Source organism: Poecilia mexicana, unplaced genomic scaffold, assembly GCF_051168715.1.
Source record: "Poecilia mexicana isolate PSO_F unplaced genomic scaffold, ASM5116871v1 scaffold_12, whole genome shotgun sequence".
NCBI lineage: Eukaryota > Metazoa > Chordata > Actinopteri > Cyprinodontiformes > Poeciliidae > Poecilia > Poecilia mexicana.
The window spans coordinates 21766711-21838799 of NW_028263381.1; the positions used below are offsets into that span (position 1 = coordinate 21766711).

Genomic DNA, 72089 nt, shown 5'->3' on the forward strand with positions numbered 1-72089 from the left:
TGAGTCCAGCTTTCTCCAGCCATTGGTAGGATTTCCTGATATCAGCCACTTCAGTTATTTGTCGGTGGTACATCCCATGTAGGGGCTTGTCCTCCCATGATGGTTCCTCCAGCACCTTGTCCTCTGTTCCCCATTGCCTGAGACATTCGCTGAGCACATTGTCCGTTGAGGCTTTGTCCTTGATGTATTTATGGATCTTGGATGTTTCATCCTGAACAGTGGCTCTCACACTCACTAGTCCTCTGCCTCCTTCCTTACGGCTCGTGTACAGTCTCAGGGTGCTGGATTTGGGGTGGAACCCTCCATGCATGGTTAGTAGCTTCCGAGTCTTAACATCCGTGGCCTTCATCTCTTCCATTGGCCAGCTAATTATTCCGGCAGGGTATCTGATTACTGGTAAGGCGTAGCTGTTTATTGCACGGATCTTGTTCTTGCCATTGAGCTGGCTTCTCAGGACTTGCCTTATTCGTTGGAGGTATTTGGCTGTGGCTCCTTTCCTTGTGACCTCATCGAGGTTGCCATTTGCTTGTGGTATTCCCAGGTACTTGTAGCTGTGCTCTATGTCTGCTATTGTTCCTTCTGGGAGTGAGACCCCTTCTGTGTGGATGACCTTCCCTCTCTTTGTAACCATCCGGCCACACTTCTCTAGTCCGAATGACATCCCAATGTCAGTGCTGTAGATCCTGGTGGTGTGGATCAGTGAGTCGATGTCTCGCTCGTTCTTGGCGTACAGCTTGATGTCATCCATGTAGAGGAGGTGACTGATTGTGGCCCCATTCTTAAGTCAGTATCCGTAGCCAGTCTTGTTGATGATTTGGCTGAGGGGGTTCAGGCCTATGCAGAACAGCAGTGGGGACAGAGCATCTCCTTGGTATATGCCACATTTGATGGACACTTGTGCAAGTGGTTTGCAGTTGGCTTCAAGGGTGGTTTTCCACAGCCCCATCGAGTTTGCAATGAAGGCTCTTAGAGTCCTATTGATGTTGTACATCTCTAAGCATTCAATGATCCAGGTGTGTGGCATTGAGTCATAGGCTTTCTTGTAATCAATCCAAGCGGTGCACAGGTTGGTGTGTCGGGTTTTGCAGTCTTGGGCGACTGTGTGGTCTACAAGGAGTTGGTGTTTGGCTCCTCTACTATTTATGCCGATGCCCTTCTGTGCCGTGCTCATGTATTTATCCATGTGTCCGCTTATCTTAGCCGCTATGATGCCTGACATGAGCTTCTATTTTGTAGAGAGACAGGTTATTGGCCGATAGTTGGATGGGACTGAATCCTTCTGGATCAGGATTGTGCGCCCTTCAGTTAACCATTCAGGGTGAGTCCCATTCTGTAGCAGCTGGTTCAGTTGAACTGCCAGTTGCTCATGGAGGGCAGTGAGTTTCTTTAGCCAGTAGGCATGGATCATGTCAGGCCCTGATGCTGTCCAGTTTTTCATACTTTCCCATATGGCTTCATTCTCTCTTGTGTATCTCTTTAGGCGGCTGGCTAAGGCCAGTCTGTTATGGTGTTGGTAGGGATTGTTCTCAATGCTGCATTCACATCTTCAATGAGACTATCTGATGGTACTTCACTCAGCCGTTGTAATTGGCGTCGGGGTTGCCTGGTGTTCATTTGGGCCATGATTCTGTCTCTCAGGTCAGTTGCTGTCTCGTTCAGCTTTGATAGTTCGTTCATTACTGGGGCTGCATACCCAGTCTCGGGGTGGGGAGTTGTAGTTAACTCCCCCCTGACCTTACATCCGGGCTTCTCCCTCTTGCCGTAGCATTTGTGTTGTATCTCGTCAATCTCAAGTTGTGATAGCAGTTGCCGTTTGCGGATGTTGGAACACTGAGCTACCAGTTGTTTGGCAGTCATTGTAGACTGTGGGTGTCGAAGTAACCATTCCACCCTCAGTCTTTGCATGTAGCCCCTCTGACTAGGGTTACTTGAGTAGTAGCATTCCAACAGATCCATGTTTTCGTCTCTCGCCCATTTCCGTCTTGTTCCAGTAGCCCATTTTTCATCAAGGTGCTCTGGTTCCCCAGCACCTGACGCAGACCTTGTTTGGCCGGGCGACGTCTGAGCCGGCATGTTATGCGTATCAATGTCTCTCATGGTATGAGGTAGGCTAGGGACCCACACTGCATAGCTGAATTGCACTGTTGTAACTTGCACCCAGCCTGGTATATATGTGTATATATATATATATATATATATATATATATATATATATATATATATATATATATATATATATATATATATATATATATATAGTCGAGAAAAGTCGAGCTCATCCCACTTCCCCATGCAGAAGATTTTAGTTTAATAATAACAACAAATAAAGTTATCTTTAAAACTAATTACACAGGTGACATCAAGACCCAACAGTAGAGTCAGACAGTAATAAAATTAATCTGCTTGTGTATATTGTTATTATGTCCTGCAAACTTTGCTTTAATTCTACTTCTTTCTATTTAATCATAAAAAATCACAGTCAGGCAGAAAGAGAGTCATGGAACAGGAAGAGCAGGTTTCCTGAAGAAAGAGGAAGTTTCCAGCCTGCAGTGAATAAAAATAGTTCAGAGGCTCATTTCAAGGCATTAAATGTTTAAAGAATAAAATCTAAACATTTTGAGTAATTGGATAAAACCCAGAGTGAAATACTTAAATTAATAATGACCACTTATGATTAAAACAATAATTAATAATGGTTTAACCAGTGGTTGATGTTGGTTTGATTATAAGAATATTTACACTTACTCTTAAACTTATGGAAATACTTACAGGTGAAACAAGTAACTGTAACATGGTGTCAAATAATTGGAATAATGAATTATTCTTGGTTTCTTTCCAGAAATGTCTGTAATAACTCACATCATGATTATAATAAGAGTAACTAATAAGTAATGTTTATTATAAAATTATAAGTGAATGCTAAATCAGAGAAACTTAAAGGCTATAAATGTGATTTTGACATTGAACTTGAAATGGTGTAAAATGTGTAACTGTAACTAAAGGTCACTGATGTTGTATTGGAGGTAGATGGTAGGTGAAAAGTCAGGGAGAAAGAGGAACTGATAGGAGAGCAGAGGTGACCAAGACATTAGGTCATTAGAACAGACATCATGTCTCCAAGATGGTGATGGATATGAGATCATCTGTCCAAGCAGTCAGTACGGAAGAAACAGGAAGTTAGATTTTTTTAGATGCATAAAGGAAACAGGTGCAGAATGCAGACAGAGAACCGAGAGTGCAACTCAGAAGAAATAAAGTTTATCTGCAGTCTGAGGTTAACTAAAGAACAGTTGACGTCAAGGAAAAACGTATGTGAGGAAAGAAAGTGTGTGGCTGCTGATAAGAATAAAAAGACACCAGAAAGGAGGTTTGGGGTTCTTTGTTCCGCAGCGTTCGAGTCAAGTACACATGGAGATGCAGAATCAACAGAGGGCTGCTTGCTGATATGCCGGGACGACTGCTCGCTGCACAAGGAAGGAACAAGATCTGTTTACCAACAACCCGGGATTCTGATTCGACTGCGGCCCCACGCTCAACCCAAAGGATTCCAACGGTGCTACAGTGGACATGGAGAGTAGACATAGATCGCTTTTATGGATAAAGGACTTCTAAAGGATTCTGCCAAGACAAAGACAGGACTCCATCCATGGACATTAAAGTTTTCTGCTGCCAAAGATCGTTTCTGCATCTGGGTTCGAGTAAAACTGCCTCCCCCTAAGCCTCTATTTAGATTTAGACAGTGTAGGGTCTAGAATTAGATGAAATTTCTAAATATTTTTAAATCTGTTGATTACTTAATCTTTTGTTGAAATGTTGTATGTCTTTTATCCCTTGCTAAAGCTTGCTAATAAAATACTAAAGTCTAATTTAATGTTGTGGACAGTTAAATTAATTGAGTCAACTAGATTTAATTATTCTGATTAATGTGAAATCAATGTTAATGATCCTAGTGAATTAGGGTGGCTTCGTACGTTCTTTAGATCAGATAAATAATGACCCTGGGACTTATTCCTAGTCTCTAAAATTATCTAAGTTATAACAAGTGCACGTTAATATCAGGGAAAGAGCTACCGTGAACAGACGTGGTTTATGAGCTCGGACACCGGCGGGGCTACTCCGATGTCTGAATCATAGACTGAAGCGGGTCATAACGTCTTGGATGAAGGTAGTTAGAGCTTAGACGAGTCTTTCTCGCCACCAGCTTAAACAAAAGCTCTCTAAATTCTTAGTTGTGGTAATACCCAGAGATTAGAAACTTTTCGGACCCGTGAGATGGAGAGCTGGTCAGTAGTCAGTCCGCTAGAGTTCAGGAGGAGTTAGGGGTGTGGCTGAGTACTGTGGATTAACAATATATATATATATATATATATATATATATATATATATATATATATATATATATATATATATATCAGTGACGTGCGGTGAGGTTCATTGCTGGTGAGGCAATGACTTAGACACCATGCATGTTATTGGACCTACGGAAATTTTGCGCAAGCATACAATGCTGGAGGGCCAAAAGGCCCCATAAAGATGAGTGTGCCTCATTTATACAGTCTAGTAGAACGATTTCACATAGATTTTGAGTTAATGGGGGACACGATTTAGAAGCTATTGAAGAAAACATTTAATATCATTTAAAATATTGAATATGAAGTATGACTATGGAGGATAGTGTGCCTCGTTTAATAGCATGAACTACCACGTTTTTGTATTGGTTGGTCACAAGACAAAGCATTTATTTACAGGAGTGTTCAGAAATTGACGGTATCTGCACCTCCCAGCGCTTCAGGGGGCATTGGTAGAGAACAACTGGCCGAAATTAGCGTTCATAAATCGGATCAACCTTGAGCTGAACGTCCCTTACTCCGCGGAGGGAGAATATCCAGTAACCAATTTGCAAAACAACTTTGCTGCGGTTGGTAACACAATGAAAACACCGGTGTTCTGACTAGTTAGTTTTGGTCTGTGGGCTGCAAACATGGCGCCGAGCGACGTAAATATCACACGCTGTGATGTGTGCTCCAAAGCTCTATAGCAGTTCCAAAGATGGCGGCTTCCAGAACAACAGAGAGGAACGAACGGGTTACTCACCCCACCATGGGTTACCAGTTTTGAAAGAATAGCAATAAATCTGCTCCAACTCCGGTCCAACAGTCCGTTCCGGCTCACGAGCGTGGTTCGGGTCTGCAGCTCCAAAACCCAAGCAAAACGTCTAGCGGGTTCTGATTCGGTGGCTCCAAAAACTTGGTAAAACGTCCAGAAAAAGTTTGTAGCTCCAACTGGTTAGCAAAAACTAACAGTCCACAGCCGCATGGAACCAACCTTGTCCATGAAAAATGCCACCGACTGCTAGTACGTAGCAGCAGCACTTACACGTCCAGTGACGTTCTCCCCCGAGTCCATCACAGCCAATAAAATCGCTTAAATTGATTTTGCCTTTGACTGACCAGTAAGGTGGAGAGACAAATAAAAATGATGCATTTACTGGCGGTTTTTAACAGTTATTAACAAAACACTATATTTACTGCGTGTTTTAAGGCAACAGAAAATACCTGTGTGTACTATAATGTTATGGACTTTTATGGTGTGTAAAGCCTGCAATATGTGAGTGTAAAACATTAACAAGGTTAAGTAAAAGGCGATTAACACCGTTTAAGGTGAAAAGGTCTACAATGCATTGTATTTAAGAACATGTTTAAGGTGTGTAAGAGAAAAAAGTTATATATATAACCTGAGGGGTTACATCTTGGTTTCACTTTTATACACAGCATCAATGGACCTGGGAGACAAGAGGTGACAACGAGCAACAGGTAAATTTTTCCAGTCTCAAAAATCCCCAAACAAGATCAACCAGCAGTGGTTGCAGTTCAGCCTGACATGAACTCAGTGAAATTTCCAATCATGACCCAGTTTGTTCAGAGATTCACCACCTGGATGAGTCCAACATCAGAACAATCAACTGTCTCTGTAGAGACTGAATACATTAAAGCCACTGAAACTCTCCACAGCATTAAATCACTGTAACATCATGATCTGAAATAAAATGTTTACACATGGTACTCCAGTTGTTTACTTGGTTTTTGTTTTACCCTCTCATTGTCTAAAACTTTTTGAGAGCAAGATCTATTTTTTCTCTCACCAGCCGCCTGAGATCTACCTCATGACACAAAGACATAAAAATTACAAATTAAACTCTATTGACTTATTTTATATGTGAATATGCATCAGTTATAGCAAAAATAATAAAGTGACAGAAAACCAGCTTCTCAGTCAGAAGCTGGTTGCAAACCTTACGCCAGCAGGTGTCAGTCATGGTAGATCTGAAATTTGGTTTGATGACCTCGATATGAGAAACTAACCAAAGAGCCCAGAAAAGCTAAAGGCAAATCTTCTGAAGTCGGGATATAATTAACCCCTTAACCGATGGGACCAAAATCACCCAACTCAGCTGAAAAGGCATACCCAAATTAAATCAAGGGGATTCCCACTACCCTCCTCAATTTGCATACGCACACACAGGCAGGCGCGCGCACACAATATAACACCGGAATGATATTTAGTGTGCAATGCTGCATGTCAAGCGCATCATATATCCAGTTTTGACACGTTCTGACATTCCGTTAAGGGGTTAATTAAAAGCAACATGATGAGATATTTAATAGATTAGATTTAATAGAGACTCTTTATGTTCACATGCTGATGTTTGCTGAGAAACACCTGGAACCTGATAGCAGGAAATTATTACATTTGTCTTTTTAAAATACATATCTATGTTAAAAACATTTCAAACATAAAAATACAAAAATACCTGTTTATTTGATGACTGCCAAGATGAACAATATGTGAAGAGAAGGAGACAAGATCTAGTTTTACTAGATCTACAGCAACAAAAGGACGAGTAGCATTTGATTTACTAACTACATCAACCTTTGTCAAAAGTGCCAACATTGTGTAAAATGTGTTCAAATCCTAACTGAGCCATTAAAGACAGAGCAATGCTAGAGCATCGCTGTCTGAGCCACACAGGAACCTTTCAAATTAAAGGCCCAACAGCTTCAACCATCATCACACAGCAAAACTCCCTGAAGCAGCGGCTGGTGAAGAGGAGGAATCAGACTAATGTCATCAAGTCAGAGACATCAATTCAGTCTCATCTCCAATGAGACGTCGTTAATCTAACTGGTTACATTTTGTCATCTTGGGACAACATGGAACATTTTGGGGAGCCTTTAATTGTCCCCAGATTATCCAGCTGTGGCTCATTTTGTCTGCCCCACTCAGGCACTGAGTAAAAAACAAGTGACTGAGTAAAGCTCACTGACAGCATGTTGGATTAAAGATTACAGAGAAATATGACTTTGGAGAATAAATGTCAGCAAATGATCATTTACAGCTGTCAGCTTCACATGGCAACAATATGTCCATGTTGTCCAGCTTCACATGGCAACAATATGTCCATGTTGTCCAGCTTCACATGGCAACAATATGTCCATGTTGTCCAGCTTCACATGGCAACAATATGTCCATGTTGTCCAGCTTCACATGGCAACAATATGTCCATGTTGTCCAGCTTCACATGGCAACAATATGTCCATGTTGTCCAGCTTCACATGGCAACAATATGTCCATGTTGTCCACAGATGGTGTCTTCTCCTCTCAGCTCTGATCAGGTTGATCTTTTCTTTCTCTGCTCTGATCCTGGACAGCAGACCAGTGGAGGTTGTTAAAGCTCAGTCACACACAGTTTCAGTCCAAATGTCCAACAGGAGACAGACAGTCGTCCCCTGAATGGACATGTCTCATCAGTTCTCTGGTGTCAAATAAATCAGGATCAACAGAAACTTCAGAGCCTGGAGGTGATGAAGGTTTTCTTCATCTTCCTCATCTTGTTGATCCACTGGATCTACTGGATCACTTTGATCAGCTGCTGGTGGTGTGAGAGGGACGTCATCTGGTCCATGGAGGACAGGGCTGAGGAGTTGAGGTCAGAGGTCAGATGCACCACAGTGAGGCTCAGACAGAGGAGAGAAGAAGAAGCAAATAGAAATCCATTAGTTTGTTTTGTTGTTTTTATTGTTTATATAAATATTTACATCTTATTTTTCCTTTTCATGATTGTTTTAGTCACTTATTATCCTCCTTTTCAAAATAAAATCATTTGCTGATTCAAACACACTAAAACATATTAAGGCCTGTAATTTATCCACAAAAGATTTATGTTCAGAAATAGAAGCATTTCCATCTGTTCATCATTTTTCTGTCTTTCTCTTCTTTCTCTCTTTCATCCAACTTTCCAAACTTTCCTTGTTTCTCAGGATCAACTCGACTCTTCGTTTCTCGTTTCTTTGCCTCAGTTTCTTCCTCTGCTTCTAATTATCTTTCTTTTCCTTTTAAACCATCAGCTTCAATGAACAGGAGAAATGACACTTTTCATCCATTCATTCACATCATGCAAACTTTTTTCTCCATATTTCATTATTATATAGTGAATCGATTCACCCTGAGGAGGAGAAAAGACCCAGGAACCACTCAGACCCATTTCTTCTGAATAGGTGGGATTTCCTCTTTAGACTGCAAACGTCTCCACAGAATCCAACCAATCAGCTTTGAGGTCGCTCTGCCTCTTCATCCTCTAACAGGTTTTTATTTCTGATAAAGTCTTTAGGATTCTCTAAAGGTTTGGTTCCCTGAATTTAAAACCAAAACTCTAGTAAATACCTGCCTTATCCTCCCATAAGGACTTTGACTAGGACTCATCCTAGAACCTGTGGTTCCATCAAAACTCTGTAAAGGTTTTTATTCAGCTTTACAAGAAAAACTAAAAAATCTCTATAAGTATCAATTTCTTTGTCAGACACCCTGCAGGAATCTTCAAGAAAATAATCTTTACAAAGATCTGTCTTCTCTTCTTCTCTTACTTTTATTGTTATTCTTTTCCTATTTTTTAATTTATTTGTCTTTCTCTTGTAATCTCTATTAATCTGGTCAATCTCAATCCTCAGGGAAAAAGGTCATTAGGATCCTTTAGTATTTTATAATTTATAATTAGTAAGTTAGTTTATTCCCTGAGTGAGTCTCAGCAGATATCAGTGGATTGAGTTCGTTGATCTCAGCTCTGGAGCCGTGGAGCCGACCAGCAGCCCTCGTCTCTTTAATCCTAATCCAGGTTTGAGGCTGGAGCCGAGTGTCCAGGTCGGCACCAAACTGTTGAGGAAAACATTCATTTCCAAGCTGTTAGATGAAATCAGTCCATCAGGTTTATTTGTATCTTGTGCAGAATGCAGAGAGCCTGTAAGACGATCAGTAATGAATCAGTTCAGGATGAAAAGCTCCAACAGGAAGAGTCAACATGTAGGTTTTATATCCAGGATCCAGAACATGCAGAGACAGTCTGGTTCCCTTCAGCTGCAGGAAAACAACTTCAACCTTGTGTGTGTTTAACCCAAACAGGATCTTCAGGTCAGAGTTCACAAGCATTAATATAACATGATCAGCTGATGGTAACTTAGGATCATTTTATCACCACACAGACAGACTTAGTTTGTCATTTATTTGATATTTTTTCCTTAGTTTGGCCCTAAAACTCTGTTGTAGCAAATAAAACTGGACATAAGTTTATAATTTTCTACACATTTTAATCTAAAGGTTATAATCTTTACATGTGTGGAATACAAGATGTTAGCTTTGTTAGCTAATGTGGTTATAAATATGATATGAATGGTGATTATCTTGACTGAGGCATGTTTGTTCTTCCATACATCAGTTTACTTTATATTAGTTTGCCAATAACATAATTGATCAATTAAACTGATGGTTGTTGCTTCAAAATAATAATTCTGATCAGTTTGATTTGTTATAGAGTAAATATTGTTTAACTGTAGAAATGTAGTCTTTCATGTTGACATCGGAAGAGAGAAGAAACCAAATATATCGCTGTACTTTACTTATTTACTGTGTGGCTAGATTACACATGTAAAGATTAGAAAAATTTAAATGTTCAAAATGATCAGATTATTGAAAGTATGAACCGAGAGATTAGTCAGTGTATTTTAGCTGCTGCTGAGGAGGCTATTCCAAAAACATCAGGGAAAAATAGGAGAAAGTTAGTTCCATGGTGGAATGAAGAGTGTAGAAAAGCAGTTAGAGAAAGAAATAAAGCATTTAAATTGGTTAAAAGGTCTCATAATTTTCAACATTTAATTGAATATAAAAAGTCACAAAAGTCAGGAGAACAATAAGGAGCACAAAAAGAGAATACTGGAGAGGTTTCTGTGACACAATTGGCAGTAGTACAAAACTAGGGGATGTTTGGGGGATGATCAAAAAATGGGAGGAGATAGAAGGGAATGGAGTTATCCTATACTAAATAAAAATGATATAGTAGCTGTAACTGACAAGGAAAAGGCTGATATGTTAGTGAGAACATTTGTGGAGATACATAGTGGTAAAAATTTATCAGGTAATGAAATGGAGGGAAGGGAGAGAACTAAAAAGGAAAATGATGGAATCTTAAGAAGAAAGGAGAATAATAATGAATTATCCTTTCTCTTTTGGAGAGCTGAAAAGAGCTTTGGATAGAACTAGGACTAGTGCTCCAGGTAAAGATGAGGTGTGTTATATTATGCTAAGACATGTAAGTGAGGAAGTTTTAAATAAATGATTAATTTTATACAATAAGATTTGGAAGGAGGGGAGACTGCCTTGTAAGTGGAAAGAAGCTATTATTATTCCGTTGAAGAAACCTGGGAAAGATCATAGTAACCCTGTAAACTACAGACCAATAGCTTTAACATCTAATCTGTGTAAACTGATGGAAAGGACGGTGAATGAGAGATTGATACAATATTTGGAGTCAAAACATTTAATTGCTCCTTATCAGAGTGGTTTTCGTAGAGGGAGAGGAACAATGGATCCTATTTTATGTTTAGAGGATGATATTAGAAAAGCTCAGATTAATAAGGAAACTGTTGCTGTGTTTTTTGATGTGGAGAAAGCATATGATATGTCATGGAGGGAAGGGTTAATGATTAAATTACATCAGATGGGTATAGGAGGTAATATGTTTAATTGGTTATGGGATTTTTTACGGGATAAAAATATTTAAGATAAAATAGGATATCATTTTTCAAAATTATGTAAAATAGAAAATGGAACCCCTCACGGAAGTGTGGTAAGTCCAACATTATTTTCAGTCATGATTAATGACATTTTTAAATAATTATCTATCAGTTTTGGTAAGTCACTTTTTGCTGATGATGGAGCGTTATGGAAAAGAGGAAGAAATGTGGACCATCTTATTGTTAAACTACAGGAAGGAATAGATAAAGTGGGTAAGTGGGGGTAAAGTGGGGCTTTAAATTTTCAATTGAAAAGACAAAAGTGATGTTTTTCACAAATAAGAAAATAGGGGTTGATAAAAAGTTGTGTTTATATGGGAAAGAGTTAGAAAGGGTTGATTGGTTTCAGTTTTTGGGAGTAGTTTTTGATAAGAAATTATTAGGAGAGTGTTGGGAAAGAGGAAAGAAACAAATTGATAGCTTTGGGTGGGTTGGGGATGATAGAGCGAAAATTTTTAATGTATATTATAAGGAATTTAGTCAAACTGTATTGTGGCCTTTGAGACCAACATGGACTTGGAAATATATTAATGTAGACAGAACACTAACAAATATTAGGGAAAGGAACACATTAGATACTTGCCAAGAATTTTATAATCAAATGCAGAATAAATATAATGAATATTTGCAAATTTATACTGATGAGTCGAAAGACCCTAAAAGTGAAGCAACCAGTATAGCCGTAGTGATTCCTGAATTAAAGATTAGTATTTCAAAAAGAACATCTGATTATTTGAGTGTATTCACGGTAGAACTAGGTGCTATTTTAGTAGCTTTAGAATGGGTGGAGGAAACTAATAGGAATAAAATAATAGTTTGTAGTGACTCTCTATCTGCGATGATGAGTATCGGAAAGGGACGTACAAAAATTCATCAAAATATTTTATGAGATTATGGCGGTTCATCATAGGATATGTGAACAAAATAAAAATGTTGTATTATTCTGGACTCCTGCTCATGTAGGTATTATGGGGAATGAAAGAGCGGACAGGCTGGCTAAGGAGGCGATCAAAAAATATGATATTGATATGCAAATAAAGTTATCTAAATCTGAAGGCAAAAGTATAAATTGGAAAGAAAGCAAGAAGATATGGGAAGCTAGGTGGGTAAATGAAATAAATGGAAGACATTTATTTAGAATACAAAATACAGTCGATGTAGAAAGGATCAGAGGATTAAACAGGAGGGAAAAGGTAATTATAAATAGAATAAGAACTGGGCATAGTTTCCTAAATGGAACTCTTTCTAAGATGGGGAAACACCTTACTGGTTTATGTAGATGGTGTGATGATATAGACAGTGGAACATGTTTTGATTAAATGTAGAAAATATGCAAACCAAAGAAGATTATTAAAAACAGAACTAGGTGTTGGTAGGGAATTGAAATTTGAGAAGTTGATCGATCAGCTGAATAGAATTGAGGGGAAAAAGAAGATTTTTCGGTTTTTAAAAAACACTGGGATTTTTAAGAGAATTTGAGGTATAGATGATAGGAGTCAATAGAGGGCAGTAGTGCAACGTAAATGGATGCAAGCTGCCGTTAAAACCTGAAGAAGAAGAAGAAGAACAACAACAACAACAAGAAGAAGAAGAAGCAGAAAAAGAAGAAAAAGAAGAAGAAGAAGAAGTCAAGTTTAGTCTCCGTTTTGTGACCCAGACGTCTCAGCAGCAGGTCCAGTGAGTAAACACACTTTATATAAAACTGGTTCTGACCCGTTTTCAGGCTTTTCTCTGTTTCCGGGTCAGAGAAACAGAACCGACCGAACCTTTCAGTCAGTTTGAACAAATCTGAGCAGCAACTTCCGCTGTTTAAATATAATCTCTCTGTTTGTGTAAAAGTGGTTTAATGTCAGATTTATTATCGCGCTGCTGTCATTTAACGCTCTGAATAGAAAGTTTGTCACTTTTCCTCTGGAAATAAACGTCTTTAAGTTGTGACGCCTGTCAGACAGCGGCCTGTTGGACGTTATGATCTCAGTGTGGATCAACAGGTTTGTTGAACCACTAGAGGATCATGGGAAATGTAGTTGAACTCCTCTGACTGCTGAACCTTTTAATATAGAAACACTGAAAGTTTTTTAACTTTATAGTTAAAATCTGAACTATTAACTGTAAATATTTATTCCACAAATCAAATGAGGATTTTTGACGCTTCTGTTATGATGAAAACACACAAGTCATGTTACTGAGTGAAACAGAAACTGAAACTAACTTTGTTCTTCAGGCTCCATTTTGAGACGGAGGACAGAAATAACTTGTCGTTTTCAGACATAAGGTTTTTATTATTATGTCTCTAGAACATAATGACACTGGAGTGGCGCCTCAGTGATCAATAGATGAATAAATAAAGTCTTAATCAGCCCCTAGGGGGCAGCATGAGGCTGTGGGTGTGTCTGCAGGGGGCAGAGAGGATGAAGGTGGACAGATTGATTCTCAGCTCTGGGGAAAAAGCTGATCTTCATCCAGAAAGTGGTTGTTCACTTTCTGGACCTGCAGCGTTTCCAGACGGTACCAACAGTTTGTGGATCATCAGCAGCAACACAACTGGCCTTCCTCTGCAGTCGGCCAGCAGATATCAGGTCCAGGTTCGGTACCTGATCCCACGACCCACTGGGCCGTTTTCTCCACCCGGGCCAAGTCCTTTTGGTCCTGGGTTGTTGTCGTCCCACCCAGTCCTGCTGAGGAAGAGGATGCTCTTCATCACGGCTCTGTAGACGTTCTGGAGTCGCGGAGCAGGAAGTCCCGCCCTTTGCAACTTCCTGAGGAAGAAGAGTCTTTGTTGGGCCTTCGTCGTCAGAACAGAGGTGTTCAGTGACCAGGTCAGGTCCGAGGTGACCCGGATGTCCAGGAATCTGATGGTGTCTCCCTACACACTCCACCACCTCCACCTGGACTGGAGCAGGTGGTGACTGTCAGATTTTCCTACCGTAGAGCATCGATCTGCGCTTCCCCTCTCGGTGGGACGGATAGAAGATCGTCTGTCATGGATCCATGTTGGGGTCGAGCTTTACTGGATTTATTTAATTTAAGGGCTGATCAAGGAAGGATTTAGACGGAAAATGAAATGAATTGAAATGGAGACTTTACTGTGAATCGTTGCTGCTTATAAATTGTTGTTACATGAAGAAACACATTTATATTTCATGAGAGAAATATTTAACAAAGTGCCACAACTTAGTTACTGCGACTGAGATCTACTGGATCCCACATGATCCCACCTTTAGGCAGCACCAACACCTGGAGGTGATCTGATTGTGAGCAATAATGATGTGAATATAAACTAAATAAGAACTTGAGTCTTTTAAAGAGCAGAACTGGTTTCATCTTAGTAGGAAAAACCAGAACAAAAACACTTTAAACTACCACAGAGTATTAAAACCATAATAAGATGAAAATAAAATATTATTTTTTTGGAAGAAATGTATAATATTACCAGAATAAAGTTGTTATATTCTGACTTTATTCTCATATTTTATATATTTTCTTAGTGTGTCCATAATACTCCATCCTGTTAAACTGCTTTTCCTGATGATTTAAATCCTAAAATGTGACACATCTCTCCTTCCTCTGCAGTCTGGGGTTCATCAGAAACTGAAGTTTCTCTGATCTGTGGAGTCAAAGCAGATTTAAACTCAACAGATTTCCCTCTTCCTCCTCTCTGAGTTGTTTCTTTTCCAGTTGGACTTGTTGTTTCTCCTGCAGCAGTGAGAAACTCTTTGTCTCTCTAAGCTGAAACCTGAACAGATCTGCTGGAAGCTGAGAGATCAGATCCTCCTCATGATCTCCATGGATCACCTGATCCTGAATCTCTCTGATTGTTGGTCCGTCTGGAAAATATTCCTTCCACATATTCCTGCCTCTCTGACTGAACCGACTCTCAGCAGGAGGACTGGCAGCCCGTCTAAAGGAGGTCTGGACCCCAAAGGTTTCAGAACCGCTGCTTTAACTGAGCCCATCTGTTCAGGACCAACACATCACCACTTCATAGGAAATGTTCACTCCTTCATTCACTACATCTGACCTCACTCTGGATGTTTCTGCAGACCTGGAACATGATTCCAGTTCAGGTTTCAGGTTTTAAATGTTGTTAATAAAGTCAGAAGTTCTCCAGGAGGTTCTGGATCAGCCAGCAGACATCAGAAGGTCCTGAAGAAGTGAAGGAGAGAACAATTCAAACCCAGATGGTTCCTGCTGGATCAGGTTCCTCTGATCCTCTGAACACATGATGGGATCAACTTTCTGCTGACTGGATCACTGGGAACTGACTGGTTCTGGTTTCTCTTTCAGACTCACTGAAATCCAGAAGATGGAAGATTTGGACCTAAAGCAGGACAGAGCAGAACCTGCAGGATCCGTCTGTCCCTCTATGAGGAGTGACTGGTCCAAAGGAGAACCTCCAAACTTCAGTACTGAACCAGAACCCTCAGACAGGAAGTAAGAAACCAGTTTCTAACAGGTTCCTGTGACTCCACACAGATTTATTTAATATTAACTTGTTTATCTTCAGCAAATAAATAAAAAGAAACTTAATTTTTCTGCCAACTTAAAGCTGAGTAGACATGAGGAATGTCAGCCAATCAGAGGAGTTTTAATGAGGCTTCAGTGAGTCAGAGATGGATGGAAACGATCCATGGAAACAGAACCAACCAGAACTTCAGAGCGATAAACCCACTGAGAGAGGAAACTTCTTTACTGGGACCAGTTTATATACTGGGAACACTGGGACCAGTCTATACACTGGGAACACTGGGACCAGTCTATATACTGGGACCAGTTTATATACTCGGAACACTGGGACCAGTCTATATACTGGGAACACTGGGACCAGTCTATACACTGGGAATACTGGGACCAGTCTATATACTGGGAACACTGGGACCAGTTTATATGCTGGGAACACTGGGACCAGTTTATATGCTGGGAACACTGGGACCAGTCTATATACTGGGAACACTGGGACCAGTCTATATGCTGGGAACACTGGGACCAGTCTATATGCTGGGAACACTGGGACCAGTTTATATGCTGGGAACACTGGGACCAGTCTATATACTGGGAACACTGGGACCAGTTTATATGCTGGGAACACTGGGACCAGTCTATACGCTGGGAACACTGGGACCAGTCTATACACTGGGAACAATGGGACCAGTCTATAAACTGGGCCCATGTGATCCAGGTTGATGATCCAGAACTTTAACCTTCTGCTTCTCTGCAGCAGTTTCTGTTCTGGAGCCTCATAAATCGTGTGAATAAAAAATGTCTGGTCCCATATTTTACGAAAAGTCGACATGTATAAAAATTAACTTTGCGTCAAGGTTTGCATAAATATACCGACACTTTTTCACTGGCGTGAAAATGTGCAGCAGCCACACAAACTTTTCTCACTATATCCTGAAATCTGACGACATTCAGTTATTTAGACCAAGAAGCATCAAACTCTGTTTTTCATGATTTTAATATTTTATTGCTTAAACGTAAACGATGAAATCCATGCACCGCTAATTCTGCACAAAAATATCCGTTCATCCAAAGCCAAGTCTATCCTCGGCATGTCTTTTCTACTCCGTTTGAGAATCGTCAAACTGTCTCGAAGCAAAACCTTCAGCTGCAGTGTTGTTCTTCCTTTAGTTATTATCTCCTGCTTCAAATGAAAATCCACTTTAGAAAACTGTTTAAGTGTAGAAATGTAGTCTTTCATGTTGTCGGAAGAGAGAAGAAAACAAATATATCGCTGTACTTTACTTATTTACTGTATGGCTAGCTCCATGGCTAGCTCCATGGCTAGCTCACTGTGTCTTACTCTGCAGTTGTGCAGACACTATATCTGGGATCATGAGCGCCCCCTGCCATGAGGCAAGAGAACTGCCTGCCTCCCCTGGAGTCTGTTCTCTGCCGTTTCTGATCGCTCCTCCTCACACAAAACACGATACACACACAGTTGGTGACAAAAACAACACTGTATATTATATACATAAGCTAAATTATGGAAAATCAGTCCATATATTAAATGTTTTTAGCCATTTTATTACCGGCGTACAGACAGGAAGAACTTGCTCCCATAGAATGGCAGCCAGTGCAGTTAGCGAGAGGTTACACAATCCCAGGTGAGGCTCAGCTTCCTGCTGCCTCACCGGCTTCACTTCTGAGCATTTGAAATGGGAAAATGCGAAAATCCAGCGATTTTGAAGAAAAAAATCATCAGAATTGGTTAAGCTAAGTAAAAAAATAGATACTTTATAGTACAAACCACAGGGTGAAAATAGCAATATAAATTGTTTTATTATTATATTATTTTTCCATGATGACAGGTGAGGCTCTGCCTCACCTGCCTCCCCTGACCGCACGGCACTGGTTGCAACTGAAATATGGGTGGAAGAGAAGGTACTGTTGATTCTAAATGTTTACAATCCTTGTAAAAAGTTTGAGGTAAGTAAACTTGAAGAGATGGATATGAAAGGAAATGTTATTTGGTGTGGAGATTTTAATGCACATCATTCATTATGGGGAAGTGGAAAAGTAGATTATAATGGGAACATTTTAGAAGAATTTTTAGATAGTAATAATTTGGTTTGCTTGAATAATGGTAAGAAGACAAGAATTGATATTAATTCAGGTAAGGAATCTGTATTGGATTTGACATTTGTTTCTAGCTGTTTAGCTTCATTATGTGATTGGTAAGTTAAAAAGAAGTCGTTTGGTAGTGATCACAACATTATAATCAGCAAAATAAGGATGGGCCAGGTGCATAGGCCTGAGATGATAGGAGGAAAGTGGATATTTGAGAAAGCAAATTGGAGTGAATTTTATAACTTATGTAATAGAAAAATTTAAATGTTCAAAATGATCAGATTATTGAAAGTATGAACCGAGAGATTAGTCAGTGTATTTTAGCTGCTGCTGAGGAGGCTATTCCAAAAACATCAGGGAAAAATAGGAGAAAGTTAGTTCCATGGTGGAATGATGAGTGTAGAAAAGCAGTTAGAGAAAGAAATAAAGCATTAAATTGGTTAAAAGGTCTCATAATTTTCAACATTTAATTGAATATAAAAAGTCACAAAAGTCAGGAGAACAATAAGGAGCACAAAAAGAGAATACTGGAGAGGTTTCTGTGACACAATTGGCAGTAGTACAAAACTAGGGGATGTTTGGGGGATGATCAAAAAATGGGAGGAGATAGAAGGGAATGGAGTTATCCTATACTAAATAAAAATGATATAGTAGCTGTAACTGACAAGGAAAAGGCTGATATGTTAGTGAGAACATTTGTGGAGATACATAGTGGTAAAAATTTATCAGGTAATGAAATGGAGGGAAGGGAGAGAACTAAAAAGGAAAATGATGGAATCTTAAGAAGAAAGGAGAATAATAATGAATTATCCTTTCTCTTTTGGAGAGCTGAAAAGAGCTTTGGATAGAACTAGGACTGGTGCTCCAGGTAAAGATGAGGTGTGTTATATTATGCTAAGACATGTAAGTGAGGAAGTTTTAAATAAATGATTAATTTTATACAATAAGATTTGGAAGGAGGGGAGACTGCCTTGTAAGTGGAAAGAAGCTATTATTATTCCGTTGAAGAAACCTGGGAAAGATCAGAGTAACCCTGTAAACTACAGACCAATAGCTTTAACATCTAATCTGTGTAAACTGATGGAAAGGATGGTGAATGAGAGATTGATACAATATTTGGAGTCAAAACATTTAATTGCTCCTTATCAGAGTGGTTTTTGTAGAGGGAGAGGAACAATGGATCCTATGTTATGTTTAGAGGATGATATTAGAAAAGCTCAGATTAATAAGGAAACTGTTGCTGTGTTTTTTGATGTGGAGAAAGCATATGATATGTCATGGAGGGAAGGGTTAATGATTAAATTACATCAGATGGGTATAGGAGGTAATATGTTTAATTGGTTATGGGATTTTTTACGGGATAAAAATATTTAAGATAAAATAGGATATCATTTTTCAAAATTATGTAAAATAGAAAATATTACCCCTCACGGAAGTGTGGTAAGTCCAACATTATTTTCAGTTATTATTAACGACATTTTTAAATAATTATCTGTCAGTTTTGGTAAGTCACTTTTTGCTGATGATGGAGCGTTATGGAAAAGGGGAAGAAATGTGGACCATCTTATTGTTAAACTACAGGAAGGAATAGATAAAGTGGGTAAGTGGGGGTAAAGTGGGGCTTTAAATTTTCAATTGAAAAGACAAAAGTAATGTTTTTCACAAATAAGAAAATAGGGGTTGATATAAAGTTGTATTTATATGGGAAAGGGTTGATTGGTTTCGGTTTTTGGGAGTAGTTTTTGATAAGAAACTAACTTGGGGAAATCATATAGAACATATTATGGAGAAGAGTAAAAAGGTTCTAAACATTATAAGGTGTTTAGCTGGGTTGACATGGAGTGCAAGTTTTGATTCCCTTAAAAATATATATGTGTTTCTAATTAGATCAAGAATAGATTACGGGAGTGTGGTGTATGGATCAGCAGCGAAAACTAGGTTAAAAAAGTTAGATGTTATTCAAGCCAGAGCAATGAGAATTTGTTTAGGGGCAGTTAAATCGACACCAATCTGTGCCTTACAAGTAGAGTCAGGAGAAATGCCATTATGCATTAGAAGACAGCAGCTAATGGTCAATTATTGGATAAGTTTAAAAGGACATAATGCAGATTACCTGGTTAAGAAATTATTAGGAGAGTGTTGGGAAAGAAACAAATTGATAGCTTTGGGTGGGTTGGGGATGATAGAGCGAAAATTTTTAATGTATATTATAAGGAATTTAGTCAAACTGTATTGTGGCCTTTGAGACCAACATGGACTTGGAAATATATTAATGTAGACAGAACACTAACAAATATTAGGGAAAGGAACACATTAGATACTTGCCAAGAATTTTATAATCAAATGCAGAATAAATATAATGAATATTTGCAAATTTATACTGATGGGTCGAAAGACCCCAAAAGTGAAGCAACCAGTACAGCCGTAGTGATTCCTGAATTAAAGATTAGTATTTCAAAAACAACATTATCTGAGTGTATTCGCAGTAGAACTATGTGCTATTTTAGTAGCTTTAGAATGGGTGGAGGAAACTAATAGGAATAAAATAATAGTTTGTAGTGACTCTCTATCTGCGTTGATGAGTATCGGAAAGGGACGTACAAAAAATCATCAAAATATTTTATATGAGATTATGGCGGTTCATCATAGGATATGTGAACAAAATAAAAATGTTGTATTATTCTGGACTCCTGCTCATGTAGGTATTATGGGGAATGAAAGAGCGGACAGGCTGGCTAAGGAGGCGATCAAAAAAGATGATATTGATATGCAAGTAAAGTTATCTAAATCTGAAGGCAAAAGTATAATTTGGAAAGAAAGCAAGAAGATATGGGAAGCTAGGTGGGTAAATGAAATAAATGGAAGACATTTATTTAGGATACAAAATACAGTCGATGTAGAAAGGATCAGAGGATTAAACAGGAGGGAGGAGATAATTATAAATAGAATAAGAACCGGGCATAGTTTCCTAAATGGAACGCCTTTTAAGATGGGGAAACACCTTACTGGTTTATGTAGATGGTGTGATGATATAGACAGTGGAACATGTTTTGATTAAATGTAGGAAATATGCAAACCAAAGAAGATTATTAAAAACAGAACTAGGTGTTGGTAGGGAATTGAAATTTGAGAAGGTGATCGATCAGCTGAATAGAATTGAGGGGAAAAAGAAGATTTTTCGTTTTTTAAAAAACACTGGGATTTTTAAGAGAATTTGAGGTATAGATGATAGGAGTCAATAGAGGGCAGTAGTGCAACGTAAATGGATGCAAGCTGCCGTTAAAACCTGAAGAAGAAGAAGAAGAAGAAAAAGAAGAAGAGAGGAAGTCAATTTTAGTCTCCGTTTTGTGACCCAGACGTCTCAGCAGCAGGTCCAGTGAGTAAACACACTTTATATAAAACTGGTTCTGACCCGTTTTCAGGCTTTTCTCTGTTTCCGGGTCAGAGAAACAGAACCGACCGAACCTTTCAGTCAGTTTGATCTAATCTGAGCAGCAACTTCCGCTGTTTAAATATAATCTGTGTTTGTGTAAAAGTGGTTTAATGTCAGATTTATTATCGCGCTGCTGTCATTTAACGCTCTGAATAGAAAGTTTGTCACTTTTCCTCTGGAAATAAACGTCTTTAAGTTGTGACGCCTGTCAGACAGCGGCCTGTTGGACGTAATGATCTCAGTGTGGATCAGCAGGTTTGTTGAACCACTAGAGGATCATGGGAAATGTAGTTGAACTCCTCTGACTACTGAACCTTTTAATGTAGAAACACTGAAAGTTTTTTAACTTTATAGTTAAAATCTGAACTATTAACTGTAAATATTTATTCCACAAATCAAATGAGGATTTTTGACGCTTCTGTTATGATGAAAACACACAAGTCATGTTACTGAGTGAAACAGAAACTGAAACTAACTTTGTTCTTCAGGCTCCATTTTGAGACGGAGGACAGAAATAACTTGTCGTTTTCAGGCATAAGGTTTTTATTATTATGTCTCTAGAACATAATGACACTGGAGTGGCGCCTCAGTGATCAATAGATGAATAAATAAAGTCTTAATCAGCCCCTAGGGGGCAGCATGAGGCTGTGGGTGTGTCTGCAGGGGGCAGAGAGGATGAAGGTGGACAGATTGATTCTCAGCTCTGGGGAAAAAGCTGATCTTCATCCAGAAAGTGGTTGTTCACTTTCTGGACCTGCAGCGTTTCCAGACGGTACCAACAGTTTGTGGATCATCAGCAGCAACACAACTGGCCTTCCTCTGCAGTCGGCCAGCAGATATCAGGTCCAGGTTCGGTACCTGATCCCACGACCCACTGGGCCGTTTTCTCCACCCGGGCCAAGTCCTTTTGGTCCTGGGTTGTTGTCGTCCCACCCAGTCCTGCTGAGGAAGAGGATGCTCTTCATCACGGCTCTGTAGACGTTCTGGAGTCGCGGAGCAGGAAGTCCCGCCCTTTGCAACTTCCTGAGGAAGAAGAGTCTTTGTTGGGCCTTCGTCGTCAGAACAGAGGTGTTCAGTGACCAGGTCAGGTCCGAGGTGACCCGGATGTCCAGGAATCTGATGGTGTCTCCCTACACACTCCACCACCTCCACCTGGACTGGAACAGGTGGTGGCTGTCAGATTTTCCTACCGCAGAGCATCGATCTGCGCTTCCCCTCTCGGTGGGACGGATAGAAGATCGTCTGTCATGGATCCATGTTGGGGTCGAGCTTTACTGGATTTATTTAATTTAAGGGCTGATCAAGGAAGGATTTAGACGGAAAATTAAATGAATTGAAATGAGACTTTACTGTGAATCGTTGCTGCTTATAAATTGTTGTTACATGAAGAAACACATTTATATTTCATGAGAGAAATATTTAACAAAGTGCCACAACTTAGTTACTGCGACTGAGATCTACTGGATCCCACATGATCCCACCTTTAGGCAGCACCAACACCTGGAGGTGATCTGATTGTGAGCAATAATGATATGAATATAAACTAAATAAGAACTTGAGTCTTTTAAAGAGCAGAACTGGTTTCATCTTAGTCGGAAAAACCAGAACAAAAACACTTTAAACTACCACAGAGTATTAAAACCATAATAAGATGAAAATAAAATATTATTTTTTTGGAAGAAATGTATAATATTACCAGAATAAAGTTGTTATATTCTGACTTTATTCTCATATTTTATATATTTCCTTAGTGTGTCCATAATACTCCATCCTGTTAAACTGCTTTTCCTGATGATTTAAATCCTAAAATGTGACACATCTCTCCTTCCTCTGCAGTCTGGGGTTCATCAGAAACTGAAGTTTCTCTGATCTGTGGAGTCAAAGCAGATTTAAACTCAACAGATTTCCCTCTTCCTCCTCTCTGAGTTGTTTCTTTTCCAGTTGGACTTGTTGTTTCTCCTGCAGCAGTGAGAAACTCTTTGTCTCTCTACGCTGGAACCTGAACAGATCTGCTGGAAGCTGAGAGATCAGATCCTCCTCATGATCTCCATGGATCACCTGATCCTGAATCTCTCTGATTGTTGGTCCGTCTGGAAAATATTCCTTCCACATATTCCTGCCTCTCTGACTGAACCGACTCTCAGCAGGAGGACTGGCAGCCCGTCTAAAGGAGGTCTGGACCCCAAAGGTTTCAGAACCGCTGCTTTAACTGAGCCCATCTGTTCAGGACCAACACATCACCACTTCATAGGAAATGTTCACTCCTTCATTCACTACATCTGACCTCACTCTGGATGTTTCTGCAGACCTGGAACATGATTCCAGTTCAGGTTTCAGGTTTTAAATGTTGTTAATAAAGTCAGAAGTTCTCCAGGAGGTTCTGGATCAGCCAGCAGACATCAGAAGGTCCTGAAGAAGTGAAGGAGAGAACAATTCAAACCCAGATGGTTCCTGCTGGATCAGGTTCCTCTGATCCTCTGAACACATGATGGGATCAACTTTCTGCTGACTGGATCACTGGGAACTGACTGGTTCTGGTTTCTCTTTCAGACTCACTGAAATCCAGAAGATGGAAGATTTGGACCTAAAGCAGGACAGAGCAGAACCTGCAGGATCCGTCTGTCCCTCTATGAGGAGTGACTGGTCCAAAGGAGAACCTCCAAACTTCAGTACTGAACCAGAACCCTCAGACAGGAAGTAAGAAACCAGTTTCTAACAGGTTCCTGTGACTCCACACAGATTTATTTAATATTAACTTGTTTATCTTCAGCAAATAAATAAAAGAAACTTAATTTTTCTGCCAACTTAAAGCTGAGTAGACATGAGGAATGTCAGCCAATCAGAGGAGTTTTAATGAGGCTTCAGTGAGTCAGAGATGGATGGAAACGATCCATGGAAACAGAAACAACCAGAACTTTAGAGAGATAAACCCACTGAGAGAGGAAACTTCTTTACTGGGACCAGTTTATATACTGGGAACACTGGGACCAGTTTATATACTGGGAACACTGGGACCAGTTTATATACTGGGAACACTGGGACCAGTCTATATACTGGGACCAGTTTATATACTCGGAACACTGGGACCAGTCTATATACTGGGACCAGTTTATATACTCGGAACACTGGGACCAGTCTATATACTGGGAACACTGGGACCAGTCTATACACTGGGAACAATGGGACCAGTTTATATACTGGGAACACTGGGACCAGTCTATATACTGGGAACACTGGGACCAGTTTATATACTGGGAATACTGGGACCAGTCTATATACTGGGAACACTGGGACCAGTCTATACACTGGGAACAATGGGACCAGTCTATAAACTGGGCCCAGGTGATCCAGGTTGATGATCCAGAACTTTAACCTTCTGTTTCTCTGCAGCAGTTTGTGTTCTTGAGCCTCATAAATTGTGTGAACAAAAATGTCTGGTCCCATATTTTACAAAAAGTCGACATGTATAAAAATTAACTTTGCGTCAAGGTTTGCATAAATATACCGACACTTTTTCACTGGCGTGAAAATGTGCAGCAGCCACACAAAGTTTTCTGTGGACGATATCAAACCACAAAGAGTCAAAACTCACTAAATACTGAAATCTGACGACATTCAGTTATTTAGACCAAGAAGCATCAAACTCTGTTTTTCATGATTTTAATATTTTATTGCTTAAACGTAAACGATGAAATCCATGCACCGCTAATTCTGCACAAAAATATCCGTTCATCCAAAGCCAAGTCTATCCTCGGCATGTCTTTTCTACTCCGTTTGAGAATCGTCAAACTGTCTCGAAGCAAAACCTTCAGCTGCAGTGTTGTTCTTCCTTTAGTTATTATCTCCTGCTTCAAATGAAAATCCACTTTAGAAAACTGTTTAAGTGTAGAAATGTAGTCTTTCATGTTGTCGGAAGAGAGAAGAAAACAAATATATCGCTGTACTTTACTTATTTACTGTATGGCTAGCTCCATGGCTAGCTCCATGGCTAGCTCACTGTGTCTTACTCTGCAGTTGTGCAGACACTATATCTGGGATCATGAGCGCCCCCTGCCATGAGGCAAGAGAACTGCCTGCCTCCCCTGGAGTCTGTTCTCTGCCGTTTCTGATCGCTCCTCCTCACACAAAACACGATACACACACAGTTGGTGACAAAAACAACACTGTATATTATATACATAAGCTAAATTATGGAAAATCAGTCCATATATTAAATGTTTTTAGCCATTTTATTGCCGGCGTACAGACAGGAGGAACTTGCTCCCATAGAATGGCAGCCAGTGCAGTTAGCGAGAGGTTACACAATCCCAGGTGAGGCTCAGCTTCCTGCTGCCTCACCGGCTTCACTTCTGAGCATTTGAAATGGGAAAATGCGAAAATCCAGCGATTTTGAAGAAAAAAATCATCAGAATTGGTTAAGCTAAGTAAAAAAATAGATACTTTATAGTACAAACCACAGGGTGAAAATAGCAATATAAATTGTTTTATTATTATATTATTTTTCCATGATGACAGGTGAGGCTCTGCCTCACCTGCCTCCCCTGACCGCACGGCACTGGTTGCAACTGAAATATGGGTGGAAGAGAAGGTACTGTTGATTCTAAATGTTTACAATCCTTGTAAAAAGTTTGAGGTAAGTAAACTTGAAGAGATGGATATGAAAGGAAATGTTATTTGGTGTGGAGATTTTAATGCACATCATTCATTATGGGGAAGTGGAAAAGTAGATTATAATGGGAACATTTTAGAAGAATTTTTAGATAGTAATAATTTGGTTTGCTTGAATAATGGTAAGAAGACAAGAATTGATATTAATTCAGGTAAGGAATCTGTATTGGATTTGACATTTGTTTCTAGCTGTTTAGCTTCATTATGTGATTGGTAAGTTAAAAAGAAGTCGTTTGGTAGTGATCACAACATTATAATCAGCAAAATAAGGATGGGCCAGGTGCATAGGCCTGAAATGATAGGAGGAAAGCGGATATTTGAAAAAGCAAATTGGGAGGAATTTTATAACTTATGTAATAGAAAAATTTAAATGTTCAAAATGATCAGATTATTGAAAGTATGAACCGAGAGATTAGTCAGTGTATTTTAGCTGCTGCTGAGGAGGCTATTCCAAAAACATCAGGGAAAAATAGGAGAAAGTTAGTTCCATGGTGGAATGATGAGTGTAGAAAAGCAGTTAGAGAAAGAAATAAAGCATTAAATTGGTTAAAAGGTCTCATAATTTTCAACATTTAATTGAATATAAAAAGTCACAAAAGTCAGGAGAACAATAAGGAGCACAAAAAGAGAATACTGGAGAGGTTTCTGTGACACAATTGGCAGTAGTACAAAACTAGGGGATGTTTGGGGGATGATCAAAAAATGGGAGGAGATAGAAGGGAATGGAGTTATCCTATACTAAATAAAAATGATATAGTAGCTGTAACTGACAAGGAAAAGGCTGATATGTTAGTGAGAACATTTGTGGAGATACATAGTGGTAAAAATTTATCAGGTAATGAAATAGAGGGAAGGGAGAGAACTAAAAAGGAAAATGATGGAATCTTAAGAAGAAAGGAGAATAATAATGAATTATCCTTTCTCTTTTGGAGAGCTGAAAAGAGCTTTGGATAGAACTAGGACTAGTGCTCCAGGTAAAGATGAGGTGTGTTATATTATGCTAAGACATGTAAGTGAGGAAGTTTTAAATAAATGATTAATTTTATACAATAAGATTTGGAAGGAGGGGAGACTGCCTTGTAAGTGGAAAGAAGCTATTATTATTCCGTTGAAGAAACCTGGGAAAGATCAGAGTAACCCTGTAAACTACAGACCAATAGCTTTAACATCTAATCTGTGTAAACTGATGGAAAGGATGGTGAATGAGAGATTGATACAATATTTGGAGTCAAAACATTTAATTGCTCCTTATCAGAGTGGTTTTCGTAGAGGGAGAGGAACAATGGATCCTATTTTATGTTTAGAGGATGATATTAGAAAAGCTCAGATTAATAAGGAAACTGTTGCTGTGTTTTTTGATGTGGAGAAAGCATATGATATGTCATGGAGGGAAGGGTTAATGATTAAATTACATCAGATGGGTATAGGAGGTAATATGTTTAATTGGTTATGGGATTTTTTACGGGATAAAAATATTTAAGATAAAATAGGATATCATTTTTCAAAATTATGTAAAATAGAAAATGGAACCCCTCAAGGAAGTGTGGTAAGTCCAACATTATTTTTAGTCATGATTAATGACATTTTTAAATAATTATCTGTCAGTTTTGGTAAGTCACTTTTTGCTGATGATGGAGCGTTATGGAAAAGGGGAAGAAATGTGGGACATCTTATTGTTAAACTACAGGAAGGTATAGATAAAGTGGGTAAGTGGGGGTAAAGTGGGGCTTTAAATTTTCAATTGAAAAGACAAAAGTAATGTTTTTCACAAATAAGAAAATAGGGGTTGATATAAAGTTGTATTTATATGGGAAAGGGTTGATTGGTTTCGGTTTTTGGGAGTAGTTTTTGATAAGAAACTAACTTGGGGAAATCATATAGAACATATTATGGAGAAGAGTAAAAAGGTTCTAAACATTATAAGGTGTTTAGCTGGGTTGACATGGAGTGCAAGTTTTGATTCCCTTAAAAATATATATGTGTTTCTAATTAGATCAAGAATAGATTACGGGAGTGTGGTGTATGGATCAGCAGCGAAAACTAGGTTAAAAAAGTTAGATGTTATTCAAGCCAGAGCAATGAGAATTTGTTTAGGGGCAGTTAAATCGACACCAATCTGTGCCTTACAAGTAGAGTCAGGAGAAATGCCATTATGCATTAGAAGACAGCAGCTAATGGTCAATTATTGGATAAGTTTAAAAGGACATAATGCAGATTACCTGGTTAAGAAATTATTAGGAGAGTGTTGGGAAAGAAACAAATTGATAGCTTTGGGTGGGTTGGGGATGATAGAGCGAAAATTTTTAATGTATATTATAAGGAATTTAGTCAAACTGTATTGTGGCCTTTGAGACCAACATGGACTTGGAAATATATTAATGTAGACAGAACACTAACAAATATTAGGGAAAGGAACACATTAGATACTTGCCAAGAATTTTATAATCAAATGCAGAATAAATATAATGAATATTTGCAAATTTATACTGATGGGTCGAAAGACCCCAAAAGTGAAGCAACCAGTATAGCCGTAGTGATTCCTGAATTAAAGATTAGTATTTCAAAAACAACATTATCTGAGTGTATTCGCAGTAGAACTATGTGCTATTTTAGTAGCTTTAGAATGGGTGGAGGAAACTAATAGGAATAAAATAATAGTTTGTAGTGACTCTCTATCTGCGTTGATGAGTATCGGAAAGGGACGTACAAAAAATCATCAAAATATTTTATATGAGATTATGGCGGTTCATCATAGGATATGTGAACAAAATAAAAATGTTGTATTATTCTGGACTCCTGCTCATGTAGGTATTATGGGGAATGAAAGAGCGGACAGGCTGGCTAAGGAGGCGATCAAAAAAGATGATATTGATATGCAAGTAAAGTTATCTAAATCTGAAGGCAAAAGTATAATTTGGAAAGAAAGCAAGAAGATATGGGAAGCTAGGTGGGTAAATGAAATAAATGGAAGACATTTATTTAGGATACAAAATACAGTCGATGTAGAAAGGATCAGAGGATTAAACAGGAGGGAGGAGATAATTATAAATAGAATAAGAACCGGGCATAGTTTCCTAAATGGAACGCCTTTTAAGATGGGGAAACACCTTACTGGTTTATGTAGATGGTGTGATGATATAGACAGTGGAACATGTTTTGATTAAATGTAGGAAATATGCAAACCAAAGAAGATTATTAAAAACAGAACTAGGTGTTGGTAGGGAATTGAAATTTGAGAAGGTGATCGATCAGCTGAATAGAATTGAGGGGAAAAAGAAGATTTTTCGTTTTTTAAAAAACACTGGGATTTTTAAGAGAATTTGAGGTATAGATGATAGGAGTCAATAGAGGGCAGTAGTGCAACGTAAATGGATGCAAGCTGCCGTTAAAACCTGAAGAAGAAGAAGAAGAACAACAACAACAACAAGAAGAAGAAGAAGCAGAAAAAGAAGAAAAAGAAGAAGAAGAAGAAGTCAATTTTAGTCTCCATTTTGTGACCCAGACGTCTCAGCAGCAGGTCCAGTGAGTAAACACACTTTATAGAAAACTGGTTCTGACCCGTTTTCAGGCTTTTCTCTGTTTCCGGGTCAGAGAAACAGAACCGACCGAACCTTTCAGTCAGTTTGATCTAATCTGAGCAGCAACTTCGGCTGTTTAAATATAATCTCTGTTTGTGTAAAAGTGGTTTAATGTCAGATTTATTATCGCGCTGCTGTCATTTAACGCTCTGAATAGAAAGTTTGTCACTTTTCCTCTGGAAATAAACGTCTTTAAGTTGTGACGCCTGTCAGACAGCGGCCTGTTGGACGTAATGATCTCAGTGTGGATCAACAGGTTTGTTGAGCCACTAGAGGATCATGGGAAATGTAGTTGAACTCCTCTGACTACTGAACCTTTTAATGTAGAAACACTGAAAGTTTTTTAACTTTATAGTTAAAATCTGAACTATTAACTGTAAATATTTATTCCACAAATCAAATGAGGATTTTTGACGCTTCTGTTATGATGAAAACACACAAGTCATGTTACTGAGTGAAACAGAAACTGAAACTAACTTTGTTCTTCAGGCTCCATTTTGAGACGGAGGACAGAAATAACTTGTCGTTTTCAGGCATAAGGTTTTTATTATTATGTCTCTAGAACATAATGAAACCGGAGTGGCGCCTCAGTGATCAATAGATGAATAAATAAAGTCTTAATCAGCCGCTAGGGGGCAGCATGAGGCTGTGGGTGTGTCTGCAGGGGGCAGAGAGGATGAAGGTGGACAGATTGATTCTCAGCTCTGGGGAAAAAGCTGATCTTCATCCAGAAAGTGGTTGTTCACCTTCTGGACCTGCAGCGTTTCCAGACGGTACCAACAGTTTGTGGATCATCAGCAGCAACACAACTGGCCTTCCTCTGCAGTCGGCCAGCAGATATCAGGTCCAGGTTCGGTACCTGATCCCACGACCCACTGGGCCGTTTTCTCCACCCGGGCCAAGTCCTTTTGGTCCTGGGTTGTTGTCGTCCCACCCAGTCCTGCTGAGGAAGAGGATGCTCTTCATCACGGCTCTGTAGACGTTCTGGAGTCGCGGAGCAGGAAGTCCCGCCCTTTGCAACTTCCTGAGGAAGAAGAGTCTTTGTTGGGCCTTCGTCGTCAGAACAGAGGTGTTCAGTGACCAGGTCAGGTCCGAGGTGACCCGGATGTCCAGGAATCTGATGGTGTCTCCCTACACACTCCACCACCTCCACCTGGACTGGAGCAGGTGGTGACTGTCAGATTTTCCTACCGTAGAGCATCGATCTGCGCTTCCCCTCTCGGTGGGACGGATAGAAGATCGTCTGTCATGGATCCATGTTGGGGTCGAGCTTTACTGGATTTATTTAATTTAAGGGCTGATCAAGGAAGGATTTAGACGGAAAATGAAATGAATTGAAATGGAGACTTTACTGTGAATCGTTGCTGCTTATAAATTGTTGTTACATGAAGAAACACATTTATATTTCATGAGAGAAATATTTAACAAAGTGCCACAACTTAGTTACTGCGACTGAGATCTACTGGATCCCACATGATCCCACCTTTAGGCAGCACCAACACCTGGAGGTGATCTGATTGTGAGCAATAATGATATGAATATAAACTAAATAAGAACTTGAGTCTTTTAAAGAGCAGAACTGGTTTCATCTTAGCAGGAAAAACCAGAACAAAAACACTTTAAACTACCACAGAGTATTAAAACCATAATAAGATGAAAATAAAATATAATTTTATGGAATAAATGTATAATATTACCAGAATAAAGTTGTTATATTCTGACTTTATTCTCATATTTTATATATTTCCTTAGTGTGTCCATAATACTCCATCCTGTTAAACTGCTTTTCCTGATGATTTAAATCCTAAAATGTGACACATCTCTCCTTCCTCTGCAGTCTGGGGTTCATCAGAAACTGAAGTTTCTCTGATCTGTGGAGTCAAAGCAGATTTAAACTCAACAGATTTCCCTCTTCCTCCTCTCTGAGTTGTTTCTTTTCCAGTTGGACTTGTTGTTTCTCCTGCAGCAGTGAGAAACTCTTTGTCTCTCTAAGCTGGAAACCTGAACAGATCTGCTGGAAGCTGAGAGATCAGATCCTCCTCATGATCTCCATGGATCACCTGATCCTGAATCTCTCTGATTGTTGGTCCGTCTGGAAAATATTCCTTCCACATATTCCTGCCTCTCTGACTGAACCGACTCTCAGCAGGAGGACTGGCAGCCCGTCTAAAGGAGGTCTGGACCCCAAAGGTTTCAGAACCGCTGCTTTAACTGAGCCCATCTGTTCAGGACCAACACATCACCACTTCATAGGAAATGTTCACTCCTTCATTCACTACATCTGACCTCACTCTGGATGTTTCTGCAGACCTGGAACATGATTCCAGTTCAGGTTTCAGGTTTTAAATGTTGTTAATAAAGTCAGAAGTTCTCCAGGAGGTTCTGGATCAGCCAGCAGACATCAGAAGGTCCTGAAGAAGTGAAGGAGAGAACAATTCAAACCCAGATGGTTCCTGCTGGATCAGGTTCCTCTGATCCTCTGAACACATGATGGGATCAACTTTCTGCTGACTGGATCACTGGGAACTGACTGGTACTGGTTTCTCTTTCAGACTCACTGAAATCCAGAAGATGGAAGATTTGGACCTAAAGCAGGACAGAGCAGAACCTGCAGGATCCGTCTGTCCCTCTATGAGGAGTGACTGGTCCAAAGGAGAACCTCCAAACTTCAGTACTGAACCAGAACCCTCAGACAGGAAGTAAGAAACCAGTTTCTAACAGGTTCCTGTGACTCCACACAGATTTATTTAATATTAACTTGTTTATCTTCAGCAAATAAATAAAAAGAAACTTAATTTTTCTGCCAACTTAAAGCTGAGTAGACATGAGGAATGTCAGCCAATCAGAGGAGTTTTAATGAGGCTTCAGTGAGTCAGAGATGGATGGAAACGATCCATGGAAACAGAACCAACCAGAACTTCAGAGCGATAAACCCACTGAGAGAGGAAACTTCTTTACTGGGACCAGTTTATATACTGGGAACACTGGGACCAGTCTATACACTGGGAACACTGGGACCAGTCTATATACTGGGACCAGTTTATATACTCGGAACACTGGGACCAGTCTATATACTGGGAACACTGGGACCAGTCTATACACTGGGAATACTGGGACCAGTCTATATACTGGGAACACTGGGACCAGTTTATATGCTGGGAACACTGGGACCAGTTTATATGCTGGGAACACTGGGACCAGTCTATATACTGGGAACACTGGGACCAGTCTATATGCTGGGAACACTGGGACCAGTCTATATGCTGGGAACACTGGGACCAGTCTATATACTGGGAACACTGGGACCAGTTTATATGCTGGGAACACTGGGACCAGTCTATATACTGGGAACACTGGGACCAGTTTATATGCTGGGAACACTGGGACCAGTCTATACGCTGGGAACACTGGGACCAGTCTATACACTGGGAACAATGGGACCAGTCTATAAACTGGGCCCATGTGATCCAGGTTGATGATCCAGAACTTTAACCTTCTGCTTCTCTGCAGCAGTTTCTGTTCTGGAGCCTCATAAATCGTGTGAATAAAAAATGTCTGGTCCCATATTTTACGAAAAGTCGACATGTATAAAAATTAACTTTGCGTCAAGGTTTGCATAAATATACCGACACTTTTTCACTGGCGTGAAAATGTGCAGCAGCCACACAAACTTTTCTCACTATATCCTGAAATCTGACGACATTCAGTTATTTAGACCAAGAAGCATCAAACTCTGTTTTTCATGATTTTAATATTTTATTGCTTAAACGTAAACGATGAAACTGAACTGCATTTATCCTCAGACAATAAGCTAAAACACACAAAATAAAGAAAATAAAAGTAAAAGGATGTGAAAACCTCACTAGAACGTAAATAATACTTTTCCTCAGTTTTTGTCTCATTAAGATGTAACTCATCGCTCTGAATGCATCTATGGAGTAATTTCATTCTCACTAAAAGAGAAAACAGGTTGGATCAGCAGATTAACTCCAACCTGCTGATTAAAAATAATCAACAGGTTTGATTATTGAAGGTGATCAGGTGTGGAGACAATCAGGTCCATCAGAAGCTGCATCCAGGTGAGCAGCTACCTGAGGAGCTTTGGCTCTGATGGAGAACAATGGAAGGATTCAGAGGGAGGATTGATCAGAGATCAGATTGATCTGATGGTTTATTAGTGTTTAGATTAATCCAGACGGATCATCCTGGATCTCTGAGCAGAACTTAAAGAAGGAGCCGTCCTTCATAAATCCCAATTTATAGGAAATAAAGCAGCTGCTGGTCGGCCTGTCGCCTCCATAAATACATATTAATGTAAATTAGTATAAATACCCAGAAGTCTGCCACCATGTGGAGCCGTTACCATGGCAACGTCCTTGTTTGAAGCACTATAAGTATTTATAATAATAATAATTATATATTTTATTTAAAATGTGCTTTCAGGGCGCATGAGGTCACTTCACAAAAAATAAAAATTATACATCTTAAATAAAATATTCCAAATAAATAAAATAAAGAGATCTGAGTGCAGCAGATCGTTCAGCCGGATTTAAAGACAGACAGAGAGTCTCTGAGTGGGAAAGTGGACGTTTATTGTAAATAGTAGAATCATGTTTATAAGTTTACATTTACAGAATAAAGATGCTTTATGTCCATAAGGCTCATTCACAAAGCGGCTCGACTGAAGGACGGCTGCAGCTGGACCGGTACCGCTCGGCTCCTGCTTTAAGTTCTGCTCAGAGATCCAGGATGATCCGTCTCAACAGATCAACGTATTTAATGTCTTTGGTGACAAATAAACCCAGAAACAGGCAAAACGAGCAGAACCAGATGGAAACCAGAACCAGGTGCATTAAAGGAACCAGACCGTCTAAATAAAACAGGAACTGGACCCAATAAAGATGGACTGTAACTAAACTACAACTATAAACTATTAATCAGGACAATAAAACTACAAAGTGAAAACAGAACCAAAGTCCAAAGAATCATCATGAAGTCAGATTTAGCAAAAAATTAGACAAATTTAATAATTTGTTGTTTCTCTGCTAACATGTCCAAATAATGTTCTGTCACAGTTCAAGGCTCTTTATAAAGTTCTTAGATTAATGCAAACTGGACCTGAATCCAGTTTCCTGGAGCTCCACCAGTAAATAATGATCCATGTTTCTACACTGGATCCAGATCAGAACCAGATTTTGGTCTCTGAGCCTCTGATGGAAACAGTTTTCTACTCAGACAGAATAAAGATTCAGACGGACAAAAACAACCAGAGAAAGATCCATCATAACACCAGATATGATGAAACACTTCAACCAGAGATCATCAGTGTTCTGAGGTTCTGTTCTGACTCAGCTTCTGGTACCAGGACGGCTCCAGCCTGGTGTTAGTGAACCATTTCAGTGATGAAGAAATGTCTTCACAGAGGGAGGAAGGGGAGCAGCGTTGGTGAGGAGGAGCAGCCGTCCTGCTGTGCTTTGTGTCAGGAGGTTCTGGTGGATCCGGTCTCTACCAGCTGTGGTCACTGGTTCTGCAGACGGTGCATCAGGTCCTACTGGGACCAGTCTGCTCCATCTGGACCCTCCTCCTGCCCCCAGTGTGGGAAAAGACCCAGAACAGGAGCTGGACTGCTGACAGCCAATCAGAGCAGCTGTGCTCCAGGTGAGACTGAACTCGTCCAATCAGAGCTTCTTCTGTCGTCTGTTGGACCAATTAAACGTCTTCAGTTGGGATTTGGACATTTAAGGTTTTATAAATCTTCCTCTCAACTAAATCTCTGTATTTCCAGCTGCTGTAAATAGTTTTACTTTAAAGTGATTCTGTTCTCAACTCTTTGTGCTAATTGCATTAAAACTGAACATTTTATTAAATCTGATGGTCATTTTGATGTATGAACTAGGCAGCCTAGTTCTGCACTAGCGACATGCTAGGTGGCTAACCACCCGTCCCTTAAAATACAGAACCGTCCCGTATTTGGCTGTTAAATGAACTGATTGAACCGATACGGGTCACGATTTGTTCCGTATTTCTATAAATGTCTGATAGACACTAACTCACATATCAACACTAATTGTAACAATAATGACCAAAATAAAACACAGGAAATATTAAGTTCAGCTAAATTGTCGTGGTGGGAGCTAAAGGACCCCAGAACGCTACGGACCGACGCTGCCGTCACAGTTACCTAGAGACGGACACTATGCAGCCACTAGTCTGTTAAAGTATGAGGGGATGCATTTTAATTTCTGAGCCTGCCAATATTTGCATCCCCTGTCTGTTGTCCTGTTGATATGAAACTTATAGCAGAAGCTCAGAGAACAAGTGTCATTATGTAGAAAAGGTGAAATTCCTCTTAACTCTTAATTTCTCCATGTTAGCAGGGGGATGCATTTTATGGCAAAGCAAATTAATAGCCTGCTGATATCTGCATGCCCTATATATTTTCCTCAAATGTTATCCTATTGATGTGAAACTTATACTAGCAGTTCAGAGGATAAGTGCAATTATGAATAAAAAAGTTATTTCACTCTTAACTCTTCGTTTCTTCAAGCAAGGAGGGGGATGCATATTTTGGCACAGCAAATGTTAAGCTGCTGATATCTGCATGTCCTGTTTTTCAGCTCAAACCTGTGGTACAGATATGAAAGTCTCTCTGGTAGCTCAGAGGATGTGTGTCATTGTCTAGAACATGTCATATATCACATTACTATCCAAAATCTTCAAATTGCATTTTCTGCCAAGGGACATTTGGAGGCAGCTGGTGACCTTCCTCACCTGCCACTGGACTATTTGATCTTATGGATTAATTATTTCACAACACAGTAAGAAATATTCATAAAGAACCCACTTTACTCAAATCTAACTCTTTAAGTAATTCACATTCATCAATCTGTTCTTGACACAATGATGGTGTCAAGAACAGATTGATGAATGTGAATTCATCAATCTGAATCTTATTGCGGTCTGACCCTTATTGCCAGACCGCAATAAGGGTCAGACCGCACTTATTGCGGTCTGACCCTTTGTTGTGACATTATGAATTCATAAGATCAAATAAAAACAGGGCAGCTCATAAATAGCTGTGTCAAAAATTTATTCCCTGCTAACTCAGCCAAATATAGAGTTAAGAAGGATTTCACTGTTTCTACGTAATCCGAGTAGTTCTCTGAACTGCTGGTATGAGTTTCACATCAACAGGATAACATTGAGGAAAATATATAGGGCATGCAGATTTCAGCAGGCTGTTAATTTGCTTTGCCATAAAATGCACCCCCCTGCTAACATGGAGAAATGAAGAGTTAAGAGGAATTTCACCTTTTCTACATAATGACACTTGTTCTCTGAGCTGCTACTACAAGTTTCATATCAACAGGACAACAGACAGGGGATGCAAATATTGGCAGGCTCAGAAATTAAAATGCATCCCCTCCTACATTAATAAACTAGACAGTTCAGGACGATATAAAATGTTCTCCATAATGGGCCTGTGTTTTATAATGCTTTAAACTATTATGGTGTTAAAAGAAAAAGCGGGGATTTCAAACCATCTGTAGAAAACATTTTCATCAGACACTGACTGAAAAACGTTCGACTCATGTGTCTCAAAGGTGTAAAATCCATATTTATTTCAGTTAATCTTTGAAATAAAACCCACCGTTTTAGGGCTGACATGGTTAATAAACGTGATAATGTTACGAATATCTTCAAAAGTTTCCTCTTCGGTCATATTTCAGTCTGTTTTCTCATCAATATGCGAGAGTTTAGAGCGATGCACGCTCCTGCTGCAGGGGATGGAATTCTCTGCAGGCCTGTGTTTCTCGGCATAACACCTGTAACACCTGGCCTCCATAATAGTGCTGCACTTAGCTGCTGTATAGGATCATAGTTTCCATCTACTAGATCAGGATCTGCAACCTGGATCTCTGGAGACACAAGTGGCTCTTTGGCTCACTTGATATATCAAATAATGAAATATTGCTCTGTTTTTGTTTCATTTTTTTTTAAGTGTCCCCGTGAAAAAACACTGACTATCCTGACCCCTGTGGTAAATTTGGTCGAGAACCAGCCTCCAAGCCTAACTATTTATTTCTATGAATATTTTAGTAATACTCTTTACAGTAACACAGTTTTCACATAACTTTTATACTTTTGGCTGTCTGAGGACACATTTTGATTATTACATTACAAGTTATGATCAGTTACTCAGTATTTGAACAGTTTACCAAATACTTTTTACACTTTGCTTAAACTTGTTTAAGGTGTGCTACTCTGATTGGAGTACTCCAAGTATGAATGATTATTATCTATGGATCACTTTTTAAAAACAAAAAAACATCACCATAAAATATTGTCTATCACTGCAGCGGCCGTCCCGCCCCAAGACAGTAGGATGACACGCCATCCCTTGTTTTATTTTCTGAAAGGTGGCAACCCTAACCTGTTATGGTGGTAAAAGTCAGTCTCAGGATCTTTATAGAAATTCACCACATTGTTCAACTCTGACTAGATGAATAACAGAATCAGTAACTCCAAAAGGAAACGACAACAGTGATCACACAGCGCTCAAAAAACTTGTTGCTCTTCTGAGTTCAACACCTGCCTGCTACCTGTTGCCCCCTGACTCAGATTCTTGAGCCTACAGCGCCACCTAGTGACCAAAGAGGGGATTTATCACATACTTGGCTCCTGTAGTGCATGGAGACAAGAAGGTGGAAAAAGCAACCTGCTGCTTTTACAGAGAGGGGAAAAAAGTCTGAGACAGAAACCTTTATTTACTCTGATAATAGAGCACAGATTACAGTTTATATGTTTCCTTGTAAATTATGTAATAATTCTAACAATTTGTGGTTTACCTCTAAAGGACTAAATCAAATCCATGTGATTTTCAAACTATAATGTTTCTTTAAAAACATCTGATCCAGAGATCTGATGGTGAAAAACCATTTTAAATGTGAACATTATCAGATAAACAAGCAGTTTCTCTGACAGAAATAAATTGTCTGACAACAGAACAACATTCTGTTTCAGAGAATGGATCCGATCATTTAACATCAGATCATGTGACGTCAAAGACCGTATAAAACTTTCTAATCTGCACCAGATGGTTTTGTTTTTAATGCAGTTGTTTCTTCTGTTTCAGCAGATGTTGGTCTGCAGGAGGTTCTAAAGGAACATAAGATCAGTCTGAGGAGGAGATGTGAATGTGTGACTGAAGGAAGTGATGTAACAGGAAGCAGAACCCTCCTCAACAGGATCTACACTGATCTCTACATCACAGAGGGTTGGAGTGAAGAGGTTAATACCCAACATGAGGTGAAGCAGCTGGAGAGAGCTTCCCAGATCCAGAACCTCCATGACTCTCCAATCAGGTGCCAGGACATCTTTAAATCCTTCCCTGACCAACATGGAGCCATCAGAGTGGTTCTGACCAACGGCGTCGCTGGTGTTGGAAAAACCTTCTCAGTGCAGAAGTTCACTCTGGACTGGGCCGAGGGCTTGGAGAACCAGGATGTCAGTGTGGTGGTTCTGCTGTCGTTCAGGGAGCTGAACCTGATCAGAGATCAGCAGCACAGTCTTCTCTCGCTGCTCCATGTTTTCCACCCAACACTCCAGAAGCTCCCAGCAGAGCAGCTGGCTAAATGCAAACTGCTCTTCATCTTTGATGGCCTGGATGAAAGCAGACTTTCACTGGACTTCAGCAGCAGGCAGCTGGTTTCTGACGTCACACAGAAGTCATCAGTCAACGTTCTGCTGACAAACCTCATCGAGGGGAACCTGCTTCCCTCGGCTCTCATCTGGATAACTACCAGACCTGCAGCGGCCAATCAGATCCCTCATTCATGTGTTTCCAGGGCAACAGAAGTACGAGGCTTCACCGACGCCCAGAAGGAGGAGTACTTCAGGAGGAGGTTCAGTGATGAAGAGCTGTCCAGCAGAATCATCTCCCACATCCAGACCTGCAGGAGCCTCCACATCATGTGTGGAATCCCAGTCTTCTGCTGGATCACTGCTACGGTTCTGGAGAACATGTTGACCTCAGAGCAGAGAGGAGAGCTGCCCAAGACCATGACTGACATGTACTCACACTTCCTGCTGGTCCAGACAAAGAGGAAGAAGAACAAGTACCATGGAGGACATGAGACAAGTCCACAGAAGCTGATGAAGGCTGACAGGGAAGTTCTTCTGAAGCTGGGGAGGCTGGCGTTTGAACATCTGGAGAAAGGAAACATCATGTTCTACCAAGAAGACCTGGAGCAGTGTGGTCTGGACGTCACAGAGGCCTCAGTGTACTCAGGAGTTTGTACAGAGATCTTCAAAAGAGAGAATCTGATCTTCCAGAAACCAGTTTACTGCTTTGTTCATCTGAGCATCCAGGAGTTTCTGGCTGCAGTTTACATGTTCCACTGTTTCACCAGCAGGAATAAAAGGGTGGTGAAGAAGTTCCTGGGAGAAAAATATAGTGGTTTCACCAGCAGGAATACAAGGGTGGTGGAGAAGTTCCCGGGAGAAGACGAGAATGATGATTACAGTGAAACATCTCTGGAGGGTTTCATGGACAGAGTTATGTCTAAATCCCTCTGGAGTAAAAATGGCCACCTGGATCTGTTTGTTCGCTTCCTTCATGGTCTCACTCTGGAGTCCAACCAGAGTCTGTTAGGAGGCCTGCTGGGTCGGACAAAGTACAGTCCAGGAACCATCCAGAGAATCATCAACAATCTGAAGAAGATGAACTCTGATAGAATCTCTCCTGACAGAAGCATCAACATTTTCCACTGCCTGGTGGAGATGAACGACCTCTCAGTGTTTCAGGAGATCCAACAGCTCCTGGAATCAGGGAATAATCTCTCAGAAATCCAGTGTTCAGCTCTGGCCTTCATGCTGCAGATGTCAGAGGTTCTGGATGAGTTGGACCTGGAGAAGTACAACACATCAGAAGCGGGCCGACTGAGACTGGTTCCAGCTGTGAGGAACTGCAGAAAGGCTCGGTGAGTCCAGACCAGTGATGGCATAGTGACTTTGGAAAAGTAACTTTAATCAGATTATTGATTACCTGATGTGGAAAGTAACTAAGTTACCTGAAAAGTAACTTTTCTAGTTACTTTCAGCAGCTGTTAATGACAACGCTCCACCAGCTGTGAAAATTACATTAAGCTTCGCCAAAACTTAATTCTAAGTTATTTTATAATGGTAACATCAACAATGTGTCTCACTTATAAGGTTGAACTGCAGGGCAGATTGTTTAATGGTTACAACATAAATAACTGTAGTAATCTCTGTGTTTTCCTCTATTGTCTATAAACTCTAAATAGGATTTTAGCCCCCCCCCCCTTCCTGCCCCAGCCTCCAGGTTCTGTGTTACGGCCCTGTGTTTGCTGTCATAGCTCAGCACACAGAGCTTCTCCTGCTGCTCCACAGCTCAGATCACCTTCTGGACAGATTTATGACACTTATCTTAATATTAATGATTATAATGGTGTTTAGTTGCACAACTTTACAGACTTGTTCATTCGTGGCTGTTTTCATGTTTATTGCTGTTCATATTAGTCTCAATGTTTGCAGTTTTCTGGAGCGCAAAGCAAAGCTTGATGTCATTCACAGCAAATATATTAACTTGACATTAACAAAGACACAGCAGGACGGATCATCTGGGAAATGATGGACAGGGAGAGTCTGACTGAAACTACCTGGATGTCAGACAAATTCTGGGGTTTATTATGTGTCTCTGCTTATTTCCAAACCCCAATGAGGAACTTTATGTTCAGAAACAAAACCAGAAAACTGCAACGTCTTTAGAAAAAAAAAGCCCAGAGTCACTTATAATAATCAGACTTGGTGACAGAAACTCAATAGTTCCTGATTTTCCATCAACAAAATGTTCATCTCCCTCCATTGTTTACGTTTCTGTCGCTGCTGATCCTGTCGCATAGAAACGGCCGTCGCTCCCCAAGACACGTAGAAGTAACTTTAGTCTGATTACTGGATTTGAAAAGCAGCGTTACTGAAAAAACTGGTCCAGATGTCTTCATTATATTCATTCACACAATGAATGCTGTGTGAATGCAGCATTCATTGTTTGCATTGTTGCTCTGTTTCTTCTTTGTTGCTCAAATTGCTTCTGGTCGTTTTTGGCCTTTACTTCCTTCATTCTTTGGACGATTTCAACCATCTAAACATTCAGCTGCTCCAGGACAGCATTGCTGCAGCTTTTAATGTTTAGAGGTTTTTAAAAATATTCCACTTTTTATCAGTCTTCAAGTATAAAATTCTATAAAACAGTTTTTTTCTGACAGATCCAATGAATCACAGAAACATTTTTAACTTTCACTCATTGGGCCGCTTCCCCATAATTCACATCTTTGGATCTTTGACTCTTTTCTATAAAATCCCTGTTTAGGTTTGATGGAAACTTGGACCATTAAAATAAACTCCTGCATCAAAATTGTTGCCCTTTAATCTAGTTGGAAACCTTGTGAACCAACTTTTCTTCTGCCCACTAGTTTCCTCTGAGGTTATAAATGAGAGCAACATGAATGGATGGTTCTGTAACCTCTGTCTGCTGCCAGTCTTGGTCTGGATTCTCTTGCAAAAGAGATTTTCAGTCTCAGTGGGATTTTCCTGGTGAAATGAAGGTTAAATAAATAAATTAGTGATTGTTGTCTGCTGTCATAAAAAGTCATTTCTGGAGGAGTCCTGGTTTCTGTCAGCTCCTCCCAAAGCTCTGAGAATCTGCTTCCAGAGCTGGAGCCATTTTCCTCATCAGCTCTTCATCTGCAGCCTTTATGAAGCTGTTAATGTCCATAAAGACCTGGAGAGACATGAGCTGCATCACTCTAGAGCAGCTGACCAAACTGTTGGAGACCAGGATCTACTTTTTCTCTCTCCAGCCGGCTGAGATCTACCACTCACCCACAGAAACTGTAAATAAAACTATTTTATATGCAGATATACATCAGTTATAGCAGACATATGGAAGTGATGGAAAACCTGATGCAGTTTCTTCCTCAGTGAGATTCTGACACTGGGAGGAGGTTACTGGTTCCTCAGTCAGAAGCTGGTTGTAAACCTGAGGCCAGCAGGAATCAATCAGTCATGGTAGATCTGAACTTTGACCTCAATATGAGAAACTACAGACTGATAGGAGGAACCAAAGAGTTGAGTTAAAATCTTGTGATATTTTTCCTCCAGCAGGATCCAGAGGAATCAAACCAGATGTTGGACTGGATTTTATTTCAATGTCATTCATGAATGTTAGAGCCTCATTTTCAACAGTGGAGCTATAAAGGTTGAAAAAGGTTATTATTTTGGAGAAAATCTCATCAATATCAATATTTCCACTAAATAAGAGACAAATATAAATATCATGTTTGATGGAGGAAAAGCCTCTCAGACTCTGAGCTCAAAGCAAGATGCCAGAGAACCAAACTAATATTTTTATATTAGACAATTAATTTAATTCCACATAATTATCACCATATGAGTGATTTGTTTGTTAAATACTTAATGAAATATATTTGTCCTTTGATGTTTGTTGTGAATGACTTATACTCACAAATGAACGAGGTAATTAGTCCAATTCTGTCGTTTATTGAACGTTCAGAAACTACAGCAGCTGTAATGAGCCACAGACAAACTAGAGAAGCTGAAGTTTGTCTAGAAAATGGATGAATAGAAACTATTTTCTGATCATCACCATCCGCTCCACCATGTTGGGTCTGTTAGGATATCAGCTCCACTGGTTTCATCCGTTCCTTCATCTTCCAATGAAAATCCTGTTTAAAGTCATGTGATGAAGAGCTTCTGGTCCAGATTGTTGCTGCAGCAGTCAGAGCTCAGCAGGAAGAAACAGGGAGGTTTGCTAACAGGTAGCCAAGATGGCCGCCGCTAAAACCTTCAGTTGTTCTGAGAACATGAAGCCTGAACTATTGGAACCTGTTGCTCAGCTTCTCTATTAAATGGATCTTTGAACAGAACCAGAACCAGGATGTTAGTTATGAAATGATCAAACTCAGTAAATTGATGTGAAGACCAGATGTTCATCAGATGATATCAATGTTATCATATGTGTTTATATAGATGATCTGGTTTAATCAGAACTGACTTTATTTCTTCTCTAATCACAGACTTGGTGGCTGTAAACTCAGAAAGGCTGAATGTGAAGTTGTGGGTTCAGCTCTGAAGTCCAACCAACATCTGACTGAACTGGAAATAAGTCAGATCCACATACAGGGAACCATTACAGACTCTGAACTGAATCATCTGTGTGAGATCCTGCAGAGTTCAGTCAGTAAAGTGAAGAGTCTGAGGTTTGTTTTCTCCATTTATCCTATAAAATCTTTCATTAATATTTATTTATCTTCACATTTATTCTGTTTTCTTTAAAAACAATTTGCTCTCTAAATGTCAGAATATAATTTCTAAAATCTTTTTGCTTTGTAAATGAATTATTTTCCTTTTTCAGATTTTGAGAATATTGATCTTTATTTTTCACTTTAAAATGTTTTGGACTGATGAACAAAAATAAGTTAATAAGTCAAACGATGATAATTAATGATGGAGATGTTTCAGTTTGTTCTGAAAAGATTCAGATGATCCGATTGATTTATTTCTCTTTTCTTCTTCACATTAATAATGAAAAGTTCCTCCAGAGTAAAACCAGAACCATAACCAGACCAGTTTTGTTTCATAACCAGAAACTATAACATGAATTAAACTGTCAGCAGCAGCCGGTTCCTCTAGCTCAGCTTTGTCCTGAAGCTGTGGTTCTGTTGGACCGGGTCAGAGAAGAACCGTCTCTTCAGTCTGTCAGTCGGTTGGAGCCTCAGAGACGCTTCATCAGGTCACTGATCAGAAACTTTAGAGCTGATTCAGAGATAATCCATCGTGTTTCTGATGATCAATAATGATCAGATGTGATCAGTGGTAAAGGAGGCCTGTGTCTCACTGCAGCAAACATCTGGTCCTCGTCTCCAGCTGTCCTCTGTCTCTGCTGTCCATCCTCTGCTGGGACGTCACCAGGTAGATCGCCAACAACGTCTGCTTGCTGGTGATTGGATGAGCTGTTGTCATGGCAACATGCAGGTAGCCAGAAGGCAGCATAGCAGCTTGTAGACCAGGACTCTTCAAATCCAGGCCTCCAGGTTCGGTGTCCTGCAGCCTTTAGATGTTTCTGCTTCAACACCTGAATGAAGTGATGAACTGTCCCTCAGGACGCAGTCAGGTTCTCCAGAGTCCTGCTGAACTTTGACCTCATGATGGGACTCAGGGGTTGAAGGCTGCAGGACGCCGGCCATCGAGGCCTGAAGGTGAAGATCCCTGGTCTGGACCGAACCAGAATCAGTTCTCCAAGTATTTACTGTCCCCATAGTTCAGTAAATACTTTGACTTTAGAACAAATACTGAGAACCTGATCACCAGCAGAGCAGCGCCACCTGCTGGATCAACAGAGTCACAGGTTTCTACCAGATACCTGAGATAAACCAACCTTCACTTTGACTCTGATATGAAACTATTTTAACATTTGAATCCATTTTAATTCCCGACCAGAACCACTGAAGGCCCGACTGAAATATTCTAACAACACGTCATAATAACATGTTCTGGTTCTGCTGGTTTGGACTCTATAAACCAGTTTTACTGGATCAGATATTGAACATCAGTTCATCATGTTTCTTTTACATTCAGTCAAATTAATTTTCTACATTATTAATTTGTTCATATTTCAGTTTTAACCTGCATCCTGTTGCTTCAGCTCACATCTTTTATTCTTTATTCAGATTGATCCACTGCAGGTTGTCAGAGATCAGCTGTTCTTCTCTGGCCTCAGCTCTGAAGTCCAACCAACATCTGACTGAACTGGACCTGAGCAACAACGACCTGAAAGATTCTGGAGTGAAGGAGCTCTGTGGTTTTCTACAGGATCCTGAATGCAGATTACAACGATTAGGGTAAGAAACCATGTTTTATTCTGGATCTGATGTTTGTGATGTGAAAGTTGTGTTGCCACTAAACTGCAGACAGAAGCTGATATTCTACTGATCCACTCTGAGGATCTTCATGGTAAAGTCTGCTTTCTTCTTCTATGGTTTGGTCCAGTCAAAGTTTCTGTGTTTTCTAAAAGCACCAGCAGTTCCTCCTCCCACCATCACATCCAACCAGCTGGTTTACTCTCTGATCGGAGGCTGTTCATAATATACACAGTTAGAGAATGGTGGATTAACAATGAGTAATAACGGCTAACACGTAAATGCTGTTGTAATTAACCTTACCTTTTATTATATCCTTAAGATAATGAGTATCCGTGAAAACCGTCAGGTTTCCCGAGGCAAATCACACCAGAAGATACACCTCTTCGAGTTACGGCGCCCATTGTCTGACATCACTGTGAAAAGGGTCTCCAGAAAAACTTCTGGTTCAGAAGTAAAACGAGCCGAAGTCCAATCAGCGATTTCTTAGGTCTCCCACTGGGACGTACCTTTTCCGTTGTGTGTTTTTGTTAATGTCGTCGTGTTTTGCACCTCAGGGCCACGATAGTACCTTAATCAGCCACACGGGTACACTCAGCCGCTGCAGTGAGAAGCCACTGACATGCATCATAAGAAGCAATTAGAAATCACCTCAACTAGTAGCAGCGACCTGACGTTACACAGAACTAGTTACAAGTGACATCAAAAATCCATTCATCCTCCCAGCAGCACAAATGTCCACGATTTTTCAGCTGCCTGATGAGCATGGCGCTCATCTGACCAAGATCCAACTGCAAACAACAGACCTGACAGACACTCTCAGATGGGTGGGAAAACCCGGTTCCCATATACACTAATGAGCCCAACAAGGCTATGAAACGGGAAGGAAGCTGGGGAAATGGTGCCTGGATGCATTCAAGGGCCTTAAAACGGGTGGGAATTTACAGCTACTTTACAAACAACGTTTCCCAAGTAAAACAACCCGGTTACAATAACAATAAAATAGATGTCAAATGTCCTCCAGCAAAGCCAGTTTAGAGCAGCAGGACAACCTAGTGGATCATCACGTTACGGCGCAGCAGCGCTTGGATGCTGCGGGTCTAAAACCAAAAGGCAGCAGATTATATTTGCTGTTCCACAAACTGAGCGGGAAAGAGATGATATGTGTGGGACAGATGACCAGTCAGACTGCTGACAATATTTTATATTAAAAACAAAATGAAAAACACCATTAACTTTAATGTGCTTGTTATTTAGCAGACAAACATGAATTTCAACAGAGACCTGAAAACCATCAGTAGCATCGATATTTATGGCTCCTGATGGCTGATTGGCATCTGGAAGAGCAAAGAGGAAAAACAAAACAAATTCACACAATTATTTTTTGATCTGAGCCAAAATGATCTGCTCTGGGCAAAGTGTGGGTGAGCATTTGGTCCGACCCGTAAACGGACATGATGGGCCCGATCTCTTTTTCTGTTTTTCATCCCAACGTCATTAGAAAGAAAACATCGTCACAGCTCTATAGATGGGGACAAATACAGAAATCTCATTTAATCTTTAGGCAGAACTGGTTCAGACCTGGACTGGATCAGAGTCAAAGCATTTTTTCAGATGTCAGACCGGTTCCTGATCCCAACCCGACCCGAAGCTGCCGCATGTGGTGAACCTTTGGATCACTGTTATGATCTGGAGCCTCAGATTTGGTCCTCAGTGCTGGAGGTTTTATCTGTACCTCTGTCTGCATAGAAACACAGAGAGATGTCAGTCGGACTGTCAGAGTTGTGTGCAGCCTGTAAATGTCTGGCGGGACCAGCGGACAAGCAGGGCCGTAAAGTGGGGGGGCCAATGGGCCCCTGGCCCCCCCTATTCCGGCGCCTATGGCTCAATGTTCTCATCTTCTCATCATGTGATGAATTGTGTGTCTGCAGCTTATCAGGCTGTTTGGTCTCAGAGGAAGGCTGTGCTTCTCTGGCCTCAGCTCTGACCTTTAACCCCTCCCATCTGAAAGAGTTGGACCTGAGCTACAATCATCCAGGAGACTCAGGAGTGAAGCTGCTGTCGGCTGGACTGAAGGATCCAGACTGGAGACTGGAAGCTCTCAGGTATGGAGGAACCTGCTGCAGGAGCAGAGAAGGTCTGATAGAGGAGGAAGAGGAGAAACGTCTTTAGTCTGATGGGAAACATTTAGTTTGAAGAGAAATATTTAGTTTGATCATTAAATATTTAGACGCCTCATCTGGAGGCAGAGATCATTACCCAGTTTTCTGGAATATTCTCCTGACTAAGAACGGCTCACAAGGAAAATGAAAGAGTGGGATGGATTTAATAGAGTTTAATAGGGACTCTGACTAAATGAATAAAAGTGAAGTTCAGTTAGATTTCCATGATGATCTACTGATGACAGAAAGGACTTTAAAACAATATTTGATGGAGCTCCAGACCAATCAGCCCCAAGGAGCAAAGATGAGAAGAAAAGTAACTCCATGTTGGTCAGATGGATGTTTAAAAGTTCAGAGAGAGAAATCAAGATTTTGAACTAAACTCACAAGTGTGTATAGCGCCACCTGGTGGTGCTGGTTGGTAGAGGAAGTGCTGAAAGGTTGGAGGTGTTTGTCAGAGGTGTGTGATGATGGAAGCCTCTCCCTGGTTTGTGAGTCTGAGCTCAGAGATCAAATGTTTGGTTCTTGTTGAACTCTTTGTTGAATGTGATGCAGCTTCTCCTTTTTAATGTTTGTATTTCTGGATATTCCAGTGAGGCCACAGCAGGTTTTCAGCAGCAGGTTGTTTAGTGTTTCATTCCTTCATCTGTGTGTGGGAGTGTGGATGGAGCAGGTATCCAGGTGTTGATCAGAGTTTAGATTGATTGGATTTTAATGCTGATTATTAAATCAGGTTGAGCTTCCAGAAATGTTTCCTTAGTTTCCTGATGTCCTTTTAGGCTTCAGTGAGTTTCTTCAGGTTGTTACTGAGGGATTTCCTTTCTCCTCTCTGTTGGAGCTTTTCCTGTGTTTGGAGAAATGAGTTGTGCTGCAGCAGCACCAACTGTCCTTCCTACATCCACTGCAGTTTGCAATCCAGATGTTGGACTGTTCCTGTCTCAGTGGAGGACAATGTGTGTCTGAGAGACATGTAATGTCCATGTTTGCTGCTGAAAGAGACTGATGGTCTGACCCCCCTCCTCCTTTCAGGGTGGAGCCTGCTGGAGGCCCATTCTTGACACCAGGTCTGAGGAAGTGTAAGTGTGTTTTTCATCTGATTCATGACAACAAAGCAGCTCACATTCAACCATCTTCAAACTGTCACATCACTCATTCAGGATCATCATCAAAGATCAATAAATGATCAATAACTGCAGCTGGATTGTGTTTGTTCTCTCCATCAGATTCCTGTCAACTCACCATCGACACAAACACAGTGAACAGAAAACTCAAACTGTCTGAAGACAACAGGAAGGTGACATGTGAGATGGAGCTTCAGTCATATCCTGATCATCCAGACAGATTTGATAATTATCAGCTGCTGTGTAGAACTGGTCTGACTGGTCGCTGTTACTGGGAGGTCGAGTGGAGAGGAAGAGTTAGTATATCAGTGAGTTACAGAAGAATAAAGAGGAAAGGAAACATTGGAGAATGTTTGTTTGGATATAATAATCATTCCTGGAGTCTGATCTGCTCTGATGATGGTTACTCTGTCTGTCACAATAAGATAGAAACTCATCTCTCCTCCTCCTCCGTCTCTAACAGAGTATCAGTGTATGTGGACTGTCCTGCTGGCATTCTGTCCTTCTACAGAGTTTCCTCTGACTCACTGATCCTCCTCCACACCTTCAACACCACATTCACTGAACCTCTGATTCCTGGATTCTGGATCTATTCTGGTTCCTCTTCAGTGTTTCTTTGCTGATTTGAGTCTAAAGATTTTCCTCCTGTCAGAGAAACTCTCTCACTGTTGAACAGATAGTTCATCTCTACAATCTATTTCTTGGTGAAACTTTTTCTTCTTCCAGTCCATTAAAGATGGAAGCTGGGATAATTCCAGGATTATTCCAGGATTATTCCAGGATCCTCATGTTTTCCTGTTTGTTTCCAGTAAAGCTTCACACTGAATATCAAGATGTTGTTTCTCTTATTTTTTCCTCTCATTCATCAGATTTCATTGAAATGTTGATCAGTTTTTCTCTCTGAACATTTTCCGTTTCTGTCGGCTCCTATTTTTCTAAACTCGGCAGATTTGAATATTAAATCTTCCTTTTGTTTATTTGCTGCAGTTTTTCTTCATGTGTTTTAGAGAAATAAAAACATTTTTCTTCTTCTGCATTTGGTTCATTTGCTGCTCATTCTGTTCTTTTCCTGTTCAAATTTAAATATTTGCATTATAAACATAATAAATGTGCAGAATTAGTAGTTTGAACAAATTCAGGCATTTATAGCTGCAGTGTGTAACTTTTATTAAAAATATGTTTTTTACATATTTGTGAAAAATGTTACCGTGTCATGACTGTATGGCATCAGACAGATGAAATGTGAACAGATCAAACTCCTCCATGAGCTGCTATTGAGGTTTGAAGAAATACACCAGGTTGGTGTAGCGCGTTAGCATTAGCTCCTGTTAAGTGCTATGTTATTGTAGTGCTTTAGCATTAGTTTAAGATAAATGCCTCAGTGTAGCGTTTTGTTGTTAGCTACTGCTAAATACTATGTTTGTGCAGCATGTTAGCATTTGTTTCTGCTAAGTATAATAAGTACTATGTTGGTATTGTGTGCTAGCATTAGCTAGTGCTAAATACCATGTTGGTGTAGCACTTTACAGCTAGCCAGCGATAAATACTGAATTGGTGTAGCGATTTGGCGTTAGTTGCTAATATGTACTATGTTATTTATTTTCCTGTTAAATAGAAAAGAAACCAAACATTTGACATTTGTTCATTATGTCACAAATTTATGGCAGATTTTAAACATAAAACCTGGAAAAGATGGATGGATGGATGAGAATATACTTTATTGATCCTCAATGATAAATTACTTATTCATTGACAAGCTTCTCCATCTGAGGTTTTAAAAATCAATAATCCAAATGTAACCAAATGAGACGTTTATAAAATACATTTATACCTGAGAGTAATGAGAGGATTCTATATGACTAAAATAAATAAATAACAACCATGCACATGCAGATATATTAATCAATAAATATTCTATGAATCTGCGACAGACTGGCGACCCGTCCAGGGTGACCCCGCCTCTCGCCCGGAACGTTAGCTGGAGAGGCAGCAGCTCCTCCCGACCCACTAGGGACAAGGGTGGACAGAAAATGGATGGATGGATAATCTATGAATGACTGCAGAGAAAATTAGATCTCAGTAAGTCAGACTTGGTGTTGTAAAGTCCACTGGCTGCAGGCAGAAATGATTTCCTGAGTCTCTCTGTGGTTCTTTGGTAAAATGAGTCTCTGGCTGAAGCTCCTGGATCCGTCCAGCACGTCATGAAGTGGATGAGACTCGTTGTCCAACATGTCCTCCATCCTGGACAGGGTCCTTCTCTCTGACTCCACTGTCAGAGAGTCCAGCTCCACTCCAGCCACGCCTCTGGCCTTCCGGGTCAGTCGGTCCAGTCTGTTGGTGTCCTCCACCTCCAGCCTGCTGTCCAGCACCACAGCATCCAGGATGGCTCTGGCAACCACAGACTCACAGAACATCCTGACAAAGTCCGGCAGATGTTGAAGGACCTCAGCCGCCTCAGAAAGTAGAGGAGACTTTGGCCCTTCCTGTTCACAGCATCGCTGTTCTTGACCCAGTCCAGTTTGTGTCAATGTGGTCTCCCAGATATTTATAGTTGTCCTCCATAATGTCCACACTGACCCCTGGATGGTAACAGGGGTCACCGGTGTCCTGGTCCTCCTCCTCAGATCCACCTCCAGTTCCTTTGTCACATTGAGCTGCAGCTGGTTCAGCCCACACCATGTGACAAAGTTGTCCACAGCAGCCCTGGACTCAGTCTCATCACCTCACTGATCCAACCAACCACAGCTGGAAACTTCTGGAGACGACGGGTCTCAGAGCAACAGCTGGAGTCGGATGGATAGAGCCTGAAGGAGAGAGGACAGTTCCCTGTGGAGCCCCATATTGCTGACAACACTGTCTGACACACCAACTGTGGTAGATAGTCAACAATCAGGACACCAGGGGGCTCCACCTGCATCACCATCAGTTTCTGACCCAGTAGAGCCGGACGGATGGAGCTGAATGTGCTGGAGAATCAAAGAACATGATTCTCTCAGAGCTGGTCCAGGTGAGCGTTTACACAGTTCAGCAGGAAGATGATGGCGTCCTCAACTCCCAGTCTGGGCTGCTAGGAGAACTGCAAGGGGTCCAGTGTGGTTGGACCAGAGTCCAGAGCGGCTCCAGGACCAGTCTCTCCAGGGTCTTCATGATGTGGGAGGTCAGAGGTCACAGGAGTCCTTGGAGTCACAGGGTCGCTGCGTCTTTGGTACCGGAACAATGCAGGATGTTTTCCACGTCACAGGGATCCTCTGTAGGCTCATGTTGAAGACATGTGCTCTGCTTCCCCCTGCTGGACTGGAGGGTGTACTGCATGTCGCCCCATTACTCACATTAGAAACCTTTTAATTTTTACCAATATTAGTGGCAATTGCAGTAAACTGTAATAAACTTATACAGGTTCACATATGGCCAGACTTTTTATTGTAGTTTATCTGTAACAGGTTAATATAACAAATAACCAGCAGATCAGTAAACACTGTGTTGATGTGAAGTCAAGCAGAAAGGCCTGAACTTTTCACATTTTGGTGTTAGAAGGATTTTTAGCTGCAGATTCATGAAGCCATTAATCCCAACAAACCTGATAACTTTATCTGTTTTATTTGGTTTTATTTTTGCTGTTTCAGATCAACAAGAGACATTCAGGAAATATAATCATTTGTTCCCATGAAGCAGCTGAAACATTTGTTTGCATGAAATTCTTCCTACATGAACATCAAATAACTTCAGGATTGGACTGGAAGCAGCTCATTGGAACAAATAATGTAGCAAACAAAACAAAATAGATGATTTTTTAGATTTCTGACCAGAGGGTGAAGATGAAATAATACATTTATGTTGCTGCTAATTCTGCTTTTCTAGGATTTTTGTTCTCCTTTAATTTCTTCACCAGTCAAGCAGAGAAGATGGTTGGACGCATGTTGTGATGGTAAAGTTGTTTTCATTTTCTAATCCTTTCTAAATAAAACAGCAAAAGTTGATAAAGTCACTGAAGATGTTGGTGGTGATTGTGATGGACCGAGCAGTCAAAGGAAAGCCAGGCACAGGTTTAAATTAAAACATTATTGGCTTTTATTTAACCCAAAACATAAACTTTGGTCAACAATAAAAAATGACAAACTTGGGCCCATAAAAAGGTTAAAGTAACAAAGTTGAACTCAGACTGACTCCAACAAACATCCCTCCCTAAATGAGACAAAGGGGAAACTTAAATCCTGGCTGATCAGGCCACATAGAAACACAGAGGGGAGAAACACAAACAGCAACTGAAGCCAGCATAGAAAAACCCCCTCCCCTCTGGATGAGTAGTGGTATGAGCCAAGCTGCAGCCTCAGCAGCTCCAGCTCTTTGTTCCTGTGAAGGACTGGAGCAGCCGGGACTGAGGAAACTCAGAAAACAGGTTCAATCAGGCGGGACATAACAGTGAGATCTAAAATGTCTGCACTTCTTCTAGAATACAGCGTTATGATGTGCTGCCTTCTAAACAAAAATAGTTATTCTGTCAATTCAATGCTAGACTTAAAGAAACCCAGATATAAATGTGGTGAGACTGAACTATTGTGTGTGGTGTGATTGGATGGCGCCACATTTGTGCGACTGGAACTGCAGCATCACAGTGATGAAAAACTAAATACATTCTTACCAGCTACTAATACATTTATTAAGCTTCCCATTATGCTTTCAATCATCTGCTAGTCATTTCATTGACATCAAGTTGTTGTAAATAATAAACATTACAGTGGAAAACACAGAAAGAAATGAAAAAGTCCCCAGATGATCAGATCAGCTCCAGTTTCCTGATTAAAAACTGTTTAAAAATGATATGAAGAAATTCACCAAACCAGTAAACAATCAATCATTGTCAAGTTTTCTGGTCTCTTTAAACCACCTCAGCTTCTGGCCAAACTAGAAAAAGCTTGTTTCCCTCAAAGAAATGCAGGAACCACTCATCTCATCTTTGATTCATCTTTTCTTTTTGTCTTTAGATGATTTCAGCTGACAGTGTAAGACCACCATGACTTGGCATAAGTAGTCAGAGAGTCACAGAGAGTCACAGAGCAGGTTGGAAACCTACAAACTAATGAAACTAAATCAATTACAGATCACAATCAACTCATTCACTAGTTTTCCAGGTAATGTTAACAATCTACTTTGAAGTTAACAGTGAATGAAGGAACAAATAAACTACATTCCAAACACATCAAACCCATTGAATCAAAGGCTGATTTGGTCTCTGAATGCAGATTAAATGATATCATGTCCAGTTCCTACCAGAGTGTCTTTGTGGAAGCTTGAAGCTGAGGCTCTTTGTCTGCAGAGATCATTGTGAGCACAGGTGTGCCAAGTTACCTGATAGACTTCAGATGGGCCTGAGTGAAAGGGATGGGTGCGCTTGGTTCTCTGTGATGTGTGTGCCAGTTGGGTGGAGATAGTAAATGCACTCACAAATGAACCATTTGCTGTTTTAACTTGACAATCATCAAACCAATCCTTCATCTGATCAATAATGTTTCATTTGGACTTTTTGTTCTTCATGCTGAGCTGCTGGTTGATCACTGAGATCTTCATCGGTAGGATTTTTAGTTCATAATCAGAGCTGAAGAATGGAGCCATCTTGGCAGTGAAGGTGTGTGTGTGTGTGTGTGTGTGTGTGTGAAGGTGTGTGTGTGTGTGTGTGTGTGTGTGTGTGTGTGTGTGTGTGTGTTAGTATCCAGGTCAGAGAAGGACAGCTTTCCTCTGTCCCAGTCCAGATTCACTCTGATCCTCTGGACTTTATTCTGGACTGGGAGACGAGTGGGAGGAGCTGATGGAGACCATGCTGAGTCTTCATCTCCATTGAACTCTATAACCAACAGTCCAGACTTTATGTTTTTCTTCCTATCAACAGATTCTTCTATCACACCAAATATCCAGGATTTCCTGCCTCCAGCATCAACATCCCAGCTGTGGTTCCCTGAGTTCAAACCCTCAGAAGTCAAAACAGAGACAGAATTTATCAGCAAAACTCTCTGGATTATCAGGAAGCTGCTGTTTCTCTCCTCCAGTCAAACTGGTCAGATCTTCAGACAGATGGAGTTCTTTACCAGCCGTGTTTGGGTCCAGAACCAGAGGAGTGTAGGTCACCATGGTCTCCATGTTGCTCCAGATGTTGAAGGCCAGGTTGCCCAGATGTTTGGCCTGGTCTATCAGAGCTCCTGAGGGCAGCTGTGGATCCTCCAGCAGGGGGCAGCGCTGGACTCTTTCCACTGCAGCCTTGTAGTTGTGCAGGAATGAGACGTCTGCAGCTCTCAGCTCCTCCTCTGTGGCTCTGACTGTGTCTGAAAGAGCTGCTATCTCTCTGCTCAGAGCCTCCATCTTCTCCTTCATCATCCCTCTCTTCTGCTCCTCTTCCTCCCTCAGTGCAGCCAGCCTGGCCTCCTCTTCCTCTGCTAGAAACTGATGAAGCTGCTTAAACTGCTCCCTAATCTGCCTCTCTGTGTGTCGGGCCTGGACCTCCAGGTGTTCTGCTGTCTGATCAAACTCCTCCTGAACTTTCTTCCTGAGCTCCAGCTTCTCCTCTAAAGGCTCCAGAGTTTCCTGAACTTTCTTCCTGTGTTGCTGAGCAGCTTCATCGATGGCTCTGAATCTGTGCTCGGTGTGTAAATCTGAATCTCTGCAGACGAGACACACTGGCTGCTGATGGTCCAGACAGAAGAGTTTGAGTTTCTCAGAGTGCAGAGAGCAGAGACCCTCTGAAGCATTTTGGTTTCTCTGCTGTAACAAAGACTCACACAGATTCTTCAGAGCCAGATTACAGGGAGGAGCATCTGATGCTGATCTTTTCCTACCAACAGGACATGAGCGACCAGTTCTTCTTCTCCAACATTTCTGGAGAGGCAGCAGAAGTTCTGCTCACTACTTTTCTCTCTAGCACTCGGTGAAGGCCGACGCTTTTTCCTCTGCTCCTCTCCCTACCCATTCCACCCTGCTTGATCTGTCTTGCTTTTTTGGAGCCTTTTTTTGCACATCCTCCAAATCTATCAATTATACATCTGGTTAACTGGTCTCTCAATCCAAGTGATCAAATTTTCTCCAGGAGACGGAGCAAATGGGAACCCTCTTGTCCTGCAGGAACACACATGATGGGATGGTTTCACCTGGATTTATTCATGATAACAGGATTTCTGCTGTTTGCAGCTTGTGCATTTCTGGCTTAGCAACACATTTGTGACAGATTTGGCCTAGTTAAAACACACAGACTACTGTATTTTGTGGGACCCAAGTTGGATGTGAGTCTTGCTAAGACTGGCAGCCCAGCTGAGGATCCAAAACTCACTAGCAGGATGGAATAGATCTTGGAGAAGCTGCTGGCTTTGGTTCAGTGGAACGGCCACATTAATCTGGATGAACTAGAAGAGATATAACGGTTAAAGACTCGAGGACAGACAGAAATGTTAAGTCTGCCAGATCTAAAGAGAATTTGTTCTTCTGAATCTGTGTGGCCTTCTGGATATCTGGACTCTCCTGGAGACCAGATGTAAACAAACGGCTCGTTCCCGTCTCCTCTCCCTTCCCAAGTCACCCTGGAATCTGATGGCTGAACTATAGAGGACTCTCTCCTGATATTTCCACCTTCATCAGAGAGTTTTTACATTATTACTTTGTAGAAACTGTGCAGTTCTCACTGTTAACCCAGAAAAGGAATCAGAACAAACCTGGAATCCAGAGACTCTCATTTATTAGTCTTTCTGTTTTTTACTAATTGTAGAGTTCTCACAACTTAGACCAATTTTATTTATTACTTTTAAGATTATTATGCAGCAAGACTCCTATTATTGCAACCCAGAAAAGGAATCAGAACAAACTTAGAATCCAGAAAAATTCCTCCAGAACCAGAACATTTAGTTTTTATTATTACTTAGAAACTTGTAAAAGTACTAATTACTTTTATAACTTTTATTACTTCAACTACATGTCAGACGTTTCAGTCATAAGACTTTAATTCGGTATTTAAAAATAATTCAGGTTTTTGTTGTTAGCTTGATTTAAAAGCCTTTTTTAAGACTGACCTACTAATTTTGAGTATATCAATTATTTACTCCAATAAATTTAAGAAAAATTAAGATGTATTTATTTTGTGATTGCAAACCAAACGGTTCTGTAAACGTTTTAATATTTTTGTTTAAATAATAAAAATAAGTACGGATCCCACAACAATCCAAGAAGAAGAAGCTGACGTCATTATATGCGACACTTACTTCCAAACCGGTGAGTAGAAACCTGCATCTGGAGGAGGAGGGGCTCTCGACTGCTGGATGCACCTGCAGGACTTTTGGGACGAAGGATTGAGGAGTTTGTTGCTTTTGAACAAAAGATCTAGGATTGTGGAACAAAACTTGGAGTGTGGAAAAGGCGGGTGTTGGCATAAACTGGTATGTGAATGGATCGGATGGAAATGGAGACAAGTAATGAAGAAGAAGGGGAAGATGAAGGATGGACGGCAGTGGGAAGAGGGAGAGGAAGAAATGAAATAGATGAAGGGAATCAGAGATAGTCAAGGTAGCAAACGGGATCTAGAAGGAAGCAGTTCAGAGGAAGAGAGAGTTAGGAGAAAAGATGTGAGGAATTTAAAGTCATTCTGAAAGTTAAGAGTGAGGAAGGTCAGGAGAAAATCAGCCCAATTGGGGTGTCAAGAGAAATTAAAAAGAAAATAGGAGACGTTGAAATGGTAAAGATTTAGAGAGACGGAAACCTATTGATAGAATGTAAGAATATAGAGAAAAGAATAAGGCCTTCAATGTGGATAATATATGTAAAAGAGCTGAGCTGGAGAAAACAATGTTGGGAGGAAATAAAACAATTAGAGGGGTGATCTATGGGATCCCTCTAGATGAGGATCTGGAAAAACTTTAGAGAAATATTGTTGGAGCAAAGGTGACTAATGTGAAAAGGCTGTGAAGAACTGTGGGTGGTGAGAGAGTGGGGAGTCAGTCAGTCCTAGTGGAGTCTGAAGGAAAAGAGCTGCCAAGTAATATAAAAATAGGATTTATAAGTTTCCAAGTCAGACCTTATGTTCCTCCACCACTTCGGTGTTTTAAATGCCAAAGGTTTGGACACATTGCGGCAGTTTGTAAAGGAAAGCAGAGATGTCCAAAATGTGGGGAAGATCATAAAGAATGTAAGGAAGATGTACAAGAGAAATGTTGTAACTGTGGGGAATCATAGGGTTACGTACGGAGGATGGGAGGTAAGGAAGAGGCTAAAGAAGCTGTGCAGATTAAAACATCTACAAATGTAAGCTATGCAGAAGCTGTAAAAAATGTGAAGGAGCAGGAAAAAAGAGGTGGAGCAAATGGGGAGTCAAACAATACAGCAAACTAAAATACTAGCAGAAGAAAAGGTCACTTACTCAGTGGAGAATCTAGTTTTATTCATAGCTTCTGTTATCAACTGTACTGATCAAGCTAAGCACAAAACCAGAAGATTAAAATAATAGTGAGAGGAGCTGAAATATTCTTGGGCTTTAAGGAAGGAACATGGGAAGAAATAAATAAAAAGTTAGAGGTGGATAAGAAGTCGGGAGCAGCAAGTGAAAGTAGTTTATGTTCATATTGCAATGGAGCGCTAGGAGTTTGGTAGCTAATGGACAGGAATTTAAAGGTTATATTGACCAGCTTGAAGTCCAACCGGATTTAATATGTGTGCAGGAAACTTGGTTAAAAGTAACATTAGATTTTGTGATTAGAGGATATGATGGTATAAGAAGAGATGGAGAAGAGGGAGGGGGAATATTTATAAAACCAGGGATAAAATATCAGCTTTTAGGAAAAGAACTAGAATTCATAGTAATTGAGTTCTGGGAGCAGGGAGGTAAATTTAAAATAATAAATGTTTATAATCCATGTAAATCGTTATGGGCTGAAATAATGGTGGGATTATTAGATTATTTGGAGGGGAGAGTAATTTGGTGTGGGGATTTCAATGCTAATAGTTCACTGTGGGCTAATAGTGATGATAAAAATGGGCAGGTTATAGAAGAAGTGATGGAAATGAAACATTTAGTTTGTATTAATGAGAGAAGGGGAACAAGAATCAATATAAGAACGGGGATGGAATCAACTATTGATCTAACAATTGTATCAATGATATAGCTGGTATTTGTGATTGGTCAGTTGATAAAGAAACTACAGTAGGTAGTGATCATTATCCTATAACTATAAGGGTAGGAATAATTGGAAATAAGTATAAAAATAGTGGGGAGAGATTGAACTTTAATAAGGCAGATTGGAGTAAGTTTAGATATTTGAGTCAAATGTATTTAGAAAAGGTAGATTTTAAAATGCATATAAATGAAGTAAATGAAAGAATCTCAAAGATAATAACAGCAGAAAACTCTATTAAAACGTCAGGGAGTATTAATGATAAGAAAAAGGTGCCATGGTGGACAAGTGAGTGTAAGGAAGCAATTAAATGAAGAAATAAAGCCTTGAAGGTATTAAAACATAACCCAGTTTATATGAACTTATTGATTATAAAAGGAAGCAAGCAGCAGTAAGGAGGATTATAAAGAAAGCTAAGAGATTATTGGAGACATTTTAGTAGTTCAATAGGGAGAGATACAAAAACTGAGAAGATTTGGAAAGTAATTAAAAAATGAATGGTATTAAAAAGAGTTTGATTATTCTGTATTAAAAGTAGAGAATGTTAATATAATTAGAGATGAGGATAAAGCTGAGGTATTGGCAAGATTATTTAGTAAGATACATAGCACAAATAATATTAGCAAAGAGGGAAGAAAAGGAAGAGAATATACGGTACTTAAGTATAAAAATTTAATACAGAGTGATGAAGAAATAAATCATGTTTGAATGTTGAGTTTACCAAAGTGGAATTGAATTGTGTGTTTAAAAAGACCAAAAATACAGGTAAAGATAAAATCTGGTATAGAATGATAAGTCAACTCAGTGATAAGTCAAAATATATAATATTACAATTATTTAATAAAATCTGGGAGGAGGGAAAATGACCAGAGTTATGGAAGGAATCCATTATTGATTATTGTTATTATTATTGATTATTGATTATTGATAGCTAAACCAGGAAAAGATCATTCAAAACCAGAAAGTTATAGGCCAATAGCTTTAACTTCAAACTTATGTAAAATAATGGAAAAATTATGGAGCAACATGGAAAAATGTTGAGTTTATAGTAAAGAAATGACAAAAGGTCATTATTGATATAGAGTTGTGGGCACTGCAATGGGGATTCAAAATCTCAGGGGATAAAACAAAGTAATTATATTTTCTCAGAAAAAACAAACAAGGTAATAGAATTAAAATTATATAATCAAAAAATAGAGCAGGTAAAGAACATAAAATGTTTAGGTTTGTGGTTTGATGAAAAATTAAAATGGAATATTCACATTCAAAAGATTGTAGATAAATGTAAGAGAAAGTTGAATATATTGAGGTGTTTGGCTGGTAGTGAATGGGGGCAGACAGACAATCGTTAAAACAGATTTATACAGGGATGATAAGATCCAACTTTGATTTTGGTTGTTTAGTTTACAGTTCAGCAGCTAAAACTCATCTGGATAAATTAGACAGTATTCAACATCAAGCATTAAGATTGTTTACTGGAGCCTTCAAAACAACACCTACAGCAGCATTAGAAATAGAAACGGGAGAAACGCCACGGTGTAAGCTAGCTAAATTAGCCTCCTGGAGGCTAATTGTACCTGTACACTGTACCGGTGCTTAATACGTTTAATTACCCATGATAGTCACATAATAGTGTTTATAAGCCTGCTTGTTGTTGCCACTTTCTAAAATTGGAGGGTTGCTAAAAACATCTGTGCCGCTCGGCTGTGATAATCTTTAAAGTTTTGTTTATGAACCTGTCTGAATACACTGATTGCAGCCAGATCATTTATTTGAATGAACAACTTTAACAACAAGAAATTGGCACAGAATAAGAATATTTTTTTCCACTCTGATTGGCTGCTGTTAGGCTTACTAATTTTAAGTTGAATATCCATTGCATTTTTCTTAGACACCTGTGAAAATAATTTCTATTCACATGGCTTTTTGTTCTCTGGGAAATTATTTTTGATGATAAATACAGAAATAAGCATAAAAATCAAAACATCTACAATAATGATAGTAACATTGATAATAAAATAATAGTCAGAGCAAAGTAGCCTACAAATTCTTTGGTGGGGGCGGTGAGAGACCTGGATGAAGGCTGGGGGGCGCTGGCCCAAAAAGGTTGAGAAACACTGGTCTAAACAAAGTAAATCCTCATGAAGATTTTATCAACCTGCCTCTGATTTCACTGCAGACCTTCTACTTCCTGGTTCTGCTGCTCTGAAAGAAGAAACTACAACTCAGGTGAGCTGTGACGTCATCAGTTATGCAACATCCGTCACATTTACTTCCAGTTTGAATTACACTGTTAAGGTGCGGCTCTGATCAGGTTGTTGGATCTTTATTTGTTGTTCAGATGTTTTTCTTCAACTCTTTTGATAGTTTGAAGAAATTGTAAGTTTGATTTGTTTACTTGAACTTTGTCTTCAGGAACTTTCTGTTTCTTTCTGCTCTCTAAAGTTTGGAGAAAAGATTCACTGCTTATTTCAGCACAAAGTTTCATCTCTGCTGATTGAAGGTCAGAATTATATTACTGATGAACTGGAATCAAACAACATGATAAAAGGACGATGTTTCTATGATTTATTCTCTGAAAAATCTGCTTCATGTTTTTATTTCCTGTGTTCAAACTCTGGTCTCCACCATCAAGGTCACAAACAACAACAACTTGTTGCTTCCTTTCAAAGTAATATATCTATTTAATCTTTGAAGCAGAATATAATCCAATCACTGCAAATGATTAATTATTTGTTAACAATTTGTAGTGATTAAAATTAACTAAAATCATTCCTGTTGTTCAGGTTGAATCAGTGAATGTAAATGCTGCTCCATGTCTCCATCTAGTGGACTGATAGTAGAAGTGCAGGTTGAATCAGTGAATGTAAATGTTGCTCCATGTCTCCATCTAGTGGACTGATAGTAGAAGTGCAGCAGCTGATGCAGCTTCCTCTGCCTCTCTGCTGTCTGACTGCATTCACCTGACACTGATATGAAGCAGAGAAGAAGAGCCAATCAGAGGAGGAGCAGCTGATCTTTTTCCAGCACTAATGATGTAAAGGATGATCAGAGTTGATGTGCAGATGAACGATGTGTGTTTCCTCTGCAGGTGAAGCTAGAAAGTGTGTGTGAGCTGATGTGAATTCAGCAGCATGGATCAGTGTGAGGACAGAGAGGAGGGAGTCCCTCCCTCTAAAACCACTCTGTGTGGGGAAGATGAGAGCCAGAGCAAAGGTCAGAGGTGAGGTCACCATCTCTAACTGTCCACAGCCCTTTTCACACAGCGTTCACTATATCAGGCCAAAACAGACGTGGTGGTGAAGCTGCTGCTGCTCCTCTTTGCTGCTTCATCCAGACTGAACAGATTCAGTTTGAATCATCATGTTTCTGTCAGGATCCATCAGAGACTCAGACCAGAACCAGAACCAGGACCCAGCTGTGTGTCCTTTAAGAGCGACAGGTCAAAGGGTTTGATCATTGACTTTAAATCTCCTGGATCTCCACCATCAGAGAGGTGAGCTGTTTCTACCTGCTGTAAACTGAACCAGTAAGTTTCAGATGTTCCCAGTTATATTTACAGAGTTTTGATCCATTATCTCAACCAGCTGCTCTGTTCTAATGAAAACACCTTCATATCTTCATCTCTGGGTGATGATGATGATGTTCTGCTGCTTCCTGGCTCCATGTCAGACTAACAGTGGGACACATTTCCACCAGCCACTGGGAAATACCTGGTAAACCAGTCTGGTCCATCAGGACTTGGTTCCTGTGTGCATTGTGAGATCAGTTCAGCAGGAAGGAAAGCTTCATGATGTGGTTGGTGAGATCTGCTGGAACTCAACCAGACTGAGCTGATGTGGACCATCAGAGGTTCTGCTGGTTCTTAGTGGATCAGCAGGAACATTCAATCTTTACTTGGATCATCTGGTTCACTGCTCACATCCAGATATCACTTCATGGACCTTTACCTTCTGATTGTCTCTGTGTGGACAGTTATAATGTGAGCTCACTGGCTTCCAGGATCTACAGGATCCATTTTAAATCCTCTAGAACATCCAGGAGTGGATCCCACATGGACACACCCACATATCTCAGAGCTCCTCCATGTCCACATCACCTCAGATCCAGTCATCAGAACCTGATGGATGTCCCACACTGTCCTGAAGACCTGTGTGGACAGAGCCTTCACTTCCACTGTCCCCAAGCTCTGGGACTCTGTCTCCACCAGCATCAGATCTACTGACAGTGTGGACAGTTTGAAGTCCAAGTTCAGCACCAACTTTTTAAAATGTCTACTGGTGATTCTGGTGTTACTGGTCTTCATCCTTGTAGTTCATCTTCCTCTTTCTAACTTCTTTGTATTGTGTGCATGTGATGCTCTGTTTTCTGCTTTAATGTGACACTCTTAGTTATTTTATTAGTAAATATTGCTGGATGAATATTTCCTGCCTTCCTGATTGTTCCTGGTTCCTCCACAGAGTGGACCAGCAGAGCTCAGAGGTTCCCAGTGGTCCGTCTGCCCAGCAGCATCAAACACAGCTGGACTCCATATTTATGGTCTGTACATGAACAGCAACTACTTTTCCATGGTTCTGTTCACAGTCGTCTCCATGCTGCACTTTGTAGACCAGAGGACTGTCAGTCTGGCCAACATCCATCTGGTGTTTGGCTCCATGATTTCAGTCTGATGTTTCCTTCATCTATTATTCTGTTCCAGCTGCTGGAGGAAAACATTGTCACTTTTGTGAAGAACGAGCTGAAGAAGATCCAGAAGGTTCTGAGTCCAGATTATCCAGAATGCTCAGAGAGTCAGAGAGAGGATGATGAGATGTTGAGAGGTGATGATGAAGAGAAGAGGAGGAGCAGCAGAGAGGCAGTGATGAAGATCACACTGAACTTCCTGAGGAGGATGAAGCAGGAGGAGCTGGCTGACCGTCTGCAGAGCAGTAAGAGGATTTCTACAAAGATTTGACCTGATGGATAAATGACACATTTACTGATGTCTGAAGAGATGGAATCACATTTATTTAAACCATCTTCAGAAGGTATTTTTGTTTCATCTCTGATTTTACTTTTTGTGTTAATTTAGAACATCTTGGTCCAGTTTGTCAACATCAACTTAAATCTGGTCTGAAGAAGAAGTTCCAGTCTGTGTTTGAGGGGATTGCTAAAGCAGGAAGTCCAACCCTTCTGAACAAGATCTACACAGAGCTCTACATCACAGAGGGAGGGACTGGAGAGGTCAATGATGAACATGAGGTCAGACAGATTGAAGCAGCAACCAGGAAACCACACAGACCAGAAACAACAATCAGACAAGAAGACATCTTTAAAGTCCCACCTGGAAGAGATCAACCAATCAGAAGAGTGATGACAAAGGGAGTGGCTGGCATTGGGAAAACAGTCTTAACACAGAAGTTCACTCTGGACTGGGCTGAAGACAAAGCCCACCAGAACATCCACTTCATATTTCCATTCACCTTCAGAGAGCTGAATGTGCTGAGAGAGAAAAAGTTCAGCTTGGTGGAACTTGTTCATCACTTCTTTACTGAAACCAAAGGAATCTGCAGCTTTGAACACTTCCAGGTTCTGTTCATCTTTGATGGCCTGGATGAGAGTCGACTTCCTCTGGACTTCCACAATCAGGAGATCCTGACTGATGCTACAGAGTCCAGCTCAGTGGATGTTCTGCTGACAAACCTCATCAGGGGGAAACTGCTTCCCTCTGCTCTCCTCTGGATAACCACACGACCTGCAGCAGCCAATCAGATCCCTCCTCAGTGTGTTGGCATGGTGACAGAGGTCAGAGGGTTCAATGACCCCCAGAAGGAGGAGTACTTCAGGAAGAGATTCAGAGATGAGCAGCAGGCCAGCAGGATCATCTCCCACATGAAGACGTCACGAAGCCTCCACATCATGTGCCACATCCCAGTCTTCTGCTGGATCACTGCTACAGTTCTGGCGGATGTGTTGGAGACCAGAGAGGGAGGAGAGCTGCCCGGAACCCTGACTGAGATGTACATCCACTTCCTGGTGGTTCAGACCAAAGTGAAGAAGGCCAAGTATGATGGAGGAGCTGAAACAGATCCACACTGGAGTCCAGAGAGCAGGAAGATGATCGAGTCTCTGGGAAAACTGGCTTTTGATCAGCTGCAGAAAGGAAACCTGATCTTCTATGGATCAGACCTGACAGAGTGTGGCATCGATATCAGAGCAGCCTCAGTGTACTCAGGAGTGTTCACACAGATCTTTAGAGAGGAGAGAGGGCTGTACCAGGACAAGGTGTTCTGCTTCGTCCATCTGAGTGTTCAGGAGTTTCTGGCTGCTCTTCATGTTCATCGGACCTTCATCAACTCTGGAGTCAACCTGATGGAAGAAACACAAACATCTAAAAAGTTTTCATTATTTAATAAACCTAAACTAAAGTCTGTCCATCAGAGAGCTGTTGACCAGGCCTTACAGAGTCCAAATGGACACCTGGACTTGTTCCTCCGTTTCCTCCTGGGACTTTCACTGCAGACCAATCAGAGACTCCTACAAGGTCTGCTGACACAGACAGGAAGTACCTCACAGACCAATCAGGAAACAGTTCAGTACATCAAGGAGAAGATCAGTGAGAATGTGTCTGCAGAGAAAAGCATCAATCTGTTCCACTGTCTGAATGAACTGAATGATCGTTCTCTAGTGAAGAAGATCCAACAGTCTCTGAGGTCAGGAAGTCTCTCCACAGATAAACTGTCTCCTGCTCAGTGGTCAGCTCTGGCCTTCATCTTAGCGTCATCAGGAAAAGATCTGGATGTGTTTGACCTGAAGAAATACTCTGCTTCAGAGGAGGCTCTTCTGAGGCTGCTGCCAGTGGTTAAAGCCTCCAACAAAGCTCTGTAAGGACACACATTGTTACTGCAGGTATTGTTGATGGGTAGAAATCTGCTAATTATGAGGTAAATATTCATGTTTCAGTTTATATTTTGGTGCTTTGTCTCTTCAAATTGTCCCACTGGGGGGGATGAGCAAAAAGAAACAGACTTCCTTCAGCAACTGAACATAATGTTACATATTCAAGCAGCAAAACTCCTCCACTTTATGTTAACATTGAAATGGATTAATATAGTTAATCGTGTAATTTTATAATTCTCTTTCCAACCTCCTTGTTACCTGTAGTTCTTTCATTTAAATGGAGGCCCAACTATAGAATGAACCAGTTCACAACAAATACAAAGGTTGTGTAAAATCAGATGGTTCCTTCTCTGTCCAATAAAAACATTGTTGATTTGAAAGAACATAAATTCTGATGAATAGTTTAATACCAGATTTTCCTCCCTGTCTCCTCAGACTGAGTTACTGTAACCTCTCAGAGAGAAGCTGTGAAGCTCTGTCCTCAGTTCTCAGCTCCCAGTCCTCCAGTCTCAGAGAACTGGACCTGAGTAACAACAACCTGCAGGATTCAGGAGTGAAGCTTCTCTCTGCTGGACTGAAGAGTCCAAACTGCAACCTGGAGACTCTCAGGTAACTCTGGGATCTTGACAAATTGCTGCATCTTAGGAGCAAAAAGAAGAATTATTACAGACCTTGGGCTCTACCTCAATGTTCTCATCTTCTCATCATGTGATGAATTGTGTGTCTGCAGCTTATCAGGCTGTTTGGTGTCAGAGGAAGGCTGTGCTTCTCTGGCCTCAGCTCTGACCTTTAACCCCTCCCATCTGAAAGAGTTGGACCTGAGCTACAATCATCCAGGAGACTCAGGAGTGAAGCTGCTGTCGGCTGGACTGAAGGATCCAGACTGGAGACTGGAAGCTCTCAGGTATGGAGGAACCTGCTGCAGGAGCAGAGAAGGTCTGATAGAGGAGGAAGAGGAGAAACGTCTTTAGTCTGATGGGAAACATTTAGTTTGAAGAGAAATATTTAGTTTGATCATTAAATATTTAGACGCCTCATCTGGAGGCAGAGATCATTACCCAGTTTTCTGGAATATTCTCCTGACTAAGAACGGCTCACAAGGAAGATGAAAGAGTGGGATGGATTTAATAGAGTTTAATAGGGACTCTGACTAAATGAATCAAAGTGAAGTTCAGTTAGATTTCCATGATGATCTACTGATGACAGAAAGGACTTTAAAACAATATTTGATGGAGCTCCAGACCAATCAGCCCCAAGGAGCAAAGATGAGAAGAAAAGTAACTCCATGTTGGTCAGATGGATGTTTAAAAGTTCAGAGAGAGAAATAAAGATTTTGAACTAAACTCACAAGTGTGTATAGCGCCACCTGGTGGTGCTGGTTGGTAGAGGAAGTGCTGAAAGGTTGGAGGTGTTTGTCAGAGGTGTGTGATGATGGAAGCCTCTCCCTGGTTTGTGAGTCTGAGCTCAGAGATCAAATGTTTGGTTCTTGTTGAACTCTTTGTTGAATGTGATGCAGCTTCTCCTTTTAATGTTTGTATTTCTGGATATTCCAGTGAGGCCACAGCAGGTTTTCAGCAGCAGGTTGTTTAGTGTTTCATTCCTTCATCTGTGTGTGGGAGTGTGGATGGAGCAGGTATCCAGGTGTTGATCAGAGTTTAGATTGATTGGATTTTAATGCTGATTATTAAATCAGGTTGAGCTTCCAGAAATGTTTCCTTAGTTTCCTGATGTCCTTTTAGGCTTCAGTGAGTTTCTTCAGGTTGTTACTGAGGGATTTCCTTTCTCCTCTCTGTTGGAGCTTTTCCTGTGTTTGGAGAAATGAGTTGTGCTGCAGCAGCACCAACTGTCCTTCCTACATCCACTGCAGTTTGCAATCCAGATGTTGGACTGTTCCTGTCTCAGTGGAGGACAATGTGTGTCTGAGAGACATGTAATGTCCATGTTTGCTGCTGAAAGAGACTGATGGTCTGACCCCCCTCCTCCTTTCAGGGTGGAGCCTGCTGGAGGCCCATTCTTGACACCAGGTCTGAGGAAGTGTAAGTGTGTTTTTCATCTGATTCATGACAACAAAGCAGCTCACATTCAACCATCTTCAAACTGTCACATCACTCATTCAGGATCATCATCAAAGATCAATAAATGATCAATAACTGCAGCTGGATTGTGTTTGTTCTCTCCATCAGATTCCTGTCAACTCACCATTGACACAAACACAGTGAGCAGAAAACTCAAACTGTCTGAAGACAACAGGAAGGTGACATGTGTGGAGGAGCTTCAGTCATATCCTGATCATCCAGAAAGATTTGATCTTCCTCAGCTGCTGTGTAGAACTGGTCTGACTGGTCGCTGTTACTGGGAGGTCGAGTGGAGAGGAGATGTTGATATATCAGTGAGTTACAGAAGAATCAGGAGGAAAGGAAACAGTGGAGACTGTGTGTTTGGAGAGAATAATCACTCCTGGAGTCTGAGATGCTCTAATGATGGTTACTCTGTCTGTCACAATAAGATAGTAACTCATCTCTCCTCCTCCTCCTCCGTCTCTAACAGAGTATCAGTGTATGTGGACTGTCCTGCTGGCATTCTGTCCTTCTACAGAGTCTCCTCTGACTCACTGATCCACCTCCACACCTTCAACACCACATTCACTGAACCTCTGATTCCTGGATTCTGGTCCAGTTCTGGTTCTTCAGTGTTTCTTTGCTGATTTGAGTCTAAAGATTTTCCTCCTGTCAGAGAAACTCTCTCACTGTTGAACAGATAGTTCATCTCTACAATCTATTTCTTGGTGAAACTTTTCTGATTGAGTCCTTGGAAACTTTTTCTTCTTCCAGTCCTTTAAAGATGGAAGCTGGGATAATTCCAGGATTATTCCAGGATTATTCCAGGATCCTCATGTTTTCCTGTTTGTTTCCAGTCAAAGCTTCACACTGAATATCAAGATGTTGTTTCTCTTACTTTTTCCTTCCATTCATCAGATTTCATTGAAATGTTGATCAGTTTTTCTCTCTGAACATTTTCTGTTTCTGTCGGCTCCTATTTTTCTAAACTCGTCAGATTTGAATATTAAATCTTCCTTTTGTTTATTTGCTGCAGTTTTTCTTCATGTGTTTTGGAGAAATAAAAACATTTTTCTTCTTCTGCATTTGGTTCATTTGCTGCTCATTCTGTTCTTTTCCTGTTCAAATTTAAATATTTGCATTAAAAATATTTTTTATCAACTCTGCCTTTCAGAAAGTCCTAGTTAAAGTAAAACATTCCCATACCATGAAGGTCAGAGGTCAATGCTTTGAATCATAAAGTGATAAAATCTTAATATTTCCTGTTTCATTCAGAACTTCTACCTGAAACTCTGAACCTGCAGAACATTTTTCTCTCTGGATAAAAAATCCAGGAAGTGGAAGATCAGAGCAGAATGAAAACTGGAGATCAGTGTTGGACAGAAAAGCTCTGATCGCTGCATCTCTGACATATTTTACATTTGATAACAACAGTAAACCTATTTTTGGCTCAGAATAATAATAATACGATTTTGCATTAGTTGATTGTAAGATACTGTTAAGAGAATAAAATCATTAACTTCTGGCTCGTTATATTCTCTTGTGCTCCCAGATTCAATGATTCCATGCGTGGAAACAAAAGCCACATAGAGATGACAGTCAACACTCCACGTCATACATTTTCAGAATTTCTTCTAACATTTAAAAGTATAAAATCACATTGACAACACAGACACTTCAAACAGACTAAAAGAGACATTCACTTACCTGAGACAAATAGAAAAGGAAGAAAGAAAGAAGAAAAGAAAGAAATAAAGAAATAAGGGCAAAGATGTCTTTGGAGAGTTGGAAAAGCAAATCTGATTTGTTACTCCTGTGTACAAACTTTTATAGTAAAGGCGTATTCTTGTCTTTAATTTATTCAAATAAGGTGTATCTTTGCTCATCCAACCAGCACCTGTCTCTGACCCTCTTTAAAGTTAGAAACTCCCTGCAATTTGTTTTCAAGATCAAAGACCAGTTGTCACTTTTATCTAAACAAAGTAGAAGCAGAGCTTCTCCTCCACTGGCCTGAACTCAGAATGTTTTATGGCTTTTCACAGATCAGTGTGAAGCTGGAACTTCTCCTGATTGTTTCCCACACAGAGAAAGGGCAGATCAGAAGATCTTAGCAAACAATCTGCTGTAAGTACAGGTAACATAAAGGTCAATAGGGCAGAATAAGTTATTAATCTGAAAACTATAAATAGGCTATTTCAATCAAGACATGTTAAGTTTTAAAACTAGATTATTTTAAATTTATTTTCTTAACAGGTTCTAGAGAACTCCTGGGGCGGTATTCCCTAAAATACTGTATTTAATCAATGTATTAAGTGAGAGGAAAACAACAAATATGGAGTATGGGATAACACTGAATCCTGTCCGGGCATGTTGGACAGAATGTGGGTGAGTGTGTGTGCGCCTGTGTGTGTGTGTGTGTGTGTGTGTGTGTGTGTGTGTGTGTGTGTGTGTGTGTGTGTGCGTGGGTGTGTGTGTGTGTGTGTGTGTGTGTGTGTGTGTGTGTGCGTGTATGTGTGTGTGTTAGTATCCAGGTCAGAGAAGGACAGCTTTCCTCTGTCCCAGTCCAGATTCACTCTGATCCTCTGGACTTTATTCTGGACTGGGAGACGAGTGGGAGGAGCTGATGCAGCAAGACTCCTATTATTGCAACCCAGAAAAGGAATCAGAACAAACTTAGAATCCAGAAAAATTCCTCCAGAACCAGAACATTTAGTTTTTATTATTACTTAGAAACTTGTAAAAGTACTAATTACTTTTACAAGTTTAGAGCAACACTTACTTATACTTACCTAGCAACCCAAAACAGAGACTAGATCAAAGTTGGAGTCCAGAAAAACCACCTTAGCAACGACCTTTAACCTCAGATTCTTCCACCCTGGTGACCCTTAAGAGGAGTATTTAGTTTATTTCCTTTGGATCAACATGATTAGATTTCTCTCCTTCTGCTCTTTACCTTGGTTTATTATTTTGTCTGTATTTCCTGTTTAATTCCTATGAAGCTCTTTGCTTTGCCTTGTTGCTGAAAATGTGCTACATAAATGAAATTAGCTTTAGCTTCTCTGACCTCAGAGCTGATCTGGTCCAGAAGGTCAGAGGTCGCCAGATCTGAGCTGCTTCCCTGCAGAAAGAAGAGAAGACAGAGACAGGGAGGCGAGGGTCACCAGGACTCCTTCAGTACCAGCAGAACCCAGATCAGGGTCAGTTCTTCACAGATCAATCAAACACTGGGTCCAACTGACCCGGCAGGAACAGGGAGAACTAATCCTGTTCCTGACTCACAGGTTCTAGATCAACTCTTCCTCCAAAGTGTTTGATCAAACTGGGACAGAACCAGAACCCTGCAGCAGAGTCCAACCACTGACCTCTGACCTGTAGATGAACCCGTTTCTTCATCAGGATGGTTTCCTCTCTGCTGCAGATGCTGCAGGTGTAAATCTTTCCATCTTCAGGTGTGGGGTGGTTCAGGGTCAGACTGAGGTCTCCATGTTGAAGCTTGTCCTCCATCTTGGTTCTGGTTCTGTAGAGCTGGTCCTGTTCTCCAGGTTGGTCACAACCGTTCTGATACACATGGACCTTCCTGTTGTCTCCATCTGTCCACTCCACCTTAGCCTGGTGAGGCAGTCGGGTTGTGGTTCTGCAGGGCAGCAGGACCCACTTTACTCCATATTCCAGCCAAACCTGCTACTCTGAGGAAACAACAAGCAGAAAGTCGGATTTAAAGCGACGGCACTCGCTTTAAATACGACTGTTGTAGAATAAAATGCCTGTGAAAAATCCTTATTTTCCCATTTCCCTCACCTGCCACCTGAGCAGCCATGGGCTGAACTTATACAGCTGAACCCCCCGCTGCCACTAAAGGCTCTAATTTCAAGGATTTATAACTCAGTCCAATCATATGATGTCTTTTTAGCTCCAAACACCAGGAGAGCCTGGGAGCCTGAACTGGGGCTGGTTTTTGATGAACGTTGGTGGGAATCAGCCCTGACAGCCATTCAAACTTCTCCATGTGCCGCCTGAGCTTGGTTCAGTTTAAAGTGCTATTCAGACGTCATTATTCCAAAACTAGGCTGGCAGATCTTCCTAAATACGGTAGATGTTACCGATCCATGTGGAGGCTCACCCTGCAATCTGCCACACATGTTTTTCACCTGCTCAGGCCTCACAAGTTTCTAGCAAATTTACTTTCTCAACAACCGTTGACAGTTTAGCTCACACTGGAACTTTTTCTGGTTCATTTTCTGCTTCTACTGGAGGTTTCTCCCTGTTAGCCCTCCTGTGGTCTTAGCATAACGCTAAGGAGGATCGTTACATGGGGAAGCAGGGATTTGTCCTGCCAGACCGTCAGTTCCCAGAACCACACACATAAAAACCTTGTAAAAGCCACAGAGGGTCAGTGCGCCCCCTCC

At 40.5% G+C, this 72089-nt stretch overlaps 3 protein-coding genes and 1 long non-coding RNA gene across 4 annotated transcripts in view; 3 read left to right on the top strand and 1 right to left on the bottom strand.

Annotated features, from left to right (window-relative positions):
• The first annotated feature begins 12573 nt into the window (after nt 1-12573).
• On the top strand, nt 12574-40355 carry LOC148156064 (NLR family CARD domain-containing protein 3-like). Its single transcript, XM_088010609.1, has 6 exons — nt 12574-12797; nt 15408-15554; nt 23674-23820; nt 31922-32068; nt 34792-35027; nt 38506-40355. Exons 2-6 carry the CDS (start codon nt 15427-15429, stop codon nt 40353-40355), a joined length of 2508 nt encoding a protein of 835 aa, XP_087866735.1. The 5' UTR covers nt 12574-12797; nt 15408-15426.
• Nucleotides 40356-48679: 8324 nt separating this feature from the next.
• Nucleotides 48680-49647, top strand: LOC148156065 (stonustoxin subunit alpha-like; the record flags this gene model as incomplete). Its single annotated transcript, XM_088011360.1, has 1 exon — nt 48680-49647. A coding segment is annotated over one exon (555 nt), but the record flags the coding sequence as incomplete, so codon positions are not given.
• Nucleotides 49648-63348: 13701 nt separating this feature from the next.
• Nucleotides 63349-65665, top strand: LOC148156066 (NLR family CARD domain-containing protein 3-like). The gene is made up of 2 exons (XM_088010617.1): nt 63349-63675; nt 63819-65665. The coding sequence occupies exons 1-2, from the start codon at nt 63417-63419 to the stop codon at nt 65612-65614; spliced, it is 2055 nt and encodes a 684-aa protein (XP_087866743.1). The 5' UTR covers nt 63349-63416; the 3' UTR covers nt 65615-65665.
• Nucleotides 65666-70352: 4687 nt separating this feature from the next.
• LOC148156067 (uncharacterized) overlaps nt 70353-72089 on the bottom strand; it is a 2496-nt gene continuing 759 nt past the window's right edge. Inside the window, exons 2-3 of the long non-coding RNA XR_015764759.1 lie at nt 71046-71369; nt 70353-70801 (exon numbers count right to left, since the gene is read on the bottom strand). This is a non-coding gene — a long non-coding RNA (uncharacterized LOC148156067). The remainder of the gene's footprint in view (nt 70802-71045; nt 71370-72089) is intronic.

Bases quoted from the DNA above. Each gene is read 5' to 3' on its own strand.
- LOC148156064 (XM_088010609.1), top strand. From the start codon at position 15,427: ATGGAAGATTTGGACCTAAAGCAGGACAGAGCAGAACCTGCAGGATCC. The intron at 15,555-23,673 runs GTAAGAAACCAG...TTTCTCTTTCAG, and splicing joins CCAGAACCCTCAGACAGGAA to ACTCACTGAAATCCAGAAGA. The intron at 32,069-34,791 runs GTAAGAAACCAG...ATGTCTTCACAG, and splicing joins CCAGAACCCTCAGACAGGAA to AGGGAGGAAGGGGAGCAGCG.
- LOC148156066 (XM_088010617.1), top strand. From the start codon at position 63,417: ATGTTTCCTTCATCTATTATTCTGTTCCAGCTGCTGGAGGAAAACATT. The intron at 63,676-63,818 runs GTAAGAGGATTT...GTGTTAATTTAG, and splicing joins GGCTGACCGTCTGCAGAGCA to AACATCTTGGTCCAGTTTGT.